The 72089-nt window shown below is 48.1% G+C and overlaps 1 protein-coding gene and 1 long non-coding RNA gene across 4 annotated transcripts; both read right to left on the bottom strand.

The window, feature by feature from the left end:
• Positions 1–5627: 5627 nt before the first annotated feature.
• LOC122375231 lies at positions 5628–16801 on the bottom strand. Of its 3 annotated transcripts, none has more exons than XR_006255365.1 (3): positions 16691–16801; positions 6895–7012; positions 5628–6510 (listed from the first exon to the last, which is right to left on the bottom strand). It is a non-coding gene; the product is annotated as an uncharacterized LOC122375231 (long non-coding RNA). The 3 variants fall into 3 exon arrangements; XR_006255363.1 differs by lacking the exon at positions 16691–16801 and adding an exon at positions 7737–8005; XR_006255364.1 differs by lacking the exon at positions 16691–16801 and adding an exon at positions 7845–7988.
• A 24382-nt stretch (positions 16802–41183) lies between these two features.
• Positions 41184–67596, bottom strand: LOC122375233 (selenoprotein M-like). The gene is made up of 3 exons (XM_043354502.1): positions 67478–67596; positions 55218–55358; positions 41184–41699 (listed from the first exon to the last, which is right to left on the bottom strand). Exons 1-3 carry the CDS (start codon positions 67568–67570, stop codon positions 41544–41546), a joined length of 390 nt encoding a protein of 129 aa, XP_043210437.1. The 5' UTR covers positions 67571–67596; the 3' UTR covers positions 41184–41543.
• Positions 67597–72089: the final 4493 nt, after the last annotated feature.

Here is a 72089-nt window from a genome sequence, read left to right as displayed (position 1 = left end):
AATCAATCAAGAAATTGAATCTCTCATCAGCCTTAAGTATAAGAAGAGCATACATATACCGTTTTAGTGGCATCACTTTGCATTTGAAAAGAGCGGGAACATACACTGCATAAATGTGGTTGCAAAACGTTGAGCCGGAATATAAATACCTACGCCTTATTTTATAAGCCTGAACTTGGATCCAGGGGGAGAAAAAGTCATATCACTCAAGTCATAGACCCGCTTTTCACCACCATGGTCCACGCTCCCTCCCCCCCCCCCCCGGTCAACACCTTTTCCACTGCTGCCCCCCCCCCCCCGCTCAGCACCTTTCGTCGCCGCCCCACCGGCGTCCGGGGTTCAGCCCCCCCAACCTATTTTGCGATCCTACACCCCTGACCCACTGTATGTACAGGTCACCGCTGAATTAATGTGGGGTATCCGTAGTGGTTAGAGTTTGCATCTGTATCTTGGGAACTATTTGTCAGATTATCATGAAACTTGGAATGTAGCCTACATGTGCCATCATCATTGCAGCTGTAAGCTCGTATTATGTCACCTACCTTTAGATCACTCCGTATTTAAAAATCGTCGGTCAGAGCCATCTGTTGGTGAGATTGGTAACCGAATTCCTGACTACGCCACTGATGCCCCAACCACGTGACTCTGCAGTAAACCAATCACCGTGTTCGGAGGCAGCATGAATGGCGCCAGATGCCCCTGCGTCGAGGCTGGCGCCTCTCGGTTGTGGCGTGAGTGACCGAGAGTCTGGTCGCGGAGCGAGGTCAGTGGGGTCAGCCTCGCCAACCGCCTCCGGGCTAGCGGAGCGCTGGGCAGTGCGGGTCTGTCAGGTTGGCATACCCTCCGCGGCACCGAGCGTGCCGTTAGTTCTTTCTAGGAAAATGCGGAATGTGTTCGTGGCTGAACTAGTCACAATGCCGTTTACATGATCAGGGCAGGTTGCATAGTCACCGCAGCCAATTGACTTGTCTGTCCTTTTAACAACCTGCAAAATGGTTCTGACGAGGTCACATTTCTAGCAACTCACTTGCCAGTGCAATGACGTCAAGTGAGTTATATGATGATAAAGTGAGTCGGCTACTTTTTGCGAATTAGAAAAGAGATATTTCCATACACAAACATATAATCGGCTAATATCTTATGACCGAACAAGAGTCAACGAATGTCGATTGTATTCATAGTGCTCGTGAGGTCATAACCTCAAAAGATATATCCATCTCGCCTGAGCCGGCCAGAACCGGTCTGTGGAAAACGGACAACCCCGGCGCGGACCGGACCCGCGACCCCGCGATCCATAGCCTAACGCTTAACCGCTCCGCCACGACGTTTCTGGAGTCACGGCTCTCTGAACAGTAGCCGCGATGTGGTGAGTGATTAAAGCGGCATGGCATGACGCCTACCGCGCTCCGGGTCAGTCGGCTGGGCCTCGGGCGAGGCCAATCACGTGACCAGTCGGCGGTGAGGGACGGGACTTCGTCGTGTAAATAAAGGGGAGGGGTCGAGGAGGGACGGGGAGGTGGTCGCCGCCCTTTGAGATGATAATAAACGTTTGGTCAACGGAAGCCGTCCTACTTGCAAAACAGTTGTTTTTTTATCGCAAAGCGGAAAAATTCAAACTCATCGGCACATGGGTGGCGCAATTCACCCAGGTATTTCAATTATTTATCCCGATAGCTTCAGACCGTGTACGGAATGATCACTAATTCAAATTGCAATCGCTAAAAAAATACAAGTGAAGTGTGACTGCAATTACATTGCACCCTTCTATAAACATAAATTTAAAAAAAGTATTGGCTCGCTTAATAGTCATATGCTTCAACGTTATTTCTTCTCTTCGTCTTTTTTATGAAAACGAGTGAACGTTGAAAGAAATGTTATGCTATTCATCCACTGACCATTTTATTTTAGAAACTTATTTGTATGTCGAATTTCTCCCCCCACCCCATTAACTGGCAACGCCGTCCAGAAGGCCTCTTCCAAGTATAGGGTTATGGCGGTATCGTGCTTCGCTGTGATCTCACACGCAGCACGCACACTGAACTGACTGTGATTGGAATCACTGAGACAAACCAATGAGCCAATGAGCGCACTGTTGAGTACCTATCCGCCGGGGGCGGTGGACGGGGTCAAGGGTGATTGATACGAGCATGACCTCTGGCCGGCTCCACCTGCCTCGACCCAGTTGTCGGGCGCCCGTGCCTTTGTCATACAGCATTTCTACTCATACAGCTAGCGTAGGATTTTGCTACAGCGTAAATCCTGTAATACAGGTCATGTCGATGAGGCCCTCAATGAACAAAAAAGTTCGGCGGACAACCGAAGCCAAATATTTTACAGAATTAGACTATACAGGTGGTTGAAATTTACCTAACGTATTCTGATCGGCTATTGTTATGCAAAACATCAATTCATTCAAATATTTTAAATAAAATAAATGGTAAATCTGATATTGTAGTAAGTTACAACTGCTCATTACGAACATCTTCTCTCAAATGCTGTTTTTTTACCTTCAAAACTGTAGCCTTGATAGTTATTTCAGTCAAAGCTCCCACGTGAATCCGTGACACGCGGGCTGCTTCACAAAATGGCATCGGGCATCGCTCTCGCACTCCTCGGGTCAAAGCTCACTGTTGCCCTGAGGCTGGTGTCCCTGTCACCCTACCTCCACCCACCCCTCCCACCGCGCTGGCCAGTAGCCCCGCGGTCAACCCATCCCCACCTCAGACCCTCCCCCTCCTCGCCTGTCAGAGAGCAGCTCCTATCGGCCGATGCTGGTGTCCGGATCATCAATGGCTAGTGGCTACTCTCTACTGGAGGGTCCAGCAATGACTCCTTACTATTGCGTAGTACGCACGCGCGTAGGTTTACAACTCTGTGTTCAGTGGCGGTCACAGAAACATGACTCCGGGGTGCTCCAAGGGGCTCGATATTTGTTTTTCGATGATAACGAGCATGCTGTGGCAGGTAGAATGGTGACACATTAGAGAAAGTTGTCAATCTGAAATACGAAGCTGTGCGATCCTCGCTTTTGACGATATATCTTACCGTCAAGGAATGGCGCTATGTTTTGTTCGATCAGAGTAGAACCCCACATTACTTTAGCGGTGACCTGTACGTGTCAACCGCTACTGACAGCTCCGTAACATGTTACGAAGGCACCAAAACAACTTCGTAAATGTTCAAATGGTTGCTGAATTCGAAATCAGCCATAAAAAAACTAGCCTAGAAACATGTAAAACTCGAAAAAGTGAGCCGAGGTCATTAGAGGTCAATGACCTGACCTGACCTTCAGGCGACCTTGACACCCACGATAATGCATGGGAGCAACATTGGGCAGCAACAGTACCGTGCGTGGGCGGCGCGCTAGACGGGCGACCCCCATCTCGCTCCTCAGTTTTTCATCGTTTTCTCCGGTTACTTTATACTTCTGCCAGTGCTTTTACTATTACTGTGATCGTAAGCCGCAAGTGCATATCTGGGAAGTGTTTTTGATCAAGAACCGCTAGTATTTTCTAAGAAATCAACGAAAACGTGAGATACATCACCATTGAAGCGCCTACCGCACCGGCCGTGACATTGGCCCACAATTACCTTAAATCCGGATTAACTATTTGTGAGCATTGAGGTTTTCCCGCGTTGTATACCTGGTGTAACCTGTGTTTCAATATAACAATAATTACACGCAAGTTCTGCTCGATTTTTCAAAACTACTTTCTCGCCCACGAATACTTTCAAGACGACGCGGAGGAATTCGTCACCTCTCCCCTTCGTCGCCATGACAACGATACTGGACGGCCGAGCTCCCCCTCACCCGGGGCGCAAATTCCCAATAATGCTACACGCTACGCACCTCCAGCGCTGAGTGGCTGGTTGTCGCGGGAGATGACGTCATAGCCTGACGCCACGCTCATTGGCGTGCGGGTTATGTGACGTCACATCTATCAGCCAAGCAATAGTTGGACGAGGTGGGGTCTATTCGCTAGTCCAGATACAGGTTAAGGAAACTTACGAGGACAGTATACGAGTCTATGCACGAACCACACGCGAACCATGGATAATTACCTTGTTAGTTATCCAAGCGCGGACCTAAGGCGCGAATTCAAGGGGGCTATTGCTGCCTGCTGGCGTTTGTTGGGTGCGCTGACTTAATCCATCGTCTGTATGAAGATAGGCCCCTCTTGCTCGGAGACTCATCCCGAATTCGCAGTCTCCTTGGACGAATATGTCTATAATCTTGGTAACGTATTTAGATTGAGATTCATATTCGATATTGATGGTCTGCGGAGTGCGGAGTGCGGACCATTTAGAATCACTTGAAAACGATTGTTGTTTCTGCACCTGTGGTGTTCGATGGAAAAGGATGTTTTTTATCGGAAAAAAATGAATCTTCAGGCATTTTGAACATCCACGTGAACTGCAAAGATTTGGCTTTGAGATGTAACGTCAAAACCCGAGAAGAGTTCAGAAACTGGCTGGAAATTTGCTGTTCTTCTACCTCAACTTACCTAAACCCAGGGGCCAGGGACTAGTGATGTCAATTATGGAAACTCGTAATACCGATACCAAACCAAATACCAACAGTATCCATGGAAAAATACCGATACCGAACCGACTTGGGAATATGAGGAAAATATCAACTTTTTACCAAATTCTCAGCCTCTTTTACATTAGTGAAGATTCATAATACCAACAAAATACCAAATGCACTCGCCTTGAAATACCAAATACCAAGTTGGTATCGGTTTGGTATCGGTATACCAAAAAGTTGGTATCCGATTGACACCTCTACCAGGGACACCGCCGAACACTATGTATAAACGTTCTATAGCCTTGGTATAAACGGATCAGCTACAGCTGCCGTCAAACTCGTAATTGATGCGAGTGCATCTCGTTCACCTACGTTGCAATAACGTAGCATCTCGCTATTCGGTGTCACTTGTTTGAGGTCATTTGCTTTGTCAAACATCTGGTGCGTAAATCATTCACGACGGATACGCTTACTTGAGCCGTGGTGGAATGTTGGTCCTCAAAACCTGCCACCAGCCGTGCACAGCTCGCCCTACCACCGAGCCAACACTCCAACTCGCACCGCACGAGCAGAGTACATTTCGATTACCGTAATGCTGCATGACGCAACAACCTCAGGTTCTTTCGCCGCAACTTCCCTTGCGTCGGATAAACCCGATAAATCGTTCGCAGTGTAGTTGACTACTAAGCATCAGAGCAGTGGTCTTCGAGCCCTCCCATCGGCCGTGCACATCTCGGAACCCCTCCCATCGACCGTGCAGACGCCTGCCGCCGGCGCCTCCAGAGCCGAGCGGGCCCCCATGCGCATGCCCCGGACGCGAGTGACGACACCATGACGTCACCCGCCCGGGCTGTGCGTAGCGTGTAGCACTATTGGGAATTTGCACCCGGGGCCGCTCGAGGGCTCACCGTCCGGCTAAAGTCAACAATGCCGGACGGTGGGACGGTCGCCTTGGTAGAAAACACAAAACAGTAAGACAGAACAAACGAGCAAACTCAAGCAGCACTTCAAAATGACGATAGGTACACACAAACATCAGCGTGTTTCAGCAGCATCCACGCGTCGCTCCGCGCTGTCTCACAGCACCCCACGGGGTCAAACCACTACGTGGGTTCGTAACACGCTGGCCACAAAACATGGGTTACCAGCGACCAACACAAAACTCTGAGAGCAGGGGTCCATCCAACCTAATTTACAAACACAGCAGCCCCGTCAATGGCCATTGGCGCCAACCCCGCCGGCGGCAGCAGGAGCGACAGGCGGGGACAGCGCATGCAACTCGATCGCAAAACCATTCTTCTGGCATTGCTCTGCGTCTATAAAGGAGAATATCCCGCCCTCATCTACCCTTCAGGACCTGGCCGGGGACACTAACGAGACGCGGACATTACCCACTCAGCTGAGCAGTCAGCAGTGAGCACCCTTTCGACCGGTCCGGGGCCCAGCTCTCGCCACATGACCGAAGGCTACTGTTAGGGTGCTGTCCTGTCCTGCTGTTCTTTTGCTGTCCTCCATCAGTCGGCTCCGAACCACCAGCCTCGCTGCCGCGCCGGGGTCCGGAGAAGAAGCTGCGCTGAGACGATCTGGAACCATCAGCCGGGCTGTGAGTCCCCACCGCCATGCGGTTGCTGGGACCGGGGCGGTGCAAACACACTCGCGTCCTGACTGCGCTTATGTGCTTCTCTCCTCGGAGCAGAGTCCGGCAGCGCAACCTGACTGACCTGAGCACGCCCCGCGCGAGAAGGCGTCTGGCGTGGCGCGCCGACCTCGACCATCTGTCACACCGCCTCGGGATTCATGATCCAGATCCGATCGAATCGTCAGATTAAAATGTCTCTTGTATGGTAAACACAGATAAAAATCCCTCCTTCTTGAGTCGCAGAAGGCCAGGGAGGCTTGACAGTCTACGGAGGTCGACGACTGAGAAACGCTCCAGCAGCCGCAGTTGGTCAGCTGCTCAGCAACACTCTCCGCCAGCGAGACTGAAAACAAAAACCTTCCATGAAATGCAAATTAAGGATGGCTGAAGGATGCATAATACCCAGTAAAACGAATAACTATTCAGTAAACAAAAAATGTCACTTCCTTGCTTGGAAAATTGTATTTTAGTCACTAAATGCCATGGCAAAGGAGCTGCCTAAATCGATGAATGTCAGCAACTCGCCAAACAACCTGTGTAAAACAGTTTGTTATTGTATGTGACTCGGTAGACACAACCTTTTGACCTTAGCCTGCACTAAATATGATAGCAAATTAGCCATGCTCCATTGTCATTTTCCCCTTTGAATTAGGTAATTGTTTTTGGGAGCTGCCACAACTGCACAGATAGGCACATTAACATTGCTCACACACACAGATTCACTTACTTGTGAGTTGCTGGGTGATGTGTCGTGCCTTGGTCACCAGTCACAGAATAACTGAAGCCTCCTGGAAAAGCGCTGTAGCTGTTGGCGACTGGCGTCACCACAGCTGGTCGGTGGGACACTGTAAACAAGATGTGACTTTAAACGCTGCTTCAGGTACTTTGGTCATGATCTGTCATAACATAGTTAACATTTCTTCTAATCAAACTAGGGCCTAGGGGAGTTAGAGTGATACTCCTCCATCATACCTATGCGCTAACAAGGATTGAAGAAAAGACATGAGCCCTAAAACCAATAAAAAAACGAACACAAAACATACCTACTCATTCATAATTATTATTTTTTAATTTGACAGGAATCCTGTTCACCTAAAAATATTCAGCAAACCACTCGCCAATTTCCTGACACCATAGTGCACACAGAAGTTTGAGCCTTGAGGCCTGTGTAGGCTGTGCAATGTGTAGATCAAGATGAAGTACAATGAGACGTGAGTCAGTATAGGTTTTAAGTTGTAGGTTGGTAGATTGTAGGCTTTAAATTGTAGGTTTTCGGTTAGTAGGTTGTAAGTTTGTAGATTGTAGGTTGGCAGGTTGAAAGTTTTTGGTTAGTAGGTAAGGTTAGGTCAGGTTAGAATTTTTACCTTCACTGTACTTCATCTTTACATTTACCGGCTGTGCGGACTGCAGGCCTGTTGGACCGGATCTTTGTAACAAGGCCGTATAAGTTCTTTGTAATGCAAAGCACTCGGCATTCGCTCATTCTAAAAGTACTGGTTGTCAAAGACAGAAGAGAAGCGGATGGCTCCCCCGTGGATGTCCAGATACTTATCAATTATGGCAGCTTACATGAGTTACAGAAGCAACTGCAGCTTCCTTTGTCCATCTAGGCTTTAGACAATTGACCACACTTAAAACAAACAAACATGCAATTTTGTTTGGTATTGGAATACATACCAATATTTCTACATTTACAAAAGTATATGATAATTCTTATTAACTACTTGCTGGTAATAATCACAAAAAAAAACTCAGAAATGCCAGACAGAAAAGTATCAAATAACAACTAACAATTGATACCTATCAATTGAAATACACAAATTTGCAAGCAGAAGATTGTGACACGCGCGCAATAAATGTAAAAAATAGCTTAATTTCTGCTTCAATTCCTTAAACCACTGTCATAAATCGTAATTCCCACCTAATTCACTGCTACGCTAGAACTCTAAGACTACAAGTTTTTAGGTATTATAACCTTTACAACATGTAGAAAATGTCTTATTAAACTATTTGAGACCAAAAACGTTCCACTTCATCCCGTTTTAGTTGAGAAAACAGCAAAGAAAGTGGACGACCTTTGACGTCATTTACCTTCTGATTGACCCAAAAAGCCTTCCCTATGGCGCAACATAGAAACGATGACCCCCTGGGCTGACGGTGTCCGTTCGCCGCGCGTAGGAGGCTGCGTGCCTTTGTGTTCGTCCGTCCCCCCCCCCCCCCCTTGACGCGTATTTACAAATTGCAACCGAGCTCCGCCGTGGGGTAAGGTGGGCAGGGGTTCTGCGGTTGAACTACCGTCTGTGGTAGAAACTTCAGGACGATGGCGCGTTTCATACGAAATCTGGCGCAATGTTTGTTTGCTTCTGAACTTGTACTGTTATTGCTGTGAATTCTTGAAGTGGGAGTGTTTCAATAATAATTTGTGGATTATTTGAGTTTCTTTATGTAAACATAGGTAATACGGATATGATCAATTACTTAGTTTGGGAATTGATACACATTTTGTAGAGATTTCTCTGGCAAATGGTGTAATAAACCTCAAGCCTATCATGATCTGAAGCTGTTGTAACAAATCAAAATTGCTTTGATGTTACATAGTACCTTGTTGGAAAGACTGGAGCATGGTTCAAGATGATGCGTAAAAATTCAAGATTTGTGCGAAAGTTTGTGACTGAAAAACAAAAACAGTTCGATATGATGGCTCAATCAAACGTGGAAATGGACGACAAAAGTAGAGTTTCAACATTCCAGCATGTGAGAATAACTTCAGAAATTCATAGTTCTTGTAGTATTGCATTCTTCTTATGTACAGTTATAGGTTTTGTTACGGTATTTCAAATTCATTGTGTGTCAGTTGAGATATAGATGGATTGCGGAAAAAAATTAGAATCATTGCATGGTAGCTAGGTACTTGTTCGGTAAAAAGGTATGTGATGAATGCCATGAGGTTTTTTATGATTTAATATATGGTCGTTGTTATACCTACAAAAATGCAAGCTTACTAGCAACTAGTTTCTGAATCAAATCGAAAGTATTTGCCATGAATGTAAATATGTACCTGCAAAGTATGTCAATAAATTTGTGTGATGCTGACCAGAGAGTTTAATCATCTGGGCATTTATGTCGCTTCTTACATTAGGTGTTAAGCATAGTAATTACGGATGAACTTTGTGCCAATAGCTTCAATGCACAATGTATGTAGCATGTCTACAACCCTCACTGATCCTGCTATAGCTATAGGCATTTGGTACCAGCTTGACCAAGGGCATGAACTTCACAGTTGCACAACCTTTTGTCATGTACCACCGTCCACCAGTCACTTTTTTACTTAAGGTGCACATATCAGTGCACACAACAATGTGCACAGGCCACAGGGCCTACACAAAAACAACATGATTAGTGTGCATTATGCACAGCATTGTACTGATTATTTGAATATTTTGACCACTCAACAGTCAACAGTCAGGAGATAATTATTGAATATCACATTTATTATACATCACTTGTCAAACAAGAGCATGATGACACACATTTTGACAAGCAATCATGGTAGTATTCCAATAAGTTGGACAATGGACAGTCACCTCCCTGGGCGTCATTTTTCCAGGAAGGTACCTCTGCAGGTGTTGTGGTGGTAGGCTAGGTTGAATTGGGTTAAGTTAGGCGAAGTAAGGTGGTTAGAACCAGGTCAGACCGTAAGGCCTGGTCAGGTTGATTTTAATCTTTCATTCTAATTTGACATAGATACCTATTACCTATGTTTTTGCTCCAGCCTGAATTTCATTAGGTAATGAGTTAATTTTGCTTTGTTTTTATCTGTCTTGTTTTGTGTTTTTGTCCCTTATATTTTGCCCCATAGGCAAGGGTGGAGCCTTTTCAGGGAAGGTGGTGGAGCATGATTGGAGGCGCTCAACCAGACGGCATAGGAGGGCACGATTTCTGAACGCGCACTGATGCCTGATTCAAGCCACGCTGTCTGCATGCGGGGCGGCGCGCTACTTAGAAGTCCCTAAAAGAACGGAAAGTGATCCCGATAGAACCTTCTTCAATCATTCTGGGCTAACGCTTATGACTTGGAAAAAGTCGCGATCCCAATTCAATTGAAAACCTGTGGGTTCTTGTTCAGCAGGAGGTGTATGAAGAGCCACCCGCCATAAGCACTGCTCAACCGCAGGCACAGGTTACTTTAGACGGCGTTGGTCCGCATCAAAGCCAGTGTGCTGGAGAATTCATTGGCTGAAATGCTCCAGAACATTCACCACTGTGTTTTTATGAAAGGTGGCTACAAGCTCAGTTAAAAGAAAAAGTACCAGATTGTTTTGCTTTTTAATTACAGCGGGAAGAAAGGTGTCCGTATAATTTCGTTACACCCCCTGTAATGTTCAAATGGTTGCTAAATTCGAAATCAGCTCCAAAAACTAGCCTAGAAACATGTAAAACTCGAATAAGGAACCGAGGTCATCAAAGGTCATTGAGCTGACCTGACCTTCAGGTGACCTTGACACCCACCCTAATGCATGGGACCAGCATCATATCACATGTTTCAACGCTTGAAACCACGTGAAGACTGCAACCGCGCGGCTAATGCGAGCCGACATACGCCGAATCGCGATTCGGGCCAAACATGGTCTCGAGAAATAGGTCACCTAGGTCAAAGGTCATTTGGGTCAGGGTCGTGAAATTTTCAGGGTAGGTGTAAAATTGATAAAATCGGGGGCATTGAAAGTTTCGTCGCGATCGGACGGTTTTTACGTGAGTTACTCACGAAAAACCGATAAAGCGCACCCAAAAAGGCAGAAATATGCACATGCGATATCCTATACTGCGAAAAAAGTGCATCATTTTTTAACGTCGCCGACAAATTGTAATTACCCTAAGCTCAGGCAGATGCATGGTAGAAAATCCCCCAAGTGAAACACACTACGGCGGAAATAAAATACCCTACGGCGGAGCTCGGTTGCAATTTGTAAATACGCCCCCTTGACCGGGGTTGGGACCCATTGCTGGACCCTTCCACGGTCAGCGGCGGTGAGACGGCTCTGTAAGGGCCGCAGGATAATAGCATTTGGCGGCGCGGTCTCGGATCCGTGTTTGTCCTGCCGTCCGGTGTCGGCCAGATGGTCGGCGGGTCAGCGGTGTCTGGTCGCCGGCGCGCTGCTGTTATGAAGGATGAATTTGGGAACGGGTTGATTTAGGGAGGGAAAATGAAACGCACCAGCGTTACACTAGCATCTATTCAATTTGTCCATGTACAAGTCCCACAGCTCCTGCCCGAGGTCGCGCAAGCCAGGGAACTGACCACCTCCAGCCCAGGCGTGGTTCACTGACTAAAGACATTTCAACTGACCAGTCAGAGTTCATGTTTTGTAACTTTTCCCGTCCAGCGTTTAGCCTTTCGAGACCCACTCAGGGTCGCGGTTGTTTTCGCCGCGCGCCCCAGTCGAGATGCAAAGTTAATAGTCACACGAAGCTTTTTTACGGCCAGCCAAACCAGCCTAATCTGGAGTCACTGTTAAATGTATGCAATTAAATGGAAGAAAAAGGTTTTGTAGAATCGATTAGTTTCGAAGTCGTATATTAAGGGGCCTCAAATAAAGTTCGTGTGACTATCAACTTTGCATCTCGAATGGGCCGAGCGGCGAAAACAACCGCGGCTCTGAGAGGGTCCCGAAAGGCTAAGCGCTGGACGGGGCTAACCCACCCGGAGAATAAAACGCCGGGACCAAAAAGCGGCCTCATTTTCAGCACCTGGTTCGGCTCCCTCATTTACCTTCGGGCTTGGCCTCGTGACATTCACAGACGTCAGACATTCAACAAACAATTTTGGCGGAAACGCTATCCAGCAAGCTGCGCAGGGGCGTAGGGTGACGGGTGTTCGTAGCGTTGGGGCTAGGTGGTCTGTGTGCCGAGTGCGATGTCGTGGGTTCGAGCCCCACACGGCTCTGGTTTTATCTAGACACTAGCCAAAACCTTTCCTTTTACTGCAATACTGACAAGCAAGGTGATTTATCATTCCCGATATCCTCTTAACCCGCGCCCCATAGGGGGGGGGGGGCGAAACGGCCCCCCCTGTCCTTTTCGGTCGATATCTCCTAAACGGCTGGAGATATCGCCACCAAACTTTCAGGACCCCTCCGGGCATCAATTTTACACATCGTGACCAAAAATTTTTCCAGAGTCTGTGATAGGTTGGCCACAAATGACGTCAGAGTGACGTCATGTTCTGTCATTTTCGACCGAAAAAAGACCTTCGCGAGAAGACCTGTCAGGCCTACAGCTTTGAAGATAAAGAAAAATGATCAAGACATAAAACGTGTAGAATTGACAGGGCTACAAAACTGCTATCTCGGATTTTTGAAATTTTTGAGTTTTGATCCCCAAAAATCAAAAAAGCATTTTTTTTTATATATTAGCCAAAAAATCCAAAACGTTTTTTGAGTTACGAGAAAACCGGAATATATGTGATAGTACCTACCATCTTCTATCTACATACCAAATTTCAGATCGATACCTCGTTTTTTGGCCAAGTTATAGCGAAAAAACTGTTCAAAAATGATGACGTCAAATTTTCAAACTCAATTTTTGGCAATTCTAGAACTCGTAGAGCAAAACAAAGACCACCATTAGACTCCCCGTGACGAGCTGCATCGAATCGATACCCATTTTATGCAAAAATATCAACTTTGAAATTTGACCTAATTTGACCTGACCTTGACCTGACCTTCACCAAAACGTGACCTAGGCTGGCCCCAAAGGCTGCCTAACCCACATAATCGCATTTGTCATGTAAAATGGACCATAAAACATGTATCACACGACACATTCATATTGTGACCCCCGGTGACCTGACCTCGCTGTGACCTGACCTGGTATCAGTGACCTCAGATAGCAAAGTATGTGTTTGACGAACAATATACCATCGATGGTTTTCAATAAATTACCAATTTACTCGATTTCACAGCACATTTCTTGAATTGCCTGTGAACGGTGAAAATCTGACCTTTGACCTGACCTGTGACGTCATCGGTTTGACCTAGGTCAATGAAATTTGGTCACAAGGTAGTTCCCGGGTAGGGCTATCGAACGCCGTTTGAATTTTGAAAATCGGCCGGTAACTTTCCGAGATCTTAGGGGGGGCCGAAACGGCCCCCCCCCCCCTACGGGTGGTAGGGTCCGCCGGTAGCCCTACGGGGCGCGGGTTAACAAAGTCAAAATTGTCGCACCTATATATGTATTCTAATATTTTGCTGAATTTCATGAATTTTCATTTTTTATTTTTGGTTGTTTCTCTGGACCCATTTCAGCTCGTGATTCTTTTCGATCCGATAAAAACCCATCAAGGCTGAGCGTGCCAAATAATGAAAGAAATTATGCAACTGACTATAAATTTAGAAAAGCCTTACACATCATGCAAGGATCGACTGAAAGTATAGGTCCTAGATTTCAATTATGATTGGTTAGCATTTTTGCTGCAAGTTTGAGGCGTTGCCTTTCGCTTGCCCGTTTGTTTGAGATAGCTATTCCCTTCAGTCGCATTCTTGCTGGCTTCACATGAATGAACAGGGTGTTATTTCACCGGCGATCGCAGGACGCTGCTATTACTACGTGTCAAATTGGGTTTCCATGGAGACGTCAACAAGCCCATTGCTCCAAAACTACCAGAAGTGTGACGTCAGCAGACATCACCGGTGAAACACCACCCGGGATACCACCATACCTGAGGGAGCGCACCCGCAACCAGCATCCCCCCCCCCCCAAGCCGCAGCGCAGTGGCGGGCGGCCCACTCCCGGCGCTACGTACGCTCCACGCCGCGACAGCAGCGCGTCACCCCCCCCCCCCCTCCTCCCTCCTTCCCCCACAATGACCGGTGACCTCGCTCCCCTCGGGAGTTGGACTCGCCCTACCCCGACCGTAGCGCCACGTGGTGGCTCTGGAGATCTTAAATAGACCCACTGTACGTCTTACCCGTGTTGGCGCATGCAGTTTTCAACTTCGGGAAATCACACTTGCCGAGCTTGAGCGGACGATTTTCAGCATGCGTAGCTCGGGTGCTTGCGGTACAGACAGTGTCTGCGTTCGCATGCTGAAAGCCGGATTCCGAGCTATCGGTGGTGTCATCCTGCATATTATCAATACCTGCTTAATTCAATCCGATATCCCCGATTTATGGAAACATTCCATAGTTCACCCTCTGTTCAAATCCGGCAATCCTTCAGACCTCGCAAACTTCCGGCCCATTTCCCTGGTTCCTGTAATCATGAAAGTGGTTGAGCGCATTGTCCATCAGCAGCTCTACATCCACCTCTCTCACAATCACCTTCTGGCATCCTCACAGCACGGCTTCCGCCCCCGGCACTCTACTGAAACCGCGTTGTTGTCCGTCACTGAACGCATCCTGGCCGCCACCGACAGGGGGGAGATCTCAATGCTATGCCTTCTCGATCTTAGTAAATGTTTTGACGTGATAGACCACGAGCTTCTGATGCAAAAACTTATGCTGCACGGTATCGAAATTTCCTGGTTCGCCGCCTATCTAAACCCGGGCCCCACTGGGGGGGGGGGGCTATTCATAGCCCCCCTCCCGTTTTTCTGCAATAACTTCCAGACCACTTGACGTATCGACGCCAAACTTTCAGTACCTTCGGCTGCATCAATTTGACACCTTGTGTCAAAATTTGAAGTTCGTAGCTACCATAGGTCGGCCGGAAATGACGTCAGAGTGACGTCATGTTCGGCCGATTTCGACGCAAAACATTGAACCACGGCAATCGCTCCCAAGAGCTCAGTTTTTAAGCTAGATCCAATTTCTTTGCATGAAGGGACTCAGAATTGACTGCGCTATGAAACTGCTATCTCGGATTTTCAATATTTGGAAAATTTCGAAAATTTTATACAATAATATTCAAAATGTATATTTTTATATTTTTTTCCAAAATGTTTTTGACTTTTCGAAAAAAAAACGGAATATATGTGACAGAACGCATGCTTATGACTAAGTCTAGCAAGTTTTAGCTAAATATCTTAAAAAATGGCCAAGTTATACGCATTATTGCAAAAAAATTAACAATTATTAAATTTTCAAATCAATTTTTCAGTACGTAATTGACATCGTACACCAATAAAAATAGCACCATCGTGTTTCTGAGCTCAAACTGCATCCAATAGACACCTTTTTTGTTGAAAATTTTAACTTCAAAATTTGACCTTTTGTGACCTGAAAGTGACCTGACCTAAGCTAAATTCGACTCAAAATGACCTCGAATGACACAGACGACATCAAATTCGAAATCTATGGCTTAAATGGACCATAAAACATGTGTCACGTGACCGATGCATGATATAATATTTCCGTGACTTGTGATGACCTGACCCTCACCTGAAAATCAAAGTACAAGTTTGGTACCCTCAAGGTATCTAGAGCCTCTGTTCACGAGTGTGGAAACCAAAAATGAGCCTGATCTGACTTGTAAGACGGCGGCCAGAGCCCAAAATGTGAACAAGCCAAAATGCTAATAATTTTTACTTTGACCTGACCTGTGACGTCATAGGTGACCTCGAGGTCAGTGAAATTAGGTTTCGCTCGACAGTTTTTCCGGGGCTATCAGACGCCGTTTGAATTTTGACGATCGGCCCAGTAGTTTCGGAGTTAGGAGGGGGGCTATGTAGAGCCCCCCCCCCCCTAGTAGGGCGTGTTATACGCAGACCACAGTGGGGCGCGGGTTAAAGGGACTATCCCACCTTCTAAAATGTTGTTAAAACCAGTTAAATTGTGCCCGACTTTATAGATTGGATGACCAGGAACACGGTTCTGGCATTTATTTTTCATTAAAAATCTTAGGCTTCCCATATTCCAAACACAAACTTTCAAATATGTGACGTCACAGCCCAAAATTACCTCCTTCCCCAGGCCACATTACTGTCATAAAGCTGATTCTTTTTACTCTGTAGGCACCACAACAAAGTTAAGACCAAGTTTTAAGCGATTTTTTAACGAACAAACCCATTTAAATCAGAATGACTAAACGAGGTGACGTCACACTAACGGTCGCTCCATGTTGAAGATAGGGCCTTGTAGAGCACTTCATGGGCCGGATAAATCCGTTATCCACGGATAAATCCGTGGACCGGATAGGATTGGATCCCAAATTTGGAAAAATAGAACGGATCTGGGCGGGCCGGATTTGGGAATTGAATGTTGAACACGGATCAGAACGGATAAAATTGTAGCATTCAATATTCATGTTAAGAATTAGGTAACTTAACTTGTTAGGCACTGCAGCAGAAGTATTAATTGATTTACATGAGATTTATAAGCATACCTTTGTGAGCCATGATAGTCTGTAAGGTATATGGCAGCACCAACCAAATTTTTAAATATAGATGGTCACAACATAAAATCTGCAGACTCAGCCATGTTCCTAACCGAGGAAGCGAGAACAACCGCCATGGCATCATATCCACCATGGCTCGCTGGTTCCTGAATAAGATACGAATCATGTAAAAAAATGTGTTAATAACTCACTTGTCCTGAGAACAGTCCCCATATAATATGTATAAAAACGATAATGCGTTCTCGAATTTTTCAATCTTCCAGACAGCAACAAACACTGCGCAAGGTTAGAAACACATGCGCAATAACAGATGCTTTTAACCAGCTGAATAAAACGCTGCAAAAAAAAGTTTTAAACTTGGCGCAATATGCCTCGTGGATGATTTTTTTTTTTTAGAAATAAAAACGATCCAAGACGATATTAAATTCTGATGTTATCAACATTTTCAGTGTAAATGACGCCAAAAAATATTTTCTGATCAGAAATTCAACTTAAAGGGACCCTCCCACCTTCAAAAAAGTAAATGAATTGGCATGGAAGGGATGTCGCTCGGTTCAGAAAGAGCAAAAACGAATATCTACCAAATTTCATCGAAAAATATTCACCGGTTTTCAAGATATTAGACTTTTACTTTTGTTTACTTTTTGGGATCTCCGCTGTTCCTATAGCGACTTTATTTGAAAGTGCGGCATTTGTTGCGCGCAAAGCAGCATATACCAGCGCGTGCTACAAAACGTTTTAGTCAAACATTTAAAAATCGTTAGATATCTGCGCTGACGTCACACATTCAGAGGGGTATTCCTATGCATTAGCCCCTCTGAATCAAAATGCTGCAATTTTGAAATTCAATATTTCCGATTTAAGGCATTTCTCGATGTTGTGAGTGCCGAAACCGGTAATTGTGAGCCAGGGACCCCATTTTGGCTATCTCAACTCAAATCTAATGTTAAGGTGGGAGGGTCCCTTTAAAAGGTAAACGAATCAATATTACGTCATCAGCTCGCCTATTTCATAAAGAGAGAGCGGATCTTAAAAAAATCAATCCTTGCTTGCTTTTTTGCGCCACTATCGTCAATTTTGTCTGTGTATTGTGTTGTGTCGTCTTGTTGATACGACAAAATGCCGGTTTAACTTATCTTCCTTTCATTTGAGGACCAGTCAGGCTCAAGGCTATTTAATACCTACCTTTTCAGCTGGGTTTTCAGTGCCAAATTCTTTGTAGAGTGTGTCAGACCACATTCCAAGGCTAGTTTCCAAACAATGTGTTTTGAGGTGTTTTGATTCTGCCTTTTCCCATATAGAATGTTGCCAATGTCATGAAACTTTATTTATTCATTGTATTATACTTATTATTACCTACCATTTGACTTACTAATTGATTGTGGTTTTGCTATATGAATAAGTACTCTTCCTTTTATAGACCACAGTAGATTCTTAACAATTCTAATGATAGCCAACCTTGTGAAATGCTGAGGTCCATGTCAATGTGTTACCCCTATCCTTAGCAATGCAGCTTTTACCACAAAATGTATTTTGCAGTGGCTAAGATTGCTGTTATTACAATTTGATAGCTTCCTAGTGTCCAACGTTTGGATCTTATGGCGATATGCTGATAGTCTCACAGTCACAACCGGTTTGTAATGAAACGGATTATTATGGATATTTTTTGGATGTATGGCTGAGACACGGGCCATGGGCGGGCCGGATTTTGAAATTCAAAGAAACACGGATAATGGGCGGATCTGGATATGACTTGCCGGATATGGGCCGGGCCGGATCCTGAAAAGCCTATCCGTGAAGTGCTCTAGGGCCTTGCACAATGCACAAGGCCCATTTTCAAATGAAGGGAACGAATTTCTTCAACACCAAGAGTCCGCGGGGGTTGCAACCTAGATAGATAGTGGTTTCTGAACCTCGCCGCAAACTTGGCTATCTCAACTCAAACCCCATGTTAAAGGTGGGATAGTCCCTTTAACCCGCGCGGGGCTGGGGTCTCCAGCCGAACGCGCGGGGCTGGGGGGGGGGGGGGTGTAAATTTTACCCCCCCCCCCTGTTATCTCCCGAACTAATGGTCCGATTTGGAAAATTCAAACGCCAATCGAAAGATCTCATCACGAACAACTAAAAACATGTACTTAATTTAAAGTTTGAGGTCAGGTCAAGGTCAGGTCAAGGGTACAAATTGCAAGTTCCTACAGTATCGGCCTTGCACCGTAGTTGCCGAAGAATGGAGTCATGGACTGAGACTGATTGCCCAAAACGTGTTCTTAGGCTACCAAGACAATATTCGTTGCATACAATATCATTCAGAGGTCAAGGTCAAGGTCAAGGTCAGGTCAGGTCAGGTCAGGTCAGGTCACCAAAAACAAAATATAGAAAAGGGCATGTGCGACACATGTTTTATGGGTCATTTTACTCATAGAATTCAATAGGCACACTCAATAAGTGATATGGACCACCTCTGGATTAATTTCAGGTCGAGGTCAGGTCAAGGTCAGGTCAAGTGAGGTCAAATTTTGAAGTTGGTTGTTAAGCCCTAAAAAGGTGTCTATCTGATGCAGTTTTTCACGGCGAATCGAATGGTGCTATTTTTGTTTCCGTACGAGGTCTACAACTTCCAAAAAGTCATTTTTCATTTTTTTTGTGTCGTGACGTCATAAAATGTTTTTTAACTCCCACATTTTTTAACCGATTCTTCTAAAAATTGGTATGTAGGTGCACATAGACCACTCCTCTGACATATATTCCTTTTTTTTCGATACACTCAAAATTTTGGATTTTATAATTATTTTCCCAAAAAAGTCAGTTTTTTGGAAAAATTTGGGCCAAAATCCAAAATTTTCAAAAAACCGAGATAGCCATTTGATAGACAAAGTAGAATTACGTATAAACTTTTTTGTTACGTCTTGATTCCTTTAAAAATGAAGATGTTAGCGGCGTTTGAAATTTTGCCGTTTTTGAGGCGAAAATGGCGAACTTGACGTCACTAAAACGTCAATTTCTCAAAAAAAATTCCGACGGATTTCGCTCAAATTTTCAGGGAACGTGTCAAATTGATGTAACAAAAGGTACTGAAAGTTTGGCGGCGCTGCGCGCCGCCGTTTTTGAGATATTGCAAAAATTCGCGAGGGGGGGTAAAATTTACCCCCCCAGCCCCGCGCGGGTTAATGGACACACCCAGAGCGTGTCGTTGAACAATGGGTCCGGAAGTACTGTCTCGGCCTCTTCCTAATACCATGGGTGTCTTCCAGGGCTCCGCGTTAGGGCCGTTACTTTTCACCATCTTCTCTAACAACTTATCGCTGTACGCGGGTGATGCAGTAGTCTTTCAATATGCCGACGACACCCAAGTATTGGTTAGCGGTCCTGCCAGGGACCTTGGAGTTCTCATCTCGCGCATGGAGGTTTCGCTCGCGTCACTCAACGAATGGTTCTGCGCTAACGCCCTGAAGGTCAACGCCAGTAAAACACAGCTCATTGTCTTCGGCAGTCGTCAAAATTTACGCAAATTGCCAGATTTCAGGGTATCGTTCCGTGACGCAGCGTTGCAGCCGTGCGTGCAGGTGGGGAACCTGGGCGTCACTTTTGACAATAATCTATCCTGGGACGCTCACGTCTCCGAACTCAGCCGCCGGTGTACGGGACTATTGATCGGTCTCTCCCATGCGCACCACAGTCTCCCGGATGGCATCATTAGAACGCTCGTGACAGCACTCGTTATCTCACACATCCAGTTCTACCTCTCAGTTTATGGCAATGGGTCCCAAAATTTTTTTGATCGTCTCCAAAAAATTTTGAACTTTGCTGCTAGAGTCATTTTCGGTCGCCGTAAATTTGCCCATGTCTCTGACCTGCGAAAAAAGCTCGGGTGGTTGTCCCCGCGTCATATGGCTGATTACCAAACCCTTGTTATCGCCCACAAAGCCATACAGCGCGGCGAACCCGAGGAATTGGCAACCATGTTCGTCACAAACAGCGCTGTCCGGGAGAGACACTCCAGGCAAGACCACCTCTTTCACCTTCCGCGACCACGGCTGGAAACGGGTAGGCGGCGGTTCGGCTATCGAGCCGCAGCTCTTCTCAACAGTCTCCCAACTCAGCTGTCGCAGCTGTCTCCCGCCCCCTTTGCCCGATCTGTTAAAGCCGCGATAGTGGACGGGGCATCAACTGATCGTCGCTGACCAACGGGTTGGTGGGTGGGTGAGTTGTACCTGTGGTATTACGAAAGTGTCTCTGTTCGTGCTTTGACGTGAGCGAATGTGTGAATGCTGTGAATGTTTAGATTAGTAACCGCGGATACGGATTCTGAGCAGTAATCGCCACGCACTTTCAGAATGTGGATCGCTCATGATTGTTCAATACAATACAATACAATACAATTTTTGACCGGCTGGCGTTTCATGCGTAGAGCGCCCTTTGGCAAATAATTATCACGCAGGTGATTTTTTTTTTTGCTGGTAAGATGGGCCTTTAAGGCCAAATCAAGTCGCTAAGAGAAGATGAGGAGAAGTGGACGAATGCCACATTTTTGTGCATGAAGTCTGGAGTTAAAAAAGCTAAAAGTTATTAGGCGTGTAAGCTAAAAACAATAAGATAAGTTAATAAAAATATTTGACCCGAAATTAGCCTCCGTTTTGTCTGAACATGATATCGTATAAGACACCGGTCCAATCGGGTTCAACCCGGCCCAACCTGGCTCGGCTCCCCCTTTTTTAGTATGAATTTGGCCCGAACCTTTTGAAAGAAAGGAATTACAAGGACAAAGTCCCCGCTAAGCTGAGCTTGTTGCGTTGACCCTGCTCTCTACCCTCCGATCAAGCAATTCCTGGTCTATGGCAGAATTAAGAGTCCAAATTTTAACGTGCGCACATAGCCTCGCACGGCCGGTCCCCTCACTGACTTCGCCATGGCAGCGGCCTGCCACCAACCACAATCATACCCGTCAGGAGCCGCTCAAATACGTCAAGCACACGTCGCGTTTCGAACCCGGACTTTTGCAACCGGGACGTGCGCTCTCGCCACATGGCACATGGAGTCCAGCACTCTACCGACCGAGCTACCGGGACGGACATTTGCCTTGGGGTTTCGCCTCGTGACATTAACAGACGTCAGACACTTTGGCCGAACTTTAGCCGAAACACTGAGCAAGCTGCGTAGCGTTGAGGTTGGGTAACCTCAAACCTGTGAGCTGAATGCGATGTCGTGAGTTCGAGCCCCACTCCCGGGTCAGGTTTTATCTAGACACGAACCAAAACCTTTACTTCTACTGCAGCAGAGATAAGCACGATGATATCTTTCCCCAAAATCCTCTCCAAAAGTCAAAATTATCGCTTATACCTAAATGTTAAGCTAAGTTTCATCTTTAAAAAAATGTTTTTGGTCATTTGTCTGAAACCATTTCAACTTTTTTTTTCTTTTCTGCTTCTTTTCGACCCTATAAAACCCACCAAACCTGAACGTGCCAAATGAAAAATATCTAACTCAAATAACAGTTTAGAAAAGCCTTATCATGCATCATGAAAAGCATCATGCAACTATCGACTGAATAGTCGAAATATCGAAATAGTTGCATGCTATGAATACGTCTAAGATTTCAAATATCATTGTTCAACATTTTCGCTGGAACTGACGCTGCCTCTGGCTTGCCCGTTTGTTTGAGATAATGATTCCCTTCAGTCGCATTCTTGCCGGTGCCACATGAACAGGATACCACCATACCGGAGTGAACGCACCCGCAACCATCATCCCCTCCCCTCAGCCGCGGCGCAGTGGCGGGCGGCCCTGGGCGGCCCACTCCCGGCGCTACGCACGCCCTATGCGCCGTGATACCGCGTCACTCCCCCTCCCTCCTTCCCCCACAATGACCGGTGACCTCACTTCCCTCGGGATTTGGACTCGCCCTACCCCGACCGTAGCGCCACGTGGTGGCTCTGGAGATCTTAAATAGACCCACTGCAGGGGCGTAGGATCCTATACAGTTGGGGGGGCTTCAGCCCCCCCAACCTGCTGGTCAGCCCCCCCAACTTGCCAGGCAGCCCCCCCAACATTATAAAATATGGACAAATTAAAGAAAGCTCAACTTGGCAAAGTTACAATTTTGGGTAGTAGTAAAGCAGGCGTCACACTTCTTTTTGCAACCAAGGAGATGCGCTATAGGTTAGACTGTAGGGTGTAGGTTTTAGATTTTAGGTGCTAGATTTTAGGTTGTAGGTTGCAGGTTTTTGGTTGTAGGTTGTAGGTGAGTTTAGGTCAGGTTTGGTAAGGTTTGGTCCGATTAGAAAGCATCTCTGGAGTCTGGGTAAAGCGCCTCTCTGCTTTACGACTAACTACCCAATTTTGGCCTTAAAACTAACTGGGGGCTTTGAAAATGTGCATTGCAATGGAGGGAGTAAATCAAATTTATAAAATGACTTTCGAGTCATTTGAAAGAACATACTAGCAAAACAAAACCAGGAAGGTACACATAAAAATCAACTGTGGTTTTAGCAAGCCTGAAATAATCAATTGTTCAGCATGTTAGGACACCAGTACAGCAGGCGTCACCAAGCAACTTCGGTTGCGGTATTTTACACGAACGAATATCTTTATATATTTATGTGGGTTATCTCACCCAAGGCCATCTATAGACCTCACCTCCCGAACGTTGTCACACCGTTTTTGTAACAAGACTAGTAAAATAGAGGTGAAATCAAGGCCGGTGAAATATCGTCAGCTGATTATGTTTATGATTATGTCAAATTTTTAAAATGATAACGTCATAATGAATAAAAATAAATTGGCATTATCTTAAAAGGATTTGGTGAAAGAAATTTGCACATTCACTAACTTTTAACTGTTTTTTTTCATCTTTTTTCCAAGATATCTCTTATGTCTCGCCTTCAGAAGAAAGCCAAATCCTTTTTACGGAATTTGACGCCATCGCAGACATTATCAGCTGACGATACAGCACAAAACTTTGCCATGTTTCTATGCGTGCGTTCGGCATCCGGATAATCAGGGAAAATTATCCGGGATCAGCGATAATTATCGGGGATTACGTTCGGTATCGCGATAACGAGACATGTTGAAGATAGGCTTTCACCAATAATTTTCCGGCCGAGAATATCCAAACGATATTTTCCGGATGCCGAACGCACGCTAAAGCGGCGCAGAAAGCAGAAAAACACAACAAAACAAAGGCACGACACTTGACGGCTTCGTTTCGTTTGTTTAGGGGTGGGTGCAAGCCGGCCATGTGGGTGGAACTCGGACGGTTGGACGAACGATGAGGACAATTGTTCAGGGACGTACCCAAGATGGACGGGGTGCCCCCCCCCCTCGGGGTTTTCAGGAGGCCCCGTGGGCCGAAGGCCACGGGAACCAAAATCACGTCGGAGGCGAAAGAAATTCAAGGGAATCCCAAAAATCACGTCAGGATATTCAGGGCCTCTGACCAGTCTGACAGCTAGGGTCCTTCTTGCTTCCTGGGGCCTCCTGTGAATAACTGCTAGTGTCTGTGTCTGACCGCTAGGGCCCCTCTGACTCCTCAGTAGAGAGGAGGCCCTCTGTAAGAGGAGGCCCCTCTGTAGAGAGGAGGCCCCTTTAGAGAGGAGGCCCTCTGTAGAAAGGAGGCCCTCTGTAGAGAAGAGACCATCTGTAGAAAGAAGGCCCTCTGTAGAGAGGAGGCCCTCTGTAGAAAGGAGACCGCCTGAAAGCAGAAGGCCCTCTGAAGAGAGGAGGCCCGCTGTAGAGAGGAGGCCCTCTGAAGAGAGGATGCCGTCTGTAGAGAGGACTCCCTCAGTAGAGAGGAGGCCGGAGGCCCTTTGCAGAGATGAGGTCCTCTGTAGAGAGGAGGTCCCCTGTAGAGACTAGAGAGGAGGTCCTCTGAAGAAAGGGTGCCCTCTGAAAGAGATAAACTCTCAGTAGAAAGGAGGTCCTCTGTAGAGAGGAGGCCTTCTGTAGTTGATAGGCCCTGTGAAAAGAGGAGGCCCACAGTAGAGAGGTGGTTCTCTCTAGAGAGGAGGTCCCTCTGTGTTTTGATTTTTTTTTTGCAAATTTGTGTACGTACAGGTAGGTCAAGTCAATACTAGACCGTGACTGTAATTACACCAACCAACCGTGTCAAATTGAATCGGAATTCATATGTGTACTGTGGAGTGTGAAGGAACTCCGGCTTGTACTACCATACTAAAAGAGTTGTAAAATTTGTGATTTGGAGCAGTGTTTTGACAAATGCTTTTGCAAATTTTCTCGGCGCTCCGCGCCTCCGATTCATACACCAATCAATAAGAAAGGTAACTGTAATAACACCAACCGTGTCAAATTGAATCAAAATTCCCTTAAGTGTATAGTCGACTACAGAATGATGTTCCACTCCTCAGAAGCTATCAGTTGACTGGAGCGCTATAATAGTTGTGCCGTTTATCACGCAATTAAACGCCTGTCGATTGTGAGCATTAGGACAAAGTTATAATTTGTGAACTCAGCCCGTGTGATGCGGCACAGCCTACCACTCCAGGCAAATATTTGCCTGTGAAAAGTGGAACATCATTCTGTAGTCGACTACCTATACTGTTAAGGAACTCCGGCTTGTACTAGCATACTAAAAGGGTGGTAAAATTTGTGTTTTGGAGCTGTGTTTTGACAAACTTTTTTTTTGTGTGCAAATTTGCGCAGCGCTTCGCGCCGCCGGTTCGTTAACAGGTCAATAAGAGAGATCGCTACTGTATGCTACTAATGCATTAGGCTAAAAGTGCGGTTACAATATCAACTTCTGGGTTTTTAAGTCGGTTGATACGCCCCCCCCCCCAGTAAGAAATCCGTGGCGACGCACTTGTATAGGTGGATTTAACTTAAACTACTGAGCCGAGTGACTTATAACGATAAAGCTTCATCTTAGAAGCGGCGAAGACGAAATGCCTTTTGATCTCGACATACTCGCTCCCCCTCCCCCGGTCGTCAGAATTCATCCATCAGACCCGGCATGTCGGCCGACCTGTAACTCCCCCCCCCCCCCCCCCACAAAAACGCTCGACTAGATCCTCCCTTGCCCTCTGTAGAGAGGAGGCCCCCGGGATCCTCCGCCCCCCCCCCCCCCCCCTTGGCCAAATCCTAGGTACGTGCCTGCAATTGTTTCGTGCATTTTGAGAGTATTCGTGTGGCTACACGACCTACAACTTTAAAAACAAAATTATGCTTCCAATGCTATGCAGAATGTGGGGGTTTTGCGAAATACTACAACATAAATTGTTCTGTTACTGTCCTGTTTTACCGATCACAATCCGCCTAATTTGTCGATACCGCTATCGTGGCCCTAGAAGTAGTCGAGGAGGTCCCTGAAACAGCCAAAAGGGAGCCATTAAACAGTCTACAATCTTTACACAAAAACTTGACCACTGAGAAAAATCCTGACTCCGCATGACACCCCCAGGGGGAGTTCACCAAAACGACACCCCAAAACTCCCAGGTGGTACTCCTCATTACACCCCCTCCAAAACTCTCCATTACACCCCAAAACGTCACTCGAGAAACTCTCTGTAACTCTCCCTACCGTTTTAGAAAACTCTTCATTACTCTCCTTTACCCTATCAAAACAAACAACATACTCCCTGAAACTCCCTTCCATTACTCTCAATGACTCTCCTACTGCCTCATAATTACTCCCGATTACTCCATTTCATTATTCCCCAAAACTCCGTTTACAGCTTCATACCTCTTGTTATTCCCCATCAAACTCACCCAAACTTCCCATCACTCCACTCCAGTCCCTCCCTCCCGAAAATAAATATTGGACGAAAAGCGTAACCACCCAAAGCTCGTGTACCGAAGCACAGATAAAAGATATATTTAAAGAAATGTGTATTCATAGTCCGGGGCGGTGGGAGGCTTAAAAAAATTGACAAACGCTTTCGACGTCCCGCCGCGGCACGCTCTCCGGGGATCTCACTCCATATGCTTCACGGTCGCGAGTTTCGATGTTAAGAATCCAAAAGGCGGCCTACCACAGCAGGAATGCTTGGTCTGGTGGTGCCGCTACCCTACCACCTCCTGGGCCTCGACGAATACTGCGTCTTCTTCGTCCGGCTCTCATTTCACGATGGTGGGATGGATATTTTGCTGGTCTCCGTTGGCTTCCGACGTATCTTGCGGGATGCGCTGCAGGCTCTCCAGCTCATCCCCTGCAAAATGTTAATAACCATGAAATGATAGGTACACTTAACATTGCGTGGGAGGAAATGGAGGAGAAAGAAAAAAAGAGAAGGAGGGAAATAATGAAGGAGAAAGGGAAGGAAGGAGGGGAGGGATGAAGGAAGGAAGGAAGGAAGGAAGGAAGGAAGGAAGGGAGGGAGAGAGGAGAAAGAAAGGGAGAGAGGGAGAGAGGGGAGGGAAAGAGGGAGTGAGGAAGGAAGCGAGGAAAGATGGAAGGAAGAAATGAGGGAGGAGACTGAGAGGTAGGCAGATCTTTGGACGAGACGAGACACACGCGACCTGACGTGTTGGCACTGATACTGCATTTCGGCACATGTCAAAATAATGAAAGCAAGAGAGTGCAAAGTTAGCATACTTTTTATGCACTACAATTTTGATGAAGTTAAGTTTCAGTGAGAGTCTAAAGGGCAAGTTAACAGCCTCCATCTTAGTTGCAGACACAGTAGGACAATGCTATAAAACGTACCTGCTTGAACGCTCAAAAAGTTGAGCAGGTCGCTAAAAATAAGCCAAGGACGTTATACGCTGCATAGTTACCCATGTTAACATTAAAGAACGAAATTCAATTATGGACACTTTCTAAAAACATACAACAATTTAGACAAAATTTATTTAAACATGCTGGTTTGTCGGTGGTTTTCATCATTCATGGGCAGTGGCAGTGGTAGGTAACTGATTTTTTTATATAGGTATAGCGGCTAGGAAAATCAAGGCTTTTATGCCAAGATAGTTTAACTTTCTGGCTCTGCTGTGAAAGCCCTTCAAATTTGAGATTTATCATTGGTATGGATATTAAAATAATTGGGCAATAACAATAGGATCCATGATGTGTAAAGCTTGTGTAATCCTAACTTTCCAATTTAATCGAGGGAAATATGATAATGTATGATATTTGCCAATACCTAGAAACTCAGAGCATGCTGTTTCCGATCTTTATCTCACTCAGGAACAAAACAAATCAATTACCCATACAGAGACCATTCCAGCCCATCAAGAACATGGGGTTACCATTTGTTCTCATCACAGCATTATAACACTTTGCAGTATAAAGGCATGATGAGAAATACAGCTCAGCTTACCTTTAAATCCAAAGTAAGGTCCAATTATCCGTCACTGTATATAGGCCAGGTCCGTCTAAGTCAACACGCTCTTCACTAACACTTCGCCCGCTGCCCCGCACAACGTGCTGTGTACTACGCGCAAAAGATGGCGGCCACCGGCAGCCTCGCGACGTATGCTAAAACCCCTTCGTAACTCCCCTTTTACTCCTGTCAGAACGTTCGGGAAAAGCTTTTCGGGAGTAATGGAGAGTTGCGTCACAGAGTTATGAGGTGTCACACATGGAGTCATTTCGTCATCCATTAAGAACTCTTGAAAACTCTTTCGCAAAATGAGGAAGGCTCGAAGTTACCCTAGAACACACTCAAGAACTCTGCTGGAAAGGGAGTTACCAATGGTTTTAAGGAGTTTTCAGGGGAGCATTTTCAAGAGTTTTGACCCATATGGAGTCAATTTTTTTCTCAGTGACCCTTCCGAAATGAAGTGGGTGAAAAATGAGTACCTAGATTTTAGGAAAGTGCAGGGGACCTCCAAGGAACCCCCGAAACAGTTTGCCAAACTAGGGGATAGGAATCTAAATACTGAATCAATCAAGAAATTGAATCTCTCATCAGCCTTAAGTATAAGAAGAGCATACATATACCGTTTTAGTGGCATCACTTTGCATTTGAAAAGAGCGGGAACATACACTGCATAAATGTGGTTGCAAAACGTTGAGCCGGAATATAAATACCTACGCCTTATTTTATAAGCCTGAACTTGGATCCAGGGGGAGAAAAAGTCATATCACTCATACTCAAGTCATAGACCCGCTTTTCACCACCATGGTCCACGCTCCCTCCCCCCCCCCGGTCAACACCTTTTCCACTGCTGCCCCCCCCCCCCCGCTCAGCACCTTTCGTCGCCGCCCCACCGGCGTCCGGGGTTCAGCCCCCCCAACCTATTTTGCGATCCTACACCCCTGACCCACTGTATGTACAGGTCACCGCTGAATTAATGTGGGGTATCCGTAGTGGTTAGAGTTTGCATCTGTATCTTGGGAACTATTTGTCAGATTATCATGAAACTTGGAATGTAGCCTACATGTGCCATCATCATTGCAGCTGTAAGCTCGTATTATGTCACCTACCTTTAGATCACTCCGTATTTAAAAATCGTCGGTCAGAGCCATCTGTTGGTGAGATTGGTAACCGAATTCCTGACTACGCCACTGATGCCCCAACCACGTGACTCTGCAGTAAACCAATCACCGTGTTCGGAGGCAGCATGAATGGCGCCAGATGCCCCTGCGTCGAGGCTGGCGCCTCTCGGTTGTGGCGTGAGTGACCGAGAGTCTGGTCGCGGAGCGAGGTCAGTGGGGTCAGCCTCGCCAACCGCCTCCGGGCTAGCGGAGCGCTGGGCAGTGCGGGTCTGTCAGGTTGGCATACCCTCCGCGGCACCGAGCGTGCCGTTAGTTCTTTCTAGGAAAATGCGGAATGTGTTCGTGGCTGAACTAGTCACAATGCCGTTTACATGATCAGGGCAGGTTGCATAGTCACCGCAGCCAATTGACTTGTCTGTCCTTTTAACAACCTGCAAAATGGTTCTGACGAGGTCACATTTCTAGCAACTCACTTGCCAGTGCAATGACGTCAAGTGAGTTATATGATGATAAAGTGAGTCGGCTACTTTTTGCGAATTAGAAAAGAGATATTTCCATACACAAACATATAATCGGCTAATATCTTATGACCGAACAAGAGTCAACGAATGTCGATTGTATTCATAGTGCTCGTGAGGTCATAACCTCAAAAGATATATCCATCTCGCCTGAGCCGGCCAGAACCGGTCTGTGGAAAACGGACAACCCCGGCGCGGACCGGACCCGCGACCCCGCGATCCATAGCCTAACGCTTAACCGCTCCGCCACGACGTTTCTGGAGTCACGGCTCTCTGAACAGTAGCCGCGATGTGGTGAGTGATTAAAGCGGCATGGCATGACGCCTACCGCGCTCCGGGTCAGTCGGCTGGGCCTCGGGCGAGGCCAATCACGTGACCAGTCGGCGGTGAGGGACGGGACTTCGTCGTGTAAATAAAGGGGAGGGGTCGAGGAGGGACGGGGAGGTGGTCGCCGCCCTTTGAGATGATAATAAACGTTTGGTCAACGGAAGCCGTCCTACTTGCAAAACAGTTGTTTTTTTATCGCAAAGCGGAAAAATTCAAACTCATCGGCACATGGGTGGCGCAATTCACCCAGGTATTTCAATTATTTATCCCGATAGCTTCAGACCGTGTACGGAATGATCACTAATTCAAATTGCAATCGCTAAAAAAATACAAGTGAAGTGTGACTGCAATTACATTGCACCCTTCTATAAACATAAATTTAAAAAAAGTATTGGCTCGCTTAATAGTCATATGCTTCAACGTTATTTCTTCTCTTCGTCTTTTTTATGAAAACGAGTGAACGTTGAAAGAAATGTTATGCTATTCATCCACTGACCATTTTATTTTAGAAACTTATTTGTATGTCGAATTTCTCCCCCCACCCCATTAACTGGCAACGCCGTCCAGAAGGCCTCTTCCAAGTATAGGGTTATGGCGGTATCGTGCTTCGCTGTGATCTCACACGCAGCACGCACACTGAACTGACTGTGATTGGAATCACTGAGACAAACCAATGAGCCAATGAGCGCACTGTTGAGTACCTATCCGCCGGGGGCGGTGGACGGGGTCAAGGGTGATTGATACGAGCATGACCTCTGGCCGGCTCCACCTGCCTCGACCCAGTTGTCGGGCGCCCGTGCCTTTGTCATACAGCATTTCTACTCATACAGCTAGCGTAGGATTTTGCTACAGCGTAAATCCTGTAATACAGGTCATGTCGATGAGGCCGTCAATGAACAAAAAAGTTCGGCGGACAACCGAAGCCAAATATTTTACAGAATTAGACTATACAGGTGGTTGAAATTTACCTAACGTATTCTGATCGGCTATTGTTATGCAAAACATCAATTCATTCAAATATTTTAAATAAAATAAATGGTAAATCTGATATTGTAGTAAGTTACAACTGCTCATTACGAACATCTTCTCTCAAATGCTGTTTTTTTTACCTTCAAAACTGTAGCCTTGATAGTTATTTCAGTCAAAGCTCCCACGTGAATCCGTGACACGCGGGCTGCTTCACAAAATGGCATCGGGCATCGCTCTCGCACTCCTCGGGTCAAAGCTCACTGTTGCCCTGAGGCTGGTGTCCCTGTCACCCTACCTCCACCCACCCCTCCCACCGCGCTGGCCAGTAGCCCCGCGGTCAACCCATCCCCACCTCAGACCCTCCCCCTCCTCGCCTGTCAGAGAGCAGCTCCTATCGGCCGATGCTGGTGTCCGGATCATCAATGGCTAGTGGCTACTCTCTACTGGAGGGTCCAGCAATGACTCCTTACTATTGCGTAGTACGCACGCGCGTAGGTTTACAACTCTGTGTTCAGTGGCGGTCACAGAAACATGACTCCGGGGTGCTCCAAGGGGCTCGATATTTGTTTTTCGATGATAACGAGCATGCTGTGGCAGGTAGAATGGTGACACATTAGAGAAAGTTGTCAATCTGAAATACGAAGCTGTGCGATCCTCGCTTTTGACGATATATCTTACCGTCAAGGAATGGCGCTATGTTTTGTTCGATCAGAGTAGAACCCCACATTACTTTAGCGGTGACCTGAGGCCTCTTGCACCAAACTACCTAGCTAGGTAAAATCTAAAAACCGGTTTCAGAATAAGCTAATCAAACGGTGGTAAATTTGTTTGCAATAGCCCAATACATAATCCTACAGGTGCTTGGTCAATTTTACACGCAAATTGTCACATTTGAGTCTTGGACTGGGTACACGATGCAAAATAATTCAAGCATTGGTGCAAGAGGATTTTGGTGCAAGAGGCCTCTGTACGTGTCAACCGCTACTGACAGCTCCGTAACATGTTACGAAGGCACCAAAACAACTTCGTAAATGTTCAAATGGTTGCTGAATTCGAAATCAGCCATAAAAAAACTAGCCTAGAAACATGTAAAACTCGAAAAAGTGAGCCGAGGTCATTAGAGGTCAATGACCTGACCTGACCTTCAGGCGACCTTGACACCCACGATAATGCATGGGAGCAACATTGGGCAGCAACAGTACCGTGCGTGGGCGGCGCGCTAGACGGGCGACCCCCATCTCGCTCCTCAGTTTTTCATCGTTTTCTCCGGTTACTTTATACTTCTGCCAGTGCTTTTACTATTACTGTGATCGTAAGCCGCAAGTGCATATCTGGGAAGTGTTTTTGATCAAGAACCGCTAGTATTTTCTAAGAAATCAACGAAAACGTGAGATACATCACCATTGAAGCGCCTACCGCACCGGCCGTGACATTGGCCCACAATTACCTTAAATCCGGATTAACTATTTGTGAGCATTGAGGTTTTCCCGCGTTGTATACCTGGTGTAACCTGTGTTTCAATATAACAATAATTACACGCAAGTTCTGCTCGATTTTTCAAAACTACTTTCTCGCCCACGAATACTTTCAAGACGACGCGGAGGAATTCGTCACCTCTCCCCTTCGTCGCCATGACAACGATACTGGACGGCCGAGCTCCCCCTCACCCGGGGCGCAAATTCCCAATAATGCTACACGCTACGCACCTCCAGCGCTGAGTGGCTGGTTGTCGCGGGAGATGACGTCATAGCCTGACGCCACGCTCATTGGCGTGCGGGTTATGTGACGTCACATCTATCAGCCAAGCAATAGTTGGACGAGGTGGGGTCTATTCGCTAGTCCAGATACAGGTTAAGGAAACTTACGAGGACAGTATACGAGTCTATGCACGAACCACACGCGAACCATGGATAATTACCTTGTTAGTTATCCAAGCGCGGACCTAAGGCGCGAATTCAAGGGGGCTATTGCTGCCTGCTGGCGTTTGTTGGGTGCGCTGACTTAATCCATCGTCTGTATGAAGATAGGCCCCTCTTGCTCGGAGACTCATCCCGAATTCGCAGTCTCCTTGGACGAATATGTCTATAATCTTGGTAACGTATTTAGATTGAGATTCATATTCGATATTGATGGTCTGCGGAGTGCGGAGTGCGGACCATTTAGAATCACTTGAAAACGATTGTTGTTTCTGCACCTGTGGTGTTCGATGGAAAAGGATGTTTTTTATCGGAAAAAAATGAATCTTCAGGCATTTTGAACATCCACGTGAACTGCAAAGATTTGGCTTTGAGATGTAACGTCAAAACCCGAGAAGAGTTCAGAAACTGGCTGGAAATTTGCTGTTCTTCTACCTCAACTTACCTAAACCCAGGGGCCAGGGACTAGTGATGTCAATTATGGAAACTCGTAATACCGATACCAAACCAAATACCAACAGTATCCATGGAAAAATACCGATACCGAACCGACTTGGGAATATGAGGAAAATATCAACTTTTTACCAAATTCTCAGCCTCTTTTACATTAGTGAAGATTCATAATACCAACAAAATACCAAATGCACTCGCCTTGAAATACCAAATACCAAGTTGGTATCGGTTTGGTATCGGTATACCAAAAAGTTGGTATCCGATTGACACCTCTACCAGGGACACCGCCGAACACTATGTATAAACGTTCTATAGCCTTGGTATAAACGGATCAGCTACAGCTGCCGTCAAACTCGTAATTGATGCGAGTGCATCTCGTTCACCTACGTTGCAATAACGTAGCATCTCGCTATTCGGTGTCACTTGTTTGAGGTCATTTGCTTTGTCAAACATCTGGTGCGTAAATCATTCACGACGGATACGCTTACTTGAGCCGTGGTGGAATGTTGGTCCTCAAAACCTGCCACCAGCCGTGCACAGCTCGCCCTACCACCGAGCCAACACTCCAACTCGCACCGCACGAGCAGAGTACATTTCGATTACCGTAATGCTGCATGACGCAACAACCTCAGGTTCTTTCGCCGCAACTTCCCTTGCGTCGGATAAACCCGATAAATCGTTCGCAGTGTAGTTGACTACTAAGCATCAGAGCAGTGGTCTTCGAGCCCTCCCATCGGCCGTGCACATCTCGGAACCCCTCCCATCGACCGTGCAGACGCCTGCCGCCGGCGCCTCCAGAGCCGAGCGGGCCCCCATGCGCATGCCCCGGACGCGAGTGACGACACCATGACGTCACCCGCCCGGGCTGTGCGTAGCGTGTAGCACTATTGGGAATTTGCACCCGGGGCCGCTCGAGGGCTCACCGTCCGGCTAAAGTCAACAATGCCGGACGGTGGGACGGTCGCCGGGGCGCAAATTCCCAATAGTGCTACACGCTACGCACAGCCCGGGCGGGTGACGTCATGGTGTCGTCACTCGCGTCCGGGGCATGCGCATGGGGGCCCGCTCGGCTCTGGAGGCGCCGGCGGCAGGCGTCTGCACGGTCGATGGGAGGGGTTCCGAGATGTGCACGGCCGATGGGAGGGCTCGAAGACCACTGCTCTGATGCTTAGTAGTCAACTACACTGCGAACGATTTATCGGGTTTATCCGACGCAAGGGAAGTTGCGGCGAAAGAACCTGAGGTTGTTGCGTCATGCAGCATTACGGTAATCGAAATGTACTCTGCTCGTGCGGTGCGAGTTGGAGTGTTGGCTCGGTGGTAGGGCGAGCTGTGCACGGCTGGTGGCAGGTTTTGAGGACCAACATTCCACCACGGCTCAAGTAAGCGTATCCGTCGTGAATGATTTACGCACCAGATGTTTGACAAAGCAAATGACCTCAAACAAGTGACACCGAATAGCGAGATGCTACGTTATTGCAACGTAGGTGAACGAGATGCACTCGCATCAATTACGAGTTTGACGGCAGCTGTAGCTGATCCGTTTATACCAAGGCTATAGAACGTTTATACATAGTGTTCGGCGGTGTCCCTGGTAGAGGTGTCAATCGGATACCAACTTTTTGGTATACCGATACCAAACCGATACCAACTTGGTATTTGGTATTTCAAGGCGAGTGCATTTGGTATTTTGTTGGTATTATGAATCTTCACTAATGTAAAAGAGGCTGAGAATTTGGTAAAAAGTTGATATTTTCCTCATATTCCCAAGTCGGTTCGGTATCGGTATTTTTCCATGGATACTGTTGGTATTTGGTTTGGTATCGGTATTACGAGTTTCCATAATTGACATCACTAGTCCCTGGCCCCTGGGTTTAGGTAAGTTGAGGTAGAAGAACAGCAAATTTCCAGCCAGTTTCTGAACTCTTCTCGGGTTTTGACGTTACATCTCAAAGCCAAATCTTTGCAGTTCACGTGGATGTTCAAAATGCCTGAAGATTCATTTTTTTTCCGATAAAAAACATCCTTTTCCATCGAACACCACAGGTGCAGAAACAACAATCGTTTTCAAGTGATTCTAAATGGTCCGCACTCCGCACTCCGCAGACCATCAATATCGAATATGAATCTCAATCTAAATACGTTACCAAGATTATAGACATATTCGTCCAAGGAGACTGCGAATTCGGGATGAGTCTCCGAGCAAGAGGGGCCTATCTTCATACAGACGATGGATTAAGTCAGCGCACCCAACAAACGCCAGCAGGCAGCAATAGCCCCCTTGAATTCGCGCCTTAGGTCCGCGCTTGGATAACTAACAAGGTAATTATCCATGGTTCGCGTGTGGTTCGTGCATAGACTCGTATACTGTCCTCGTAAGTTTCCTTAACCTGTATCTGGACTAGCGAATAGACCCCACCTCGTCCAACTATTGCTTGGCTGATAGATGTGACGTCACATAACCCGCACGCCAATGAGCGTGGCGTCAGGCTATGACGTCATCTCCCGCGACAACCAGCCACTCAGCGCTGGAGGTGCGTAGCGTGTAGCATTATTGGGAATTTGCCGCCGGGGCCCGTCCCCGGCGGCCGGCCAGGCGGGGGTGCCGAGGCGGGTGGCGGGTTCGCCGCGCCAAGGCACGAGGGAGCGGCGACCAGCTGACCGCTCCCGGCGTCGGGGTCCCAGCCGGACCTCTCCGTGTAGGGCGCCACCCATCCCCACCCCGAGCGCGCCTGGACCGCCCTGCAGCTCGCTGTCTCCTGAAGCCGCCCCGCCTGACCGCGCACCAAACCCACCTACTGCAACGAGATAAGACAGAGAGTGCTGCCGTCCAAAGGCAAAAACGCATATATCGGTTCATGACCTGACCCGACATATGCGGTTTTGCCTTTGGACGGCAGAGTAATGCCTACTGCATCGGCCACATAAATGCCCGCTCCCTCGCTCCTCGGCTAAACGAGGTCTGCCACCTTGTGCAAAGCGAAGAAATTGAAGTTCTATGCATCTCCGAAACCTCGACGGCGCTCTCATCGTACCGGGGTACTCATTATACAGATGCGACCGTCCTGGCGGGCGCCGAGGGGGCGGCGTGGCCCTCCTGGTGTCTGATGAGCTGCGCACGTCCCGCCTCCACGACACCAACAGCGACAACAGCTCCGGCGTGGAAGCCCTCTGGCTGTCCGTGGGCGGCGCCCGCCGAGCGACCGTGACTGTGGGTGCTTTCTACCGACCACCAGGTGCTTTGAACGCACAACAATTAGACTGCATTCGTAATCAGTTTGAGATCGCACTTGCATTAGGCAATCGTGTTTTTGCCCTCGGTGATTTTAATGTGAACCTTATGAATGCTGAATCTGCCGAATGTCGTCTTTTCAATGCGTTGTTGAATGATCTAAATCTTGCTCAACATGTTTCTGATATCACACATCCACATCCATCGCCCGCATTGCTCGATTTGATCATATCTGACTCGTCTATCATCGATGTCAGAGCCTCTGTTCATACTCATTAGAGATGTCAATCGGATATTAACTTTTTGGTATACCGATACCAAACCGATACCAACTTGGTATTTGGTATTTCGGATCCTAATGTGTTTGGTATTTTGTTGGTATCATGAACCCTCGCTAATGTATAAGAGGCTAAGAAATCGGTAAAAAGTTGGTATTTCTCTCATGTTCCCAAGTTGGTTTGGTTTCGGTATTTCCCCATGGTTTAGGTTGGTATTTGGTTTGGTATCGGTATTCCGATTTTCTGTAATTGACATCACTAATACTCATCTTTTAACCCGCGCCCGGCTGGGGTCCTGGATTTCCACGCCCTGCTGGGGGGGGGGGGGTGTTTGAACACCCCCCCCCCCTTGTAACTCGGCTCCTGGGCCACGTAGCGATACGCGGAAGGCGGCGTTCGAAAGAGCGTCAAAAATAATGACGAAATCACTTCGGTCAATTTTTTGGTCAGGTCATAGGTCAGGTCACCAGGGGTCACTGAAGGCAAAATTTCGCCGATTTCCAGGTCGAATGTCGAAAATTTTTAAGAAGCCAACGCATAACTCGGGAACTAATAGAGCTACAGCGCCGCGGAAAAGCGCATTCGATAGCCCTATTAACGCCCTTTCTGAGTAATTCTCTCAGATTTGACCTAACGTCAACGGTTTTGCCTGCAGGGGGCAAAAACTGCAAAAATAGCCGATTTTTTTCGGAAACAGTTTTTCTGCAATAACTTTTGACCCAAGCCTTGTACGAGCTTTCTTTTACCGGCATCGTGTTCCTCTCGTCAAGACGCATCGAATGAAATATAAGTTGACCTTGAAAGGTCAACTTGAAAATTTGACCTCAGGTCAAGGTCATGACCTGACCGGAAAGGGTCATGTTGCATATCAGTCGATCCGTATCGTCGAGCTGAACACATCTAAGGCGTTTTCATCGCTCTAGCATGCCTCTATCAAAAGTTATTTGCGAAAAACTGTTAGATACCATTCGTGACCTAAGATGACCTCAGGGCATAAACAAGGGTCACGGACACCATTTTCATATTCTGTGTGCCTAAACCACTTGTAATTCGGTGTTTGGGAGTGTTTATAATGTCTTTCGTCCAAAAGAGGCGCATTTCAATTTTCTCCCATTGACTTATAATGGGGAGGTCGCAAAATTGACCTGACCTTAGGTCATCGATATCGAAATTCTGAGATATACATTTTGTACATGCTATTGCTCTTAGCAATCGCTGAAAGTTTCAAAGCGATCGGTCATTTGGTGTAGCTATGACAGACATTGAAACTTTTTATGAGGTGAGGTCACTTCAAGTGACCTGGTGACCTGACCTTGAATGACCTTGGTCTGAAATTTTCACAACATGTGTAGAATTGATGTATGATAAGGTGTACAAAAAACGGCGGCGCTTCGCGCCGCCGTTTTTGAGATATTCGCGAAAAACCACAAGGGGTGTTCAAACACCCCCCCCCCAGCAGGGCGCGGGTTAACTGATCATTTTCCTGTTATCATTCGTACAACCGCCAGACGAGCCCGGAGAGCTCCTGTGACTTTTCAGACACGTGCATGGAACACAGTAGATTGGGATGCTTTCTCCCTCGACATTTTGTGTGCAAACTGGAACTCGTTTTACCTCGCCCCCGATATAAACACGAAACTGACATGCTTTATGAATATCTGGAATAACGTAGTAAGTGTACACTGTCCTGTTACAACTAAACGTGTGAAGCGCCCATACTGTCCCTGGCTCAAAAATGAAGAAGTAAGAACTGTTATGTCCGAGCGAGATGCTGCGCGTCGCGCTTGGAATCGAACCCATTCTGACGCGGACAAAAACGAGTACCGTCGCTTGCGCAATAGAGCCAAAGTTGTGCTGACCGAGCATCGTCGTTCCTACCTCACGGAATGGTTAGGACAAGACGCAAGGCGCTTTTGGGCGAGATTGAAAGACTTTGGCGCGGACCTCTCCTCTAAAAGCCACCGCTCCAAATCGAAAACAGCGGAAAACAGCCTCTCCGCAGACTCTCTAAACAAGCACTTTGCCAGCGTCGGTGCTCGCGTGGCGGAGGCCGCACACGCCGCTCGCCGCGACCACGGCCTCAGCGCCGAGCCTCGCCCAAATCGAGTATGTGCTACCTCTTTCGTCCCACATTGTGTAACCCTTCCAGAACTTTCGCGCATTATATCTCGGCTCGGAGCGTCACGGGCAGTAGGTTTAGACGGCATACCCCTGCACGCCCTCCGGAGTTGTCTCCCCGTCATAGTCCCCCATATTCTCCACCTTGTCAACACATCCATATCCACCTGTACCTTTCCAGATGCCTGGAAGGTCGCCGTCGTCACTCCCATCCACAAATCAGGAGATCTCAACGACCCAAGCAACTACCGCCCAATATCAATTCTTCCAGCCTTATCAAAGATCCTTGAAAAAGTGGTATGCTCCCAACTCAGTTCCTACCTTATCACAAACCACATCCTCTCACCCTCCCAATACGCTTATCGCCCATCACACTCTACAGAAGATGCCCTCCTCGACATTGTCGGATGGACAGCTGAAAAGATTGATGTCGGTCACCTTGTGACATCGATCGACTTGAGCAAGGCCTTCGACAGCGTCGACCACCCGATACTGCTGGACAAGTTAGAGTGGTACGGTGTATCATCCAGCTGGTTCAGCAGCTACCTGTTCGGTCGCTCCCAACTTGTCCGTGGAGGATCCTCAGCGGCTCTTCCTCTCTCACATGGAGTCCCCCAAGGCTCTATAATCGGTCCCATCCTCTTCCTCATCTTTATCAACGACCTACCATCTTTCCTGCCCCATGGTAGACTAGTATCCTACGCAGATGATACCCAAATCCTAGACTCAGCACCTAACAATCCTGACGAACTCCAAGCGCTGAGGTATCGAGCCGAAAATAACGTTGAATGTCTTCAGCAATGGTTTAGTAGAAACAGTCTGAAAATGAACGCAAGCAAAACTTCTTTCATTATCATTGGCACAGTAAATGCAGTTGAAAAAGCATCATCCTTCACGATTCGGATAAATAACGAAGAAATCCGGCCACAAAAACATCTAAAAATCCTGGGCGTTGAATTCGATCAGACCCTCACCTGGGAGCGCCACATATCCTCAGTCGCCCGGCGTACCAACGCAATAATCATATCTCTTTTCAAAATCCGATCTCACCTCTCAAATGACATCCTCAAAATTCTTGTACAGACCCACGTTCTCCCTCACCTTCAGTATTGCTTGTCAGTATGGGGTGGGGCGACACGCACCCGCCTGAACCGACTGCAGAAGGTCATAAATTTTGCCGCCCGACTGGTATCTGGTTTACGCCGAGGCGACCATATATCCCCCGCCCTCGCGACGCTTGGGTGGCCCGATATCGACACGCTAGTGATGCGTCGCGACGCGATAAACATCTATCGCGCCCTACATGACCCCGCAGCCCCCCAGCCGCTCAAAGCCATGGCGCGCCCTCGCCAAACAGTGTGTTCGCGTCGAACGCGAGCCACCGCCGCCGGCGCTGCGGTACTCGCGCCCCCTCGCCTCCAGCTGACGACCGCGCGGCGACTTTTTCCTTACCGAGCCGCCGTGTCATGGAATAAACTTTCGCGTGTGACTACACTTTCCATGTCACGTCGCCAGCTCATGACCAGGCTGGAACAGTGACAAATACCCTCCTTATCTGCTTGTTTTCAACTCTGTTACTTTCATTACATGTATGTGTGTTTGCAAATGTATGTTGTGCTGTCAATGCATCGCCATGTTAACTGGGCTCGTAATAGCCACCTGTGGAGAGTTTCCAGTATAAATACAATACAATACAATACAATACAATACATTATATCATATGTTTGATAGCTTGAAACTGCTTGAAACCAAGGCTTAGGGTATGTGTAAAATTTACTGACTCGAGGGTACTGAAAGTTTCGTCGCGATCGGCCGCTTTTTACGCGAGTCATTTGCGAAAAACCGAGGATTATAAGGGCTTTGTTAACCCCTCCCCTATATGGGCGAGGGTTAACAAAGCTTATCTGGTATAAGCCTTTGCATATGAAAACTTGCTTACGAAGTCTAGTTTACGAACCTCGGTACAGGAAACCATACTTTTTCTCGAGAATGACCGCTGTACTGCAACACTTTTTCAGAGAGTGCACTGGAGTCCCTGCTGCGCATCCTCGGGAGTTTGAAGAGATTCTGCCGGAGGAGTCCAACAAACGCCCCCACATCGCTCAGGACGGCATGTCTTACAACATCTTCGTGGAGTGTGTGTCTTCGTGGTGGTGGGTGACACAGACGATCTGAAACAGGCTGTCATTCTGTTGGCGATCGCCCACTTCATCTTCAACCAGCGTGCAGGCCGAGCGCAATAAAAAATACGAACTGGTTTTTGGCGTCAAAAGATCCGGCTTGAATCAAACATCAGGTATGCGGAGTTTCAGCTCTCTATCGCCAGCGCGTTCGGAGCTATCGCGAAAAAGAAATATGGGGGGGCGGCACCCGCCGCACCCTTTCGGCCGGCGAGGGTTTAAGGGATAGGCTGACATTTTTTGGGCCGCCTTCTGAGGCTATCGTAACACGCTACAGCTTCGGTCATTAACTTGGAGCAAACCGCTTTGGAAAAAAGAGCTATATTAATGGAACGGGTGCACTGGCGCCTGAATGCGCTGTAAAAATGTGTACTTCCAGAACTACAAATCCAAAATATCGTGATCCTGTCACCAAATTTGATACCAAATACATCGACTCACCAACAGATAATCATTATGAAGAAAATATGACCTCAGCCCTCCAATTTCGTTAAACTCAAATTGGTGCGGTGAGGCATGCGGTTGCAGGCCTGGAGGGGGCGCTGGCCACGCTACATCGGCGCCGCCCCAAGCCCGGAGGCCCTTCGGAGCGGCGCGTCATCGGGCGCTGCCAGCGCCGCCGCCGCCGCCGCCGCCGCCGCCGCCGCCGCCGCCGCCGCCGCCGCCTACAGCTCCTGGTGGCTGGCGGCCCCGTACGGGCCGTGCTGGTAGCGCTCCGGCACCGGCTCGTCGTGCTTCTGCCGCCGGAAGAAGCCGCGCTCGGTGAGCAGCGCGTTGCAGGCCTTTCGGCTGAGTTTTTCCAGAGGGATACGCTCCACCACCTGTCGGAAAGAGCGGCGCCACGGGACCCATCAGTACAGGGCAGGACAGTCAGTACAGGACACAGCCGCTTCTCAGTAGCCAGGGTCTTTTTATTATTTTTTTATCACTGTCCCTTAGCACCCCAATGTGGGGTGTTGGGGACACCTATATTATTACAAGAAATGGTCATCAACCCACAATTAGGGTGTGAAAGGGCACACAATTTATTTATTGAAATGTTTTACATATTCAGGGACGTAGTCAACGGGGGGGGGGCGGAAGGGGCGCCCACTCCTCCCTTGGGGTTTTCAGGAGGCCCCAGGCCCACGTTGGCCAAAATCACGTCGGAGGCGAACGAAATTCACGGGAATCTAAAAAAAAAAATGACGTCAGAACAATCAGGGCCCTCTGACCAGCCTGAAAGCTAGGGCCGAATCGGCCTCTGAGGGCCCATCTTGGCCTTTAAGGGCCCTCCGCTGGCCTCTGGGGTCCAACGCCAGCCCATGCCAGTCTTTTAGGGCCCCACACTGACCTCTGAGGGTCCTATGCTGGCTTGTAAGGACACATATTAGCATAGGCGGCGGAACGGGGAGGGCACCGGGGCACCGTGCACCCCTTTGATTTTGGCATTTTAACGTTAGCCCTATGGGCGTTGCATGGAAAGAATGGGACCAAAAGCGAGCAGTGCCCCCTCCCCCCTTAATTGAGGGTGTTCCGCCGCTATTTATTTATTTATTTATTTAACATATCAAACATATCCTCTATAAAGAGGCTATTACATGTTTTCGTCATACAAGAATAGAACACAGGGGACGACTAAATTGAGAATGCTGGCACGGTTGTCATACACACTTCACACACACAAACACACAAACACAACACCATCAGTGTAAAAATCGGACAGTCAGGTATTGGAGAGCATGTGGCGTTTGAGGGCAGCCCCAAACTGCTTTCTACTGCCGCGACAATCACAAACATGGGACGGAAGAGAGTTCATGAGGGAAGCTGCCCTGTAGGCAAAGCGCCTCCGCCCGTACTCGTTCCGGATGCGTGGCAGATGGAGCTGGTTTCTGGCCCTCGTGCACCTCGCTGTTTCTGACAAACAATGCAGCTAGCTCCTCGGGTTCGGACATGTCAGACAGCCTGCGCAAGGCCGTCAGAGTGTAATACTGATGGAGTTGACCAGCAGACAGCCAGCCCAGAGACCTCAGCGTGTCGCTGATATGGTCATATTTGCGCTTGCCCGATAGGACTCTGGCACAAAAGTTTATGCACTTTTGAATTCTCTGGACAAGCTGACCGCTGGTTGCCCCGTACACCGATACACAGTAGCGAATAGAGGACATGACGAGACCGTCTATGAGTCGAGGTAACACCTCAGCTGGTAGTCCATGTTTGGCATGGCACAGCGACAGCAGAATACCTGAACACTTTCGCACCACATGATCAATATGGCTATCAAATGACAGATGTCGGTCGAAAATGACGCCCAAGTTCTTGGCTGTTGGGCTCTCTCTGATCAAAGTGTCGTCAATTGTTACCGTTACCGGCGGCAGGAGTCTAAGGTTAGGACGAGAGCCGAAAACAATAAGTTGAGTTTTGCTGGCCTTGAGCTTCGTGGCGTTCTTTCGAAACCACCATGAAAGAGCAGCTAAACTGCGCTCCATATTCGAAATGTTGAGCGGCATCGTATGCTTTGGACCTGTGACTAAAACCTGTGTATCATCAGCGTACTGAATGATGTTGGAATTGGCATCCTCGACGTATAGTCTGTCTTAAAAGTACCGCGCAAAGTGACGGTGGATCCATCGAGCCTGACTGAGGAAGGGCCTGCTAAATTTGATCCACCGGAGCAATTGACATTCTCGTCCATTCCTCAGGTCAATTGGTTCGCTGACTTTCAAATTATAGCAGGCTCTTCCTCGGTCAGGCTTGATGGGTCCACCGTCACTTTGTCATTACTGTCATTACTGTAAATGCTATACAACAGAGGCCCGAGGGCGGATCCCTGGTACGTGCCTAGCGGGTTGACCAGCGCGCGAGACAGGCGGCGGCCGGCGGTGCGGAGGCTAACTTCGTGACGGTGACCGTGAGCTCTACCGTCACGGATCCGTCACGGATCGTGACGTCACGGATGTCACGGATCGCGCTCCTGCTGTCCCTCAGTATGCTGCTGCGCACCTGTCGGTTCAGCTGTTTGTAGAGCTCACGGTCACCGTCACGAAGTGCAGCCCGGCGCTCCGCCATGACGGCTTTAGTGGTGTCACTGCTCGGGGTTACATGAGCAGAGTTAATACGCATTACAAACGGACTACAATGGTGAGCGAATAGGAAAATCCGTTCCTGACACGCATTTACTTGCTCATGTAACCCCGGTAACTGACCGGAGGCGCGGCAGGGTTGCGAATGGACGTGGGGGACATATCGTATGCATATTAGCCTCTATGGGCCCCGCACTGGATTTTGAAGACCCGATGCCGGCCTCTAAGGGCCCTGAAAGCCCATCTTGGCCTTTGAGGGCCCTCTGTTAGCCTCTGGGGTCCAACGCCGGCCCATGCCAGTCTTTCAGGGCCCCATTCTGACCTCTGAGGGCCTCATGCTGGGCTGCAAGGGCGCACATTAGCCTCTGAGGGCCCCGCACTGGATTCTGAACACCCGATGCCGGCCTCTTAGGGCCCGCATCACCTTTGAGGGCCCATCTTTGGCCTTTGAGGCTAGCCTCTGGGGTCCAACGCCGACCCATGCCGGTCTTTTAGGGCCCCACGCTAACCTCTGAGGGTCCCATGCTGGCCTGTAATGACCAACATTACTCATTAGCATCTGAGTGCCCAAGTCGGTCTCTGATGGTCTCAAACTGCCCTTTGCAGGCCCTGTACTGGTCTCTGAGGGCCCTAAACTGGCCTCTAAGGGCCCAAACCGGCCTCTTAAAGGTTCCACACCGTCCTCTGATGGTCCCATTTCTGTCTCTGGGACCCAAGCTGACCCTGATGTGCCTCTGAGGGCCCCGTACTGGCTCCTGAAGGATCGATGCCGGCTTCTGAGGACCCATACCGGTCTTTAAAGGTAGTGTGCCACCTTTGAAAGATTTCCCGTTTTATTTTTCCTAGGATAAGAAGCTTCTGTTTTTACCTAATATCGCAAAAAAAATCAAAAATGGGCCTGGAATAGTGCCTTTTTCGCCTAAAAGTTTATCGGTTTTTAGATATGTATAACAACTGTAGTGGGCTCACCTGCAAACAGGCGTCGGGCAACAATCGCGAATGCGGCGCACTTGTGACAATAAGCAAAGGTCATTATAGTGTTACGACCATACGACGTACGGGAATGAGTTATCAGCTGTCTAATCGTAGACAACACAATGTCGAGCCTTAAACTGTAAGCCTGTATTGGTATTGTTTCTTAAATTTGGCTGTCGAACATTAATTTGTGGTTTGAAATATGATTTTATGTAAAATAATTGATATGAAACAGCCGTCTCTTAAGTTATGACCCCATTACACCACACGCAAGTGGCAGAAATGACAATGATCAGCTGACGCATTTTTCTTGGCCGAAGTCAGAGCGCGCGGCCCGACGCACCACGCGTATTTGGAAATTCCGACCTCGACGAGCATCAGAAGCCACCTAACAGGCGTGTTCGAAACCGCAGGAGATGATGATGAACGGGTTTATCGAAACTTGATTGGATGAGCCTATCGGTAATAGCGATTTTAGTGTGTGCATTTATTGTTCATAGGGGTGTGAAATGTGGTTGGGGTACGACCGACAACCCGTCGGGGCGAATTTCGCACTGGGGTACTCAAAATTTGAAGAATTTAAGACGTTTCCATAAGTTTTGAAGGTATGGATAAGTTCTAAAAATCCGGTTCTCCTTATCCGGGTCATTAACTCCATATGGTCCAAGAAAGCTGGCACACTACCTTTAAGGGCCTCACACCGACATCTGAGGCCCAACACTAGCCTCTTAGGTGCCCCAAACTTGCCTCTATATGCCCCCAGCTTACCTATGAGGTCTCTACACCGGCCACTGATGGCCCTATTATGTTCTATGGGGGCCCAATACTTACCTTAGGGCATCACGCAATTGCCTCTGAGGGCCCACATTAGCCTCTGGGGCCCCATCTGGGGCCTTTGAGGCCCTTCGCTGACCCTTGGCTCCAACGCCGGCCTCTGGGGGGGTCTGACACTGTACTCTAAGGGCCACATTGCAGCCTCTATGCGATAGGTATCGCCGAAGCGTTATCCATGGGCCTATAAGTGTAGGAACCATGGGTGCAGTGGATGCAGTTGCACCAACAATAATTCTCCAGTGGGTGCAGACAATGTATTCTGCACCCAAAATAATCTGGAATAAAAACCCCTTTTCTCATCAACACTACTTTCGATGCAGCACGACAAATTCAGAGGGTTGTTCACGGGCCCTGTGTGCGGTCGGACCGCACACCCGGTCGGGACCGGCCACAGGAAACCGTCCACCGCACACAGCCGTGACGTCAGAACCGCCTACCCATCCCCTACCCCCACGCCTGCTGGACCCACCGCACCCACCGCACGCAGCAGTGTGCGGTGCCCGTGAACAGCCCTCAGGATATTTTGCCCACTCACTACTATCCATCTTTCGATGCATTTGCTACTGTGATGGTCTTCAAAACTTACATTTGTGCTCAAGTAAAAATAAGAAACGGAACACATGTGATTGAACACATACCGATGACCCACTGTCAAAAGTTTTAGCACGATATCTTCGAAAATGGCTAAGTTAGCCGGTTCAAAGCTGGCAATGAGCCTCCGCTCGGGTGCCGCTCCCTACCCCCCCCCCCCCCCCGATTCACCGGCCATGGCTAGATTTCTGCACCCATGCACTACGGCCGTGGGCCCCTTTAAGCTAGCACCGGGCCCCCGGGTCAGTGCAGGGGCCTCTTTGCCAAGTTGCCCCCCCCCCCATACGCCAAGTCTGCGACCGCCCCTGTCCTTCTCACCTCCTGTGAGTAACCACTAGTGTGTGTGTGTCTTAACGCTAGGGCCCCTCTGACTCCTTAGTAGAGAGGAGGCCCTCTGTGGGTAGGAGGCCCTGTGTAGAGAGGAGGCCCCCTTAGAGAGGAGATCCCCAGTAGAGAGGAGGCCCTCTGCAAAAAGGAGGCCCTCTACAAAAAGGAGGCCTTCTGTAAAAAAGATGCCCTTTTGTAAAAAGGAGGCCCTCTGTAGAGAGCAGGCCCCCTGTGAATCATCATCATCATTTATTTCGATTGGAACTCCATATACATGGCTTTTCAGTACAAGAGTCAAATACAGTAAGTTCATACAGCTATCATCATCACGCTATCAATATAATCAATAAAAGTGACACCAGACTAGTACCTAACGTTGAGGTGCTTCCTACAGCGTTTGCGACACAGCGCCGATGATTGCGATTCTCGAACGTCAGCGGGGAGCGAGTTCCATAGGCAGGTAGCGCGATATTGAGAAAAAAACGTACGGACGTGTTCAGAACGTACTCTCGGTACCTCGAGCGCCAAATTTTCTGTAGCACGTGTGTCCGCCTCCTCGACACATCGCCACGTCGCAAGAACCGCTCGGAAAGACATTTCGGTGCATGAAAATTGTGACACAGATAATGAACAGTTTCGGGCAGTTTTGGACATATATGATGATCGATAACAAAATATTTGCCCTTAACCCAATAATTGGTACGCTAGATAAGATTTTCTCTAATCACGAATGCCACCCAAGGCGATAGTGGCGCCACCTATCCAGACAGGCCAGCTCAGGGTTAGATTTCTAAAAACCAATACAAGAGGGAAGTCAAATCACGTAACAAATGCAGACATCAAACATGCAAGTATTTCAGCTTGCCCGTCGAGTGGCGGCGCTTTTGCAGCCGCTCGCTCTTCCCAGCCGTCGAACCAGATATTCGACACCGCGCCTGGGTTCGACCAGCCAGCGCCCGCTCCCCCCGCCTATGTTTAACCAACAGTGGCGGGACTTTCTGGTAGCCCAACGACTCATCAACGACAACTACCAGACCAGGGACCGGCAGGAGATACGGGTACCTACTTCTGCCAGCTACCGCTCAGGTCCCCGCCGACATCCAAGACTTTCAGTTTCTCCCAAACAGGCTGAAGATATTTGTCATCGTCGGCCACGGCGGCTGGGCGGCCGCCCTTACGGCTCTCCCGGATCTAGAGCTGCAGCAGCTGGGAGTCCAGCTGCTGCCGCCCGCCCCTGTGCTGCACCTGCCGCCTGCTCCGGCCCCTTCGGTACAGTATGCCGGGAGTGTGGCCCCCGGCCCTGCTGCCAGTCGCCGCCGCTGTCGTAAGAGGCAGGCAGCGGCCGCCGCGGGCGGTACGCATCAACAGCATCATAGCGGCCTGGCACGCGACGGTGCGGGGTGTAGCTACGGTCCCTCCGATCCTCCCCCGCCCCGACGGAGCTCGCGTGCCGGGCCCCGCAGGGGCCCTCCCGGCTTGGCAGCCGGAAGCAGGGCCCCTACAATACAATACAATACAATCCTCCAGAGGCTCGTCCCTCGTCAACAACAGTCAGCGGATTCTCCGCTTCAGCTTCAAGAGCGACCGCACCTGGCTGACGTCCCAGCAGATGAGGCACCACCTGCACCTATGAATGAGGCTCTGAGCCCCAGCGATGATTCGCTCTCGCTAGCAGGTTCTCTCATCAGTGCCGAGTCGCAGCAGACCATCGATGAGATTGAGTCGCTGCCTGACCTGCACCAGCTGCTGACTCCCTCGCCACGGCCGCTGCCTCTGTCGCCCTCCTGCCTGCCCGAACTGCCCGACCTGGACAGTATTCTGGGCAGGAGTTCGAGTGCCAACTGGCCGGAGGCCTCTACAGAACCGTCTGAAACCGACTCTGACGACGAATACCAGGGTCCGCCGACATTGGATGTAACACAGCTGCAGCCCTCACCTCCTCGGCCGCGCCGCTTCATAGATCACCTTCATCGGCTGACGGAAGCAGAGATTAGGGAAATGGCTACGACGCGCAGGCCATGCAAGCTCTGTCTCTCCAGGATCAACAGGCAGAACATCAGTAGCTACCTCCTCCGGTGGTCGCCTCCGGCTCTCTCAGACCAGGAGGGGGGCCAGGAGCTAGAACAGGACGACCGTGACGGAGAAGATGCCGAATAATAGGAAGAGTCGCCCCTCTCTTAAACCTTCGCCCTGGCAGGGGGGGGGGGTGATGCAACCCCACCTAAGGTTTTTTAAAGATAGTGTAAAAATGGCCACCAAATTTGGCGCAGCCTATGGGGCAGCCTTTTTACATATGACCTGAAAATTTCAGGTCCGTATGACTTTGGATCAGGTCACCAGTTCGAAAAACCGGTGCAAGGCCATGGTCAAATTTCAACTTTCTTTGTGCACCTGTCCAACTCACAGTTTTGGAGTCTTGGACTGATTTCCTTTAAACTTTCAGGATGTGGTAAGCTCACCAAGTTATATACCATACAGTTCGTTTTTTTATGTCACTGACCTGAGGTCAGTTAGAGGTCGTTACGTCGTAGGATGTTAAGCCTACGGGAAAATATTCAAATTGGAGAATACTGGAGAGATCCGCTTCGTTCTATCACTTTTGTGCTTTGAAACCACAGTACTTAACATTATGTCACTTGGTGCTTCTTTGTTAAGTGTGCTTATCCAAGGGTGGTCAACTGAGGTCAAATGACTTTTGTGCCAACAACTTGTCACATAATAAATTTAAAGCTTTCAAAATGGTATCATTATGTTCCTGTTGAACAGCCGAGTCGAATGATATGCAACATTAAGCATTTCCACCGTTCTTAAGAATTAAGTTGTACTTAAGATGTGCTTAACTGTTTAAGTGCACTTAAGCAAGCAAACAAGTATATCATTCGACGCGCCTTGGCGTGCTGAGTTCACTGGTGCTTTTGTTTTTGCTCTATCTTAACTAGATCAAAAGTTATAAGCGAAAAACTTTTGACCTGTTTTAGCGAAATTTTTACATCAGAAAAATCACTCTAGCGTACCAAATACGACGTATTCAGGACTTATATGGGGAGCAATCGATGCTAGTGGACCACGGGACACAAAAAAGTGCTGTCTCCCCAAAATCCGAGAGATTGACCCCCATCTTGACCCACCCTAATATTGAATCAGCGCCATAAAATATTGCTGTCTCCCATCGATTCTAGATTATCGACCCACCCTAGCGGGGATCACTAGCTTTGAGGATGCGGTAGGAAAAGTACGCAATATCAGGAGTGCCGCTTCGGCAGCTGGTGATATTGGCGCCTCCGTGCGACAGCTCGATCGCTCTGACTCTGATTTGATCCAGCAGCTCCAACGATGCGATGCGATGCGATGGTTTTCGGAGGTTTAGCCTTTGTATCGGCACCTCCTTGATTTCTTAAACTTTAACTTTTACTTTGATCGATGGGTTGCATTGTTATGGTTGGTTTGTGTGGCTAGGATTCTCACTAGGGGACAGGATTGGGTGTTGGGAGGATGAAGGTCAACTAGGATGGAGAAGCAACGGAGGGTGAGCGAACTGGAGAGTCAGCTGGCTGCGTCATCTCTCGGGATGTCGGCCGGCCGGTGACATCGGCTCCGGGTCAAAGGTCAGCTCGAGCCAGGTCAGATCCTCGCCCGCCATCTGATCGTCGGACAGACAGCCCCAGAGTCTGTTGGACTTGCGGTGAGTCAGGCCATGTAAAACGGACATGTCCCAATCGGAACGATAGCTGCTCACTGTGCGGCAAAAAGGGACATCGGCAGTCGATGTGCCGGGAGCGCGGTCAGGGAAACTAGCAGAGGTTCCGGGAGATTCCGGAGCCACAGCCAGCAAACATGTTCCCCTAAGTCCGTCTATGACCTTTACGGCTCGTGTCGCAGGTTCGTGTTTGCTTGATACGGGGTCGAATTTAAATGTTATATCTAAAGCTGCCTTAGATATGTTGCCCCGCGCACCACGCATTCAGCCCACGGCGACCGTAGCCCACACAGCATCGCAAGAAGCTCTTCCACTGCTAGGACGTGTAGTTTTGTGCTTTGAAATAGCAAACTTGCAGTACACGGTACCGTGCTATGTTTCTGACAAGATTGATGTTCCCGTTCTGCTGGGTCTAGAATTTTTGCGCGTGTGTCCGTGTGTCATTGACATGAAACGGCGCTGTCTTATCTTGGCGCCCGCTGAGTCGGTGAGATCGATTTCGGTTGAAGCAGTCTCAGTAGGGAAAGTCGTGAACGCAAAAGACATTTCAGTACCGCCGGGTGCTGAGCTCATTTTACGTGGATTTTTGCCCAACTGTGATTACAGGGGACCCGCAATGGTAGAGCCAATCCTGGAAATCGAGAATTTAGAAATTGTTAGTGCTTTAGTGAATGTTTCAAGCGATTCGGTTCCAGTTGCCGTCCGAAATATCAGTTCTGAGCCGATTTCAGTTCCGAGACGCTCTGAGTTGGCTCAGTTGGAAGTTGGGTTTGTCGAGGAGTCCGATGTGGAACAGCGGTGTCAGCTAGCCACAGGACCACAGGACAAACCGCCCGATTTCAAGGGGGAAGTAACTCTAGAGGGCAGTAATATATCTCGGGAGCAAAAAGAGCGACTTTGGGACGTATTGGGGCGGTACGAGTCGATGTTTGGCGGTCATTTGGGACATTCTGAACTGGTAACCCGCTCTATCGACACCGGCTCCTGCGCTCCCATTCGTCAGGCTCCACGTCGCATTCCTCCACATCTCAGGGAGGAAGTTAAAGGTGCTCTCGATGAACTGGTAACCCAGGAAGTCCTAGAGGAATCGGAAGGGACATGGGCGTCTCCTATCTGTCTAGTGAGGCGTCGGAACGGGAAGTTACGCATCTGTGCTGATTTCCGACGGTTGAATGCTGAGACTACTGTTCCAGCGTACCATATCCCCAAGATAGACGACACGTTAGAGGCTTTAGCGGGGAGCTCTCTTTTCATAGTCCTCGACTTTAATTCGGCGTTCTATCAGGTGTCTCGATCCCAAAGATCGTGACAAGACTACTATTGTGACGCCATTCGGGTCGTACCGCCACCGGCGTATGCCCATGGGTCTGTCCGGGTCGCCAGCCACGTGCGCCCGATTGTTGGACATTGTTTTGGCTGATCTCTCACCCAAAGTTGTTCTGAGCTATTTTGATGACGTCATGCTACATGGTCGTTCATTCGATGAGCTATTGACCAATCTAGATACCGTTCTGGGTCGACTGAACGATGCAGGTCTGACACTGAATTTGAAAAAAGTGTCTCTGGTTCCAGCCCAGTGTGACCTTCCTAGGTCATGTGATGTCAGAGGACGGTCTGAGGGCCGATCCCGTCAAAGTCGAGAAAGTTCGACAGTGGCCCGTGCCTAAAACTGCTAAGCAGCTGGCAAGTTTTCTGGGCCTCGCTGCCTATTTCCGGAAATATATATCAGGGTTCGCTTCCCTAGCAGCCCCTCTTTTCCGTCCGACAAACAAAGACGTACGATTCATTTGGAGTAATGATGCTCAGGCAGCGTTTGACCGGCTAAAAGACGCGCTGTGCAGCGCACCAGTTCTCGCCTTGCCCCGTTTCGACAAGGATGTAGGGGAGTTCATTTTAGAGTGTGACGCTTCAGATGACGCGGTAGGAGCCGTGTTACTGCAACGACAGGATGGAAAGGAGCGACTCATAGCCTATGGTAGCAGACGAATGTCAAAAAGCGAGAAAAATTACGGTGTCACTAAAAAGGAAATGTTAAGTGTTGTTGTCTTTGTGCGATTGTTCCATCCATATTTGGTTGGAAAACGTTTTTCGCTACGGAGTGATCATGCGTCCCTACAGTGGCTGATGCAATTCAAAAACCCTTCAGGGATGCTGGCGCGCTGGTTAGAGACTCTCAGTCAGTATTCATTTAACATCGCTTACAAACCGGGGAAGGAGAATACTGCAGCAGACGCCCTCAGCCGCCGACCCGAGCCGACGGCTGACGTCGCGACACAGACCGAAGAGGATCAGTGTCGCCGCATGATTCACTGCCTTGACTGGTCTTTGAGTTTCATTAAGAATGAACAGCAAAGCGACGCGGCGATAGCGGAGATTACCGACCACCTCTCGCGGGGACAGAAGCCGCATAAGAAAGCGTTAAAGCACAGCGTGCCCTACCTCTCCCACTGGGCCAAATTGCGGCTACTGGGCGGCGTTTTGTACCGGGTTTATCGCAGGCGTCCCTCAGATGAGGATCAGTTGCAGGTGGTGGTACCACAGACACTGGTACGGGAGGTGCTCAGCTCGACGCACGGTGGCCCGTCAGGTGGCCATTTTGCAGCTGATAAATTGATCGCACAAATCAGAGCTCGGATGTGGTGGCCATCCGTTCGGCGGGATGCGCAGGAATTCTGCGATCAATGCGAGCGGTGCGAGACGAGAAACCCTCCAGTTCCTGCACCGAGAGCTTCGTTAGGCCAGTTGTCCGCATCCCGACCAATGGAGGTGGTGGGAATGGATATTCTTTCGGGGCTGCCGTGCACTACAAACGGCAATAAACATCTTTTAGTCGTTGTTGACTACTTCTCTCGGTGGTGTGAGGTGTACCCTCTGCGCGATCTCACGGCACTCAGTGTAGCTAGGATGCTGGTGAATGATTTCATTAGCAGATTCGGGTTACCCTCGCGAATTCACTCTGACAAAGGAGGTTCTTTCGTGGGCGACGTTTTAACTAAAACATGCGATATGTTGGGAATAGAACGGTCAACGATCAGCAGTTGTCACCCAATGGGCAACGGAGTAGTGGAACGGGTCAACAGAACCATTTTGGCAATGTTGTCAAAGTATCTGGAGACGAGTGACCATGACAAGTGGGATGAGCATTTGCCCCTTCTGATGCTGGGATATCGGTCACAGGTCCACCGTTCACTAGATTTTCCCCACATGAATTGATGTTCGGGAGAAGTGTCAGGCTGCCAGGGGAAATCAGCTTGGACAGCTGATTTCCCCTGGACAGCTCCACCGTCCGGACAGCTCCACCGAGGAGTAGTACCGCGAGGGCAGTACTATAAGTTTATCCGGCCATACAAACCCGCTATCATTAAGGCCAAAGTGAGCGACATGAATTATCGGGTGCAGCTAGAGGGCTCACGAAGGACAATCATAGTGCACCACAACCGGCTAAGTCCAACAGCTAGGACCCGGCGTCGCACACCCCAGACCACCCCAGACAGCGAGCGAGAGAGCTGTGGTAAGGGATAGGAGCGTTTCGGTAAGCACTGACAAGCAGATGTTGAGCGCTACCCATCCAGAGCCCAGCGACCCCGCTGGCGGACCGTGTACCGGCAGCACTGCGGGTGCACCTGGGACGAGTCGGGCCACGGTAAGTGACTCGGGGAACGAGGTCGAGTCCGAGGATCAGACGGCGGCAGAGACTGATGACCGGTGCTCAGGATCTGAGTGGGACCCGAGTACGTCAGTTGGTTCGCAGATAATTGAAGCCCAACAGGTTAAAAGGTCGCCGTTGCCCGTGCCGACACCCCGGAGATCGACGCGCCACCGACATCCTCCAGACCGCTTCAACCCAATGTGAGATTGTAGCCGAGTCGTTTGACACATATGTGTATTATGTACATAGTTTTCTTGTGCGAGCGCCACTAAGCTGGCACGGAGTCACAACGGCAATAAATCATGATTCCTGTTAACTCGTAAGCACCCCGACTGGTTGGAGTCATGCGCAGCCAATGCCGATTAAGAGGGATCCCATATCGGTAGCGAGCCAATCAAAAGGGCGTTCGAGGGGTGTGATCATGTGCTATGAACTGCTTGTGTATTGCCACTTGTGTATTTTCTGTCGCGTATGTTAATAATGTATCGCGTCCGCCGCTCGTACGCCAGAGATGTGCAATATGCTCTGCACAATGGATCGCTTTCGTTCGCGAGCTGTGCACTAACGAGCAGTGTGTTACATGTTAAATTAATCGTGCTTGTGTGCGTATGTGGCCCTTGCGAGGCATGCTCGTCTCTTCAAGCGCGAGCCCAGGTCTTGATTTGACGATGGGGGGATGTAGGTGGATTGTGGATCCACCTCGGGAGAGGTGCCCCGAGGCCAGTTGCATGCAATTGCAACTGAGCATCCTTCACAATCCGTGATCCCGGTATGGCGGGAAACCTTAGCCAATCGGAGTGCCCAGATTGGTTGTCATGCCAACGGTTGCTTGGCAACGACTCAGAGTAGGGAGTCGGGGGGGGGGGAGAGCTGAAGGTCGAGCTTAAGACAGAGTGATGGGATGTGTTTTTGTTATTGCAGCAACGTACAATATAAAATGAACGGACGAACATGAATGAGAGCAAAGATGACTAAGACGCCCTTGAATAACTTGGGGTCACATTCGGTCAGGATCAGGAACGTGAACCGCGAAGCATGAAAAGCTTACACATGTACATACACCCGTGACTGTGTAAGGCTAAGAGCTTTCCATTCATTCTTGGTAAAAGAGCGTGTCCAGTGTGCGGGTCTCGGGACGCACGTGTCCAGTGTGCGGGTCTCGGGACGCACGTGTCCAGTGTGCGGGTCTCGGGACGCATCGTACCTGGTCGAGTTTGTTCAGCAGAACGGCCTCGGGCGCCGCGCCGGGCACTGCCTTGAAGATAACGTTATGGAACATGGGAATGTCTTCGTAGATGAATTTTTTCACCTCCGGAAGCCGGTTCAGCCGTCATCCGCCGCAGCTCTGCCGGAGGCGCCAGACACACCTCGTTACCAACCAACGTGCGATGTAAAAGTAGTTAATGTAGCAAGTAAAAGTAGCATACTCTGAGCTTTGGACACTTCAGTCAGTACCACTAAATACCGGGTATTTATAGGGTAGGGTGGGGTAGTTGTAGGGGTAAGGGCAGGGGCAGGGGAAGAGTAGGGGTAATGTAGGAGTAGGGTACAGTAGGTCTATTACAAAAGTCCCCACCACCAGTGGGCATTGCCTCCGCTGAGCCGAACCCCCGTATGCCTGTCCCATATCGCGCCGGGCTCAGGTCAGGTACAGGGTGTCCCAGAATTACCCGAACATTTATTTTCTGGCTAAAAGAACGAGTGCGCTCGATTCTAATGATATACAAGCATCATACTTTTATCAGATATCCCTTAGCTATCGAGCTTAGGGACTGTGTGCTTTTGGTGAACGGTCACGACTCGAGTCAATTATTATCCAGTCAAGTAAGAGTAGCCCTTTCCGTTTTCAGCTTAAGCCACTAATAGGCAACCATGGTAAATCCACTCCCGTTCTCAACTTTGTAAAGGGACTTTCGGCATGGTTTTTGCTGGAGAGCTTCAGCAGCTCATCTGCAAGCAGTTAGGAATTAGGATTGAACACAGCGCAATTATATCAGCTAACGAAGCCAGAGAGAGCAAGAGATAAACCTAATTGACAAGCTTGAGCTCGGCCAAAAAGGGTCATACACCAGTTGTCAAGCGAGTGGTTGCTTGTCATGGACAACAAACGTCACCGAGCTAGCTAAAAACTAGCTAAACGATAGATCAAGATTATCTACAAAACATCAGCCTACTTTGCACCACTATCCTTGACAAAATTTTGGAATTTGGGGTCCTCCGCCTGAAAAATACGAGTATGCGAAAAATACGGGAAAAGCAGCGCAAATCGCTACAATTCATCCCAAAAACATAACATATAGGTACAACACAAAAGTATATTGAAGCACATTGTGGTCTAACGAAGGCATTCTGTCATTTGAACCGCCCGAAAAAGGCGTGTGTGAACGTCAGATGGCTACAACGCACCAACAGCGGAGACGGCCAGGCACCCGTCGAAAATCAAATTATGAGACATTTTGAGTCACGGTGCACTCATTCGGCTTGATATGATGGCCCAAAGACAACCGTTAGCGTAGAGTACTACTGCGGTAATATTCTAGCATTACAAAAACTGGATGCCGTGAACCAAATGGCCATGAACGGGTTTGTTTTGGAAACCAAATCTGTTGGAAGCCAAATGTCGCGCCATGTTCAGGCATGGAGCTTCCCCACTTCAGATGTAAAAAAACAGGGCGTATTTTAACATGTTAACTGGGTCGGCTATTGCCGACCCAGTCACGGGGAATGCCGACCCAGTGACAGCCGTTTGCCGACCCAGTTGCCGCCCCCTCTAGGATGCAGCACGCACATGCAGGCTAGGTGCCGTCATTCATAGTGAGGCTGCTGCCCTCCGAAATGATAATGCCGCCTATTAAAGTGAAGCAGCCGTCTATAGAAAGTGATGATCCCGCAACTCAATGTGACAGTGCCGCCCCTAAATCTGTTAGTAGCCCCACTCAATGTAATGGTGCCGCCCTTCTAAGCATCTGTGGAGCCCCTCAATGTGATGATACCGCCCCTCAAGAAGATGATGCCGCCCCTTTCAGTATCGGTGGCGCCCCTCAATGTGATGGTGCCGCCCTCAAAGTGCCGGTGGCGCCCCTGAATGTGATGTTGCTGCCCGCCAACTATGGTGGTGCCCCTCAAAATGATGCTGCCGCCCCTTAAAGTGTTGGCGCCGCCCCTTATAGTGTCAGCCATGCACTTCGAAGTGTCGGAGGAACCCATCAATATAATGGTACCGCCCCTCTAGGTATCCACATAGCCCCTCATTGTGATGGAGCCGCCCCTCAAGCAGATGATGCCGCTCCTCAAGAAGATGATGCCGCCCCTGAATGTGATGGTGCTGCCCGCCAACGAGTCGGTGGCGCCCCTCAAAATGATGCTGCCGCCCCTTAAAGTGTCAGTGCCGCCCCTTATAGTGTCAGTGACGCTCTTCGAGGTGTCAGAGGAACCCACCAATATAATGGTGCCGCCCTTCTAGGTTTCACATAGCCCGTCATTGTGATGGAGCTGCCCCTCAAGCAGATGATGCCGCCCCTCAAGAAGATGATGCCGCCCCTTTCAGTATCCGTGGCGCCCCTCAATGTGATGGTGCCTCCCTCAAAAAAGTGCCAGTGACGCCCCTAAATGTGATGGTGTCTCCTGTCAACGAGTCGGTGGCGGCCTTCAAAATGATGTTGCCGCTCCTAAAAGTGCTGGTGCCGCCCTTACAGTGTCAGTGGCGCCCTTCAAACTTTTGGAGGAACTCATCAATACAATGTTGCCGCCCTCTAATTTTCTGTAGCGTCCCTTCTTATACATAATGGTGCCGCTTCTCAAACCATCCGAGACGCCCCTCAAAGTGATGGTGCCGCCCCTTACAGTGTCGGTGGTATGTATGCCGACATACATACCACCGCCCTCAAAATGGTATGTATGCCGCCCCTTTCCGGTGGCGGCATACATACCATTGCCCTCCGTATGGTAATGGTATGTCATTGTGATGACATACCATTATTGGTTCATATACCATATTTGGAGCCATATACCATATTTCCATACCATATGTCCGCCGGTCGAGCCGGAGAGAAAGTTACCGAGTGAAGTTCATTCAAATTTCAAAAACTCAATAAAAATGTCACTGGGGTCACGAAAATATTTGAGTAGGTAGGTATACCATTCATTAACCCGCGCACCGACGGGGGCAGGCGGATATCCGCCCCCTGAGGTTTTTCGTAGATAGCGGGAAAACGGCGGCGCGTAGCTTGGTACTAGTGGTTGGTGGTTCTACTAGCATTCTCTCATCAATTTTACACATGGTGTGCAAGTTTGAACCTCCTAACTTTTAAGGCCGCCGTCCACTGCGACGGAATTCCGTCCGGAGTCCGTCCGGAATGTCGCCGCACGCTGGCCGCATCCGGTCCGGATGCGGTCCGGATGCGGTCCGGATGCGGAGAGCTAATAAATGTTTCCTATCACTTATTACCAAATAAAATATTGCAAGTAACCAGCAGCGAATACTCTTGCCATTCTAAGGAAATAATTTTTACTTACTTCATGATGATCGAGTTCCAATTCTTCGTACAATTCACAATGTTTGACTCCGATACGGCCCCAAACCACGTCTGTTCCGGACGTTCCGGATGCGTTTTCCGCAGAAAAGTTCAACGCGTCGGACATCACTCTTCCGTCTCCGTAGCAACCGCATCCGAAACGCATGCGGAGAGCTGACGGAAAATCAACAGCTGATTGCCGTTCGGATGCGGTCCGGACGGAGCGCACACGATTTCCGTACGGACCGGATGCGCCCATAGGATTCTGTGTTAAATTCCGTACGGACCGCACGCGTTCCGCACAGTGGACGGCGGCCTTTAAGGTCAGGTCACCAGGTCACTTTGAATGACTCAACCTCAAGTCACTTTTTTGCAACTTTGTCACCGTGCCAGAGCTACAGTAGATGTCGGAGGCCTTGGAATTTGAAAGTCCCAGGATGTTATAAGGTCATTAGTAGCTACAATTTGTATATCTCGGAATTTTAATATCGATGACCTAAGGTCAGGTCAATTTCTCGACCTCCCCATCATAAGTCAATGGGAAAAAAATCAACTCCCCGTTTTTACCACTAAAACGGGTCGGAATGGCCCCATAAACCATGCATGACTTCATATACGATCAACCTTCACTAACTTTTTTTTATAAATTTAGTCCGAACCTTTTGATGGGAAGGATTCACAAGGACAGAGCCACCGCTAAGCAAAGCTTGTTGCGGTGACCCTGCCCTCTACCCTCCGATCGCGCAATTCCAGTTCTATGGCAGAATTTAGAGTCCAAAGTTTAACGTGCGCACATAGCCGCGCACGGCCGGTCCCCTCACTGACTTCACCTGGCTACGGCCTGCCACCAACCGCAACCATACCTGTCAGGAGGCCCATAAATGTCAAGCGCCCGTCGCGCTTCGAACCCGGACTGTTGTAACCGGGAACGCGTGCTCTCACCACGCGGAGTCCAACGCTCTACCAACTGAGCTACGGGACCAAGCTACCTTGAGGTCTGTTTTGCTGTTGGGCAGCTGTAAGGTCATGTGACGTCATCAAAAGTCACCAAAGTTTTTTTGCCAATAACTCCGTACAGGAACAAGATACAGTCGCGCGGATGGTCTCATTGTGTTCAGCTCGTCAAGGCACATCGAATGATATACATGATGACCTCGAGGTCACGTGACCTGAGGTCAACTGAGGCCAAAGCTGCGATAACGTTCAACAAACAGTGTAAATATATATATATATATATATATATATATATATATATATATATATATATATATATATATATATATATATATATTCGTAAAATTAGGCAGTAAGTCTTCTTTCAAACAAAGACCGTTAAATGAAATAGCGTTTTCACATTTAACAAGTTTCTTGTGTGTCTTTATAAGCTTATTTACTGTTTTTTTTTAAGATCATTAGAAAGAGAAGGCAAAATAGATCCAAGGCTCATAGGTAGATGTCATTAGGTATATTTTTACCGACGCGTTTCGAATGTAAACATGACACTCATTTTCAAGGTACAATAAGTCCGCTCAGAGGTTTTTCATGCACCAGCATATTCTTGAAAAACAAAATATTCATTATGAACAATTCGCGAGCGATAATCACTAATTCGACTTTCACCATAGAAATTCACATGATCACAAAATACAAAAAGTACATCTATATCATTGCCTTGCTGGCCGTCACGACTAAAGCAACCTAACCTATCCTTCGTCATCAGTGTATCGTGTGTCGTTCTCAGAGTCGTGAGTGTGGTGCGTGTGACGAGGGTGTAGGGTCTGTTGTTTTGTCCCCCAAAGTGCGAGTTTTTCTAGCCTCTGGTTCCTTTGGTGGTTGATGGCGGGTGCATAGTCACGGATGTAGATGGCTTCAATGATTTCAATTCGCTTGGGGTCGTGGTTTGAGTGTATGACGGTAGTGTTATCTACTAGGTGTTGTCGTGTGAGTGTTGTGTTGTGTTCTTCTTCCATGTGTAGATTACCTAGTAGATAACACTACCGTCATACACTCAAACCACGACCCCAAGCGAATTGAAATCATTGAAGCCATCTACATCCGTGACTATGCACCCGCCATCAACCACCAAAGGAACCAGAGGCTGGAAAAACTCGCACTTTGGGGGAAAAAACAACAGACCCTACACCCTCGTCACACGCACCACACTCACGACTCTGAGAACGACACACGATACACTGATGACGAAGGATAGGTTAGGTAGCTTTAGTCGTGACGGCCAGCAAGGCAATGATATAGATGTACTTTTTGTATTTTGTGATCATGTGAATTTCTATGGTGAAAGTCGAATTAGTGATTATCGCTCGCGAATTGTTCATAATGAATATTTTGTTTTTCAAGAATATGCTGGTGCATGAAAAACCTCTGAGCGGACTTTAGGCCGTTGTACACGGGCAACTTCCGCCGGCAACTCTCAGCAATCGGTTGCTCGGCGACTCTGGGCAACCGATCGCCCAGCAACCGGTGGCAGCATGCGAGCAACTCCTAGCAACACCGATGAATTTGCTTTCACATTGCTGACGTCACAATTACGTAACGCCGAGGAACTGGGCGACTCTCGACAACCGGCATTCCAGAGCCCACCGGCAACCGGACGCAGATGTGTTTTGAGGTTTATGGGCTGGCGTTGGATATTAAAGTTTTCTACATATTATATATGTATCGATATGTTTTAATGACAGCTTGCCTGTGCCATCGTTCGCTAGTGATGTCACTATCTTTTTAATGCCAAAACGTGGTATTAAAAGTTAAAACAAATATCAAAGGTTGGAGTAGCTTGTGTATGTTGTTTATCTGTGGCATGGGTTGATAATCACTAAAATGATAATTAGTCCAAAGCGATTGTTTTATTGAATGGGTGCTTTCAGGGGTCATACAGCTCCCTTCATGGGCCCAGAAATGCGCTACGAATATTTGCGCCTACGAAGAAATGCGAGACGAAATAATGCGACACGAAGAAATGCGCCGACGAAGATTTGCGGACGAAGAATTGCGCGACGAAGAAATGCCATACGAAGATTTCTGGAAGCTTCAGACTGGGCCCACTAGCTTGCTGTGAACTCCGACTTATTGAGATCTACTCACTGATATAGGGCTCCGATATTTGGAATGAGATTTAGAACACCAATACAGGCCCAAGTGATTAATTTTCTTTAAAACATAAGTAAAAAGGGCCACTTTCGTTACATATTATGCCCCCAGGTCCCCCCAGAAAATGGAATTAATGGGGTCCGGGGGACGGTCCCCCACGGTTTCTCCGGCACTGATCATCCCCACCAATAAATCAGAATTGAGACCAATATCCAACCTGTCAAAATCCCTTTCAGATATCCTGACCAGTAATCGGCATTGAAAAATATAAAAGGACGGTATTTTGTGAATATTTTACCTACAGGGTGGGGCAGCATAATCGGGAATGCTTTTTGGGCTCTGGTCATGAGTAGGCATGGCATTATTTTGATAAATTATATCATGGCAATGAAACGCCCAAAAGTTGTGCATCATCTGACATGACTACATCCATGAGCATGCAACTTCCTGGAAAAGAGCAGCAAAATAGTTCGACGGTGCTCCAAGTGCTTTGCGCGCGCCCATAGACACTAATGTTAAACGAGTAAAACAAGAACATTTTGTTTAAAACAATGCCATTCCACGTAAAGGTTGCTGGACAGATCAACGTGTTATCACGGACGATAAGGATTGTGTGGGGATACTTAGGACAAAAAGTTAACGTAATCGTCGTAAAATAACTCTTAGCAGAGGACATACAAGATGACTCACTTGAATATAAGGAAGAAGCTCTTGAGCATATTAAAAAGAAACAATGTTCAAAACTTCAGCGACCAAAAATCTTATCACCGACTGGAATACGATAAAAAAGAATGGCATGCCATATAGGGGATTGTATCGAGAATATTGCAGCGGTCATGCAAAGTAAACATCCTGTTGAGGTGATGGACCTATGGGTGGTCTTCAAGGGAGGTGCACGTGGTGCACCCTACTTCATCGAGCCCGGATAAAACGAGCACCTCTGGTAAATACATCCACACTCTGGCAGACTCACGTGGAGTCGTCGGAAGAGAGGATCACTGACGGTCCAGATCACGTCTTACGAGGACTCTGTCCGTGCTGGTACTGCAGTGAGGACGACATGTTATTGTGTAGGGCACCTCCACCTGAGATGAACCAAAAACTTCTGGTCCTTCAACTCCGCCGATTTAAATCCGACCAAATTCTTTATATGGAGCGTTTTTTGGTAGAAGTTTAATGAACAACTTATCATCAGTAAAAACGGTCTTCAGTGCAAGGTACGAAGCTGATGGGCGATCATGGACAAGCAGGAGGTTGCACGTGCATGCGCGTGCTTTTGGACCCGCCTTGAGAAGGTCATCGACGCGAAGGGCGGTCAAATAGGATGAGGGATAGGTAAAAGGTGACCGATTGATGGGATGTTGTTAAAATAGTGCTTGGAGCTATATTTTTAAATTCATGACCAAATAATCCCGTTTGATATTTATTCCCGATTATGCTGCCCCACCCTGTATTTGCTGCTCCATAGCTGCATGCTCGTACAGCAGAAGCAGCCAGCAACACCGCAGCAACAGCCAGAAAGTTCAAAATATTCAACTTCTCGGCGATCGAGAGCAACAGCTCGTCCATTGGTTATAATTATCGTGACGTCACGCTCAGCGACCGTCGGCGATCGTCGGATGTTGCCGACATATTGGGCAATTTTTGAACAACCCTGAATAGCATTTGGCAGCACTTCAGCAACCCAGAGCAACAGAAAAGGCTGTCGCCGAGCAACCGATTGCTGGGAGTTGCCGACGAGAGTTGCCCGTGTACAACGGGCTTTACTGTACCTTGAAAATGAGTGTCATGTTTACATTCGAAACGCGTCGGTAAAAATATACCTAATGACATCTCCCCTTAGATCTAATGCCTTGGATCTATTTTGCCTTCTCTTTCTAATGATCTTAAAAAAACAGTAAATAAGCTTATAAAGACACACAAGAAACTTGTCAAATGTGAAAACGCTATTTCATTTAACGGTCTTTGTTTGAAAGAATATGGCGCATCTGGATATTTTTTGAAAAAGGATACTTTAAAAAAAAATATCCAGATGCGCCATTTTCGCTTTTTGTGGTGTCTAATGTAACTGTTCAATTTCATATGGATCTGTTTTAGTGTTTTGTACCAAGGCTGACGAAGAAAGCTGCATAGCTTTCGAAAGCTCCCATTAAATAAAGTACCTAATAGCTGGTGTTCAATTATGTCTTCTATAACTATGTTTTGAACACTGCTATACTGAATGGATATTGTTGTTATGCTTTAGGGCGAGAAATATCAACGTAGTGACGCACAGTGTTCTACTATTTGTCAAAAAGGGTCAAAAATTTGGAGAAAAAGTATTAATGATTTATTTTTAGATTGGGCAAAAAAGTAAGAAATAAAATGACGATCAAAATGACAAAAAATGCGTCTGATTAACCCGGCAGTTTGCTGGGCCCTGGGGTATTTCCCCACCCGCCGTTTGCCGGGGGGAGGCGTTCAACGCCCCCAGCCGATAACTCGAGAACCAATAGGCGCAGCGAAACGCACGAGGCGGCAAACGAGAACACGACGAGACAATTCAGATGAATAATTGAAAGTTGAATTTCGAGATCACCGTTCGGGTCAAGGTCAGGTCAAACACTTGAAATCAGGCTTTCAGTAGCATGGACTTTAAAACCTCGCAATCGGTGCCTCTCGTCATAAACTCTGTCACAACTGTGCACAACCCTTCATATAAGTGCTAAAAGAGTGTCAGATCCATGTAGGGGTCAGTCAAACATAGGCCAGGGTCAAAGTCAAGTCAATCAGGTAAGCACATAACCCCGAAAATCAAAACTGGTACCTATTCGCAGCCCATGACACATGTTTTATGGGTACTTTTGGGCGTAGAACACGATGGTGACATTCATTTTATCATACGAGTACGTGGTTAGTTGAAAAAAGATCAATTTCAGAAATGCATGCATCATGGTCGTGAAGTAGTCACGAGAAATTGCCAAGATTCAGTTCAAGATTTTGGAAAATGTAGAACGATGATCAAAAATCATAGATAGCCATTGGGTTTGCCATGGTAGTGGCAGTGTAATGGCGTTTACAGCATGTCTGTATGTCTGTTCTGTCAGTGGATATCCATATCCATACTCCAGGATATTCATACACGTTTGCACGATATCCATACTCCAGGTGCAGGGGCGAGCAGTTACTTCTTACGAGGGGTGCGGAGTTGAAGTCAGAGTCGGAGTCAGAGTCGGAGTCGGAGTCAGAGTCGCCCAGAGTCGTGGCAACGAGCCAGGAGTCGGAGTCGGAGTCGGTGTCGGTCAGGAGCCCGTAGTGGAAGTCGGAGTCGGTCGGAATCGGAACAGCTCCATCACAACTCCGAAACACTGGCAGGGGTCCGGAGTCGGAGACGGAGTCGCCCGGAGTCATGGCAACGAGACAGGAGTCGGAGTCGGAGTCGGAACCGGATTTGGCGCCACCACGACTCCGCAACCCTGCTTCTTACCATCATTCATTAGGATAAGCCATTGCACGACTGACGAGCCGACCTGCTGCTAACGAAGCGACGGGTAGGTACGCCTCGGGAGATGAAGCTTCATGGACGAATTTGCGCACAAGTGCGCAGTTTGCTTTTAGGTTCCCCTCACGCAGAATTGAACAGAGATTTGTTCAGCCAAAAAGCTCAATGGAGGTCGATGGAGAACTTTTTGTATGTCCAATGAAACATAAACGTAATTTTGCAAATGTTGCTGTGGTGACACTGCAAACAGAATGCAATGCCGTTCCTGATTTTGAACAGGCATGGGAAAAAGAGTCACTCCACTCGATAGCCAACATAACAAGGATTATTTTGATATATAATAATCCAGTTTTACAACGTCATTGAGGTACTCCACATGCTACCACCAGCGCGGTTGTTTAAACCTCTGACGGCGCACCAAAAAAGCCACTATCAGAAACTCCCGATTCTACGTACGATAATGAACACTAAATGCGCAGCTAAATATTTTTTCTGCCCAATTGAAAACATTTAATCAATTTTCAACAGAATGACACCCCAAATATACATATATTCCGAAATTGCCCATGGCCATCCGTGAGGCCGTTTCCAACCATAGTGCGTCGGACCAAACCCAAGTCGCGCACTGTGGCAGGCTACCTAGGTGACAGGTCGCCGCGTCTCTCTTCTGTGTGGAAGTCGCATTCAGTGGTAGTGGTCCCACGTCCAGGCTGATGGTGACCCCGCTCTTCACTTCCCACGGGGGGCGCTCGCCTGCGATACTGGGTCGATAGGGGGGCCGACATGTATTCAGCTCGACGACACGGATCGACTGATATGCAACATGACCCTTTCCAGTCAGGTCATGACCTTGACCTGAGGTCAAATTTTCAAAATGACCTTTCAAGGTCAACAAATAGTTCATTCGAAGCGTCTCGACGAGAGGAACACGATGCTGCCAAAAGAAATGTCGTGGCTCTCTTGAGTCAAAAGTAATTGACGAAAAACCATTTTCGTGAAAACTGCTATTTTTACAGTTTTTGCCCTCTGGAGGCTAAACCATTGACCTGGGGTCAAATCTGAGAACAGTACTCAGAAAGGTCTGTAAAAGGGCTATCGTATGAGCTTTTTCGCAGCGCTGTAGCTCTATTGGTTCCCGAGGTAGCCGTTGGCAGTTTCCAAAATTGTTGAAATAGACAACATTTGACCTTTAATGACCTCTGGCGACCTGACCTTTGATCTGACCCAAAAAATGACCCAAGTTTTCGTCCTTATTTTTGACGCTCTTTCGAATGCCGCTTACCGCGTGTCGCTACGTGGCCCAGGAGCCGAGTTAGACGGGGGGTGTTCAGACCCCCCCCCCCCCCGGCCCGGCGCGGAAGTCGCGGAGCACCGGCCCGGCGCGGGTTAACTGTCTAAATGCGCCGTCATATTCTTTCTCATCAAAGGTTACATGCTTTTAAAATAAGTCTCCTTTTATGTATTTAAAAACGATTCGCGCTCTATTCAAGTTAGAAACTCTGCCGGCCTTTAGCTCCCATGCAGGCCTCTTGCCAGGTTCTAGACCCCAACGCCGGCCAGGCAGTTGAGGCCACTTTAGAGTCCCGAATGGGGCCCTCGAGATCGGCCTTACCCAAAACGTACCTATTCGTGGAATCCTTCAGAAATTGGCGTTGGGCACTCGGGAATCGGCAGGGGGCCTCGCCCCTCGGCCACCGGCATGGGGCCCCTTTGTATCGGCGTGAGGCCCTCGGATACCGACATGGCCCCCCCCCCCCGGATACCGGCGTGGGGTCCTCGGGAATCGGCATGGGGCCAAGGATATCACCGTAGGGCCCTAGGGAATCAGAGTGCGGCCCTCAGGCATCGACATGGCCCCTCAGCAAAAAAATTGCAAAAAAAGATGCATAAGGTGTGCCGAAAACGGCCGCCGCCGGAGGGGGTGTTCAAACACCTCCCAGCAGGGCGCGGGTTAATAAAGTGTCGTTTTCAATGCTTCGTATCACTTGTCACCCGACTATCACTTGTCCCTCCAACTCCGACCCGTCACCCGGAGCTCGGAGTCGGAGTCGGAGTCGGAAAAGCGCTACCACGACTCCGAAACCCTGCTTATAAGGAGGTTGGATGGACCTCTTCTCCCTCGGTTTTTCGCGACGAGATCGGGAAAGCTGTCGATTGCGACAAAACTTACAATCATCTGAATTTTATAAATTTTACACCTACCATACAGTTACCAGCAAAAGTAACACTGCGTTGAAGGCTAAAAGTTGGGAACGTCTTCTTCGGGGGGGGGGGGGGCAAGTCATATAACACGCCATTTAGAGGGATACTAGTACAAGAGCGCGGCTCTGGGTCACCTAGTTGGCTAGTGGGGCACCTACACACCTCTACGCGCGCCTTGAAGACGGCCTTGTCCATGTCCTGGTCGGCAAGAGTTGTCGCCAGAAGCAGCAGCAGCAGCAGCACCGGAGCCGGCATCCTTCAGAAAACTATCTGCGGGAAGACCAGGACCGTCACGGCATTTGCGATACGCAGCACCAAACTCAAATCACAAGCCGTTTGGTCAAACATTGATACGCACCCCGCTGGGGGTCCCGGATTTCCAAGGCCTGCTGGGGGTGTTTGAACACCCCCCTCTAACTCGCTCCTAGGTCACTTAACGGTAAGCGGTATTCGAAAGAACGTCCAAAATAAAGACGAACGAAAACACTTCGGCCATTTTCTAGGTCAGGCCGAAGGTCAGGTCACCAGAGGTCATCAAAAGCAAAATGTTGCCTATTTCAGCATTTCTCGAAACACCGCCACATGTCTCGGCAACCAATAGAGTAACAGCGCCGCAGAAAAAAAAACTAAAAATAACCGTTTTTACGAGAAAAAACTTTTGTTTGCAAATACCAAGGAAAAACGTCTGTTAACAAGAAATAATTACCAACATTTGAGGTTTGGATTTCAAGAAACCTCCGAGCATGAATTTTGAGTTAACAATTTACAAACTATTTTACAAGAAAAAAGTTTGTACGAAACATCGAAATCCCAAATTTTCTGTTCCGCGAAGACCAAAAACTTGAAAGAAAACATGGTACTTAGAAACCCGAAATTCCAGTGGCCCTTACGCTCGGAAATTTGCTACTTTTTGTGCAATAATCCACATCAATCAATTATCTAAAACAAATATGCTATGCTGAGTCATTTTATGCTCTTTTTTTCTTAGCACAATCCCTACAGCTGTGTATGAAGCAGCTACCAGGGATTTAAGTTTATATATATATATATATATATATATATATATATATATATATATATATATATATATATATATATATATATATATATATATATATATATATAAGTGTAGCCATGACAACGCCTATGTTTGTATGTTTACTGTACCTCATCATTCATTACTGCATTGTTTTGTTTGTTGAAGCAATGGATACGATCGAACATGTTTAATTTCTTGAAAATGGAATAGGAATTATTCCGAAACGTTGAAAGTGACCAATACAGATAATGTAGTGAATGTCGAACTTCTCGACTTTGATATTTTCTTTACCTGATGCGACAAAACGAACATTACGATCAATCGAACAGAACAACAAGAAGATAACGAAATGCAAATATGCCTTGGTCTTTAACCAAACGTGTATTAAAGAAAATATATTGCCAAAATACACAAATATATATATATATATATATATATATATATATATATATATATATATATATATATATATATATATATATATATATATATATATATATATATATATATATATAGCGGGCTACATCTTTTCTATTAGTTTACTATTAGCTGTAAACTTTAAATCCTGGCACGACCGACTACTGCCCGATCCGGACACGCTGGCCGCGTTCCGTAGAGACCCTTTCCTTTGTTTTCCCGTGTCCCACGTCCCTATCGACACCGGCCGCCCATAATTTAGAAAGGACAGCAGCACAGAGCGAGGTAACGCGGAAGAAAGAGACGCGGAGACCAAGCGGGTCACCGTTCGTTACGGACGTCGTCACCTGAGGGCAGCACCAACCGGAAGGGAATATGATAAAGCCATGCAAGAATGCAGTTATGCAAAAAAATCGACTCAATACTGGACGTTGCACAAAGCTGCAATTCAGATCAACTTGATCACCAAGCAATCCGAAAGTCGCAATAGTTTTATCGCCTGACCCCACCATATAGCATTCCAGCAACGACCAGTGCAGCAAGGACGTTTTTGGAATATAGACTGTCTAAATGATATCCAGAGGAAGTCATTGCGCTAGCAGCTCATGAGCTCGGAAAGCAAGTCCTTGTGGCGGAGGAGCATCTGAACAAGAGGTACAGCACCTAGAGTACGAGTGAGTGAGCAAGTGTAACGGAAACTAGAGACAACATTACAAAGGATAAATGGTTGCGGGCTGCCTACTGTAAACAAGCATTTCGATTTCAAGCCGCTTTATCAGAAACAAGCGCAGATCAACAATAACGGGCATCGTTCGCCGTTGAAGACTGGAACCGAAGAATTGTGCCATCTAATGCCCATTCAAATGCTTTCACACATTTTGGAAAGGCCGTTGCAAATGCAAAACCGAGCACGCCCTCAAACCACCGCAGTAAGAAGACAAAGAAGTGCACCTGAATCGGAGCCAGCACCCGGAACCAGGTCAGGAGAGGGCGACGCCACCCCGACCCAACTATAAAAAAGGGACCGCTTACTTCGAGATCAGTTAGACCGGAGCAGTCAGACCGAGACAGTGAGACCGGGACGGGAGGACCGAGTCAGTGGGACCGCCGCAGTCGCGTCGGGATCACCGCGCCCGAGAAGCCATGCCGCCGGGAGACGGGCCAGTTTAGCCGCATCGCTGCAATCGTCCTGCTCCAGTTCTCTGCTAGTGCTTCGAGTGATGGAGACGCAGGACAGCAGCCGTCGACGAGAAAGGACGCAAGTGCAACTGCCGAGGTTGACGTCACACTCCAGCTGCTAATGTGAGTGTTCAATCTGAATGTTCGAAAGTCTGCTCTCCCTGATCCTATCTCCCCCCCCCCCCCTGGTTCACGCCTTGCCCGATCTCTCCAATGATCGTTGTCAAGCTAATAGCAAATTGCTTTGATTTATACGGTCGGTCCAGACAATTCTAGTTGTGGTCTCCACTCTCCGCGATCGCCAGAAATCATTGGTGCAAAGCTGTATTGCGGTTTTGTTCTTGGGGTCTTACTACCGGATAAGCTGCGTTATAGGTGATCGAGATTTAGCTGAAAATTCACGAGTGCGTACATGTCATTGTTAGGATCTCCAGCTTACCATTTGCAGACTAGGATTACAATGGGATTCTCAGTGTGTTTATGTTCAACAGTGACGTTCAGTTGGGTTTGTGAGAGTTCAGGGCGTGGTTTCAGTCTCTTTTACAGTGATGTGAGCTGGTATTGCTGCGCCACTTAGCGGGTTAATAATGAAGCTGTTAGTTTCTGTACGAACCTGTCAAAGACAAAGTTACAATTTAACCGGTTAGGCGTAAGTCATTTATTATTGGTATTCTGTTGAATTAGCGTCTTGACTTGGAACATTAATTAGACTGTATTTAAATTCAACGTGTTTAATTTAGAATACACACTAAAGCTATGAAACGTTCTGTTGTGGGCATAGTGGGAAGGATCGAACTCTTACAAATTTGGAAACGGGTGATTGGCCACAGGGTCAATAAGATCATCCGTCGAGATGTCATCAACGCTTTCCCACTCTGGTGTTTCGTGGAGTTCGCACTACAGTATAGAGGTTTACATTAGATACACACACACACCGAATACGAAGAGCAGAAGAAGCATGACACGGTGTCTGATCGGCCTTGGTCCAGCTGTTAATTCCGACGGGTGAAGCGGCGCGGCGGTGGGCCGCCCAGGTTTATGGGCTCAGGACTGCAAATTCAGGTCAGAATTCAGCTGTTAAGGAATTCAATTACTCGAGGCATGCAATTTTGGAACTAACGTGGTAAATTGTTCAAAGATGTTGGGTCATCATAATGTCACTAGGTCGTCGTAATGTCGTGGAATTATCGAGCGCATAGCCATCAAATGACGTTTATCATGGGCAGTCCGGGCGTACTGTTTGCATCACTAGTCGTGGGACAGAGCTGGCGGCGGACAGGACGGTCCGTCGGCTCTCGGTCGTAATTTATGGGAGATTTATTGACGCAGATTATTTCAGACCAGGTAAACAATATCAGTGAAATTGTTGGGGCTTATATTTTAGCGAACCTGAATACTCGTGGTTTTGTGGTTGCTGGTGACAATCATTTCACCCGACAAAGATTGACGAAAATTTAAGGGCTCAAGATGATACATTTGACCTTTCTATCTGTCATATTCGAGTGGCTACAAGGTATATTGCAAGCTGACTATCTTAGATCAATAAGCCGGAGTCTAAATGAGGAGAGGGTTTGTTTGCCCGGCTCTTATGTCGGAATGTTGACTAGCATGACTTAGACACAGAACTTCCTGAGAAATTAGTCCAGACCGGTAATGTAAGGTAAGGAGCACATCGTCTTTAGCAGAGCTATTCACGTTACCCACCGTGGTGATACCGCGGTTGTCGTTGGCTTCCCGCAGGATTATTTAGTGGGCAAAGGTAGGCAGGCTCAGAGGCATGAGACGGCGGATCCCAGCGGAAGTCAAGGATCCATCAGGAATGGTGAAGTGCTGGGTCACTGGTAAGTCATCCACAGGTGGTGCAGGAAGCCGTATGTCCCAGGAAGTCATCATACTTATCTGCATCTTGATCATCGGCATGAGCCAGGAGTTTCCGGCCACATCCGGTGATGGACAGCCTCTGGGGACCGGGAGAGTCCCCCCTCGGAGTTCGTGAGTCCTGGTAACGTAAGACCCACGGAACCAGATGAGTTCCAGGCAGATAGTTCCAGGACATGGATACGTGAACTATGGTCCCAGGACGTGAACGGTAAATTCCAGGACGTGGACCGGAGGGAGCGCGAGGCCTAGCGCTCTCTC

The sequence above is a fragment of the Amphibalanus amphitrite genome, unplaced genomic scaffold, assembly GCF_019059575.1.
Source record: "Amphibalanus amphitrite isolate SeventyFive unplaced genomic scaffold, NRLGWU_Aamphi_draft 001800F_arrow, whole genome shotgun sequence".
NCBI classification, from domain to species: domain Eukaryota; kingdom Metazoa; phylum Arthropoda; class Thecostraca; order Balanomorpha; family Balanidae; genus Amphibalanus; species Amphibalanus amphitrite.
This window is presented reverse-complemented; position numbering and strand designations above follow the sequence as displayed.